At 47.6% G+C, this 68,582-nt stretch overlaps 3 protein-coding genes across 9 annotated transcripts; 2 read left to right on the top strand and 1 right to left on the bottom strand.

The window, feature by feature from the left end:
* Nucleotides 1–10,023: 10,023 nt before the first annotated feature.
* Ube2d4 (ubiquitin conjugating enzyme E2 D4 (putative)) lies at nt 10,024–39,911 on the top strand. 4 transcript variants are annotated; one of them, XM_045136054.1, is made up of 8 exons: nt 10,043–10,115; nt 12,005–12,068; nt 19,289–19,439; nt 25,171–25,202; nt 25,298–25,375; nt 33,910–34,015; nt 37,215–37,387; nt 38,967–39,911. In XM_045136054.1, the coding sequence occupies exons 3-8, from the start codon at nt 19,409–19,411 to the stop codon at nt 39,081–39,083; spliced, it is 537 nt and encodes a 178-aa protein (XP_044991989.1). In that variant the 5' UTR covers nt 10,043–10,115; nt 12,005–12,068; nt 19,289–19,408; the 3' UTR covers nt 39,084–39,911. The 4 variants fall into 4 exon arrangements, with proteins under 4 accessions (XP_004652955.2, XP_044991988.1, XP_044991991.1 ...); XM_004652898.2 differs by lacking the exon at nt 19,289–19,439 and having other exon boundaries at nt 10,024–10,115; nt 37,215–37,308; XM_045136053.1 differs by lacking the exon at nt 19,289–19,439 and having other exon boundaries at nt 10,024–10,115.
* A 7,089-nt stretch (nt 39,912–47,000) lies between these two features.
* On the top strand, nt 47,001–59,196 carry Dbnl (drebrin like). 4 transcript variants are annotated; one of them, XM_045135636.1, is made up of 14 exons: nt 47,001–47,133; nt 48,050–48,471; nt 50,396–50,451; nt 52,418–52,530; nt 53,036–53,110; nt 54,112–54,258; nt 55,127–55,204; nt 55,434–55,585; nt 55,737–55,788; nt 56,161–56,254; nt 56,568–56,663; nt 56,762–56,865; nt 57,851–57,956; nt 58,454–59,196. In XM_045135636.1, the coding sequence occupies exons 4-14, from the start codon at nt 52,465–52,467 to the stop codon at nt 58,591–58,593; spliced, it is 1,110 nt and encodes a 369-aa protein (XP_044991571.1). In that variant the 5' UTR covers nt 47,001–47,133; nt 48,050–48,471; nt 50,396–50,451; nt 52,418–52,464; the 3' UTR covers nt 58,594–59,196. The 4 variants fall into 4 exon arrangements, with proteins under 4 accessions (XP_044991571.1, XP_044991569.1, XP_044991568.1 ...); XM_045135634.1 differs by lacking the exon at nt 48,050–48,471 and having other exon boundaries at nt 47,004–47,133; nt 55,740–55,788; XM_045135633.1 differs by lacking the exon at nt 48,050–48,471 and having other exon boundaries at nt 47,004–47,133.
* Nucleotides 59,197–60,062: 866 nt separating this feature from the next.
* Nucleotides 60,063–62,777, bottom strand: Pgam2 (phosphoglycerate mutase 2). Its single transcript, XM_004652899.2, has 3 exons — nt 62,159–62,777; nt 61,875–62,055; nt 60,063–60,265 (listed from the first exon to the last, which is right to left on the bottom strand). The coding sequence occupies exons 1-3, from the start codon at nt 62,570–62,572 to the stop codon at nt 60,099–60,101; spliced, it is 762 nt and encodes a 253-aa protein (XP_004652956.1). The 5' UTR covers nt 62,573–62,777; the 3' UTR covers nt 60,063–60,098.
* Between the last annotated feature and the right edge of the window lie 5,805 nt (nt 62,778–68,582).

Genomic DNA, 68,582 nt, shown 5'->3' with positions numbered 1-68,582 from the left:
TTTTAGAGAACCTTTCCATAGATGGCGGAAAAGACTGTGGAGACCCAAGACTCCTCCTGATGAAGAGATTAAGAGAAAGCCTAGTACTTAGCACTGGATGAGTCATCCCTATTGCACCTGCCAGGGCTCAGGGAGCAATGCAGACAGAGGCAGTCACAAAAAGCCTATGAGAGCCGGGCGTGGAGGCACGTGCCTTTAATCCCAGCACTCGGGAGGCAGAGGTAGGAGGATCACCAAGAGTTCAAGGCCACCCTGACACTACATAGTTAATTCCAGGTCAGCCTGGACCGGAGTGAGACACTACCTTGAAAAACCAAAAAGAAAGTCTATGAGTGCCAGCCAGAAAATTGCATGGTGATAGACATGAAGACCTTTGCTGATCCTTTGCTTTGGCTAGAAGGGCTTTTGTTGCTGGTTTGACTGTTATTTTCCTACTTCCACTGTGTCCCCAAGTTACTGGCTTCTCCAGCACCCAGTCAAGGAAAGTACTCACTGCTAGGTCAATTTGTTTTCAAGGGCTCTTGCCAGCCCACCTACCAGTCCACCTTCTTTTCTACACTGTGGTTTTAAATATTATTTATTTACTTATGCATACATGTGTGGGTGGGTATATATGGCACAGGAGCCAAGGAACACTTGTGAGGTCACAGGACAATTTCAAGGTGTCTGTGCTCCAACTTTGGTTTAGAAAAGATCTCTTATTGCTGCAAATAAACTGTCACAATGAGACAAACTCCAAACTAGCTGGCTGCCAAGCTCTGGATTCTCCTTGTTCCATCTCCTATTATCTCAAGCTCATTGGGACCACAGATGCATGTGCCTCTGTACATCTGGCTCCATGTAGGTGCTCGAGAACTAAGCCATGGCCAGCAGGCTTTGCAAACAAACGCTTTTAACTTCTGGCCATCGCCCTAGCCCCAGATTTTCTGTTTTGATGGAGCCCAATTTATTGATTTTTTTTCCTTTAATAATTGGTGTTTATTATATTGTATTTAAATATCTGTCAAAACCAGGCATGGTGGTATGTGCCATTAATCCCAGCACTTGGGAGGCAGAGGTAGGGGATATCACTGTGAGTTCGAGGCCACCCTGAGAGTACATAGTGAATTCTAGGTCAGCCTGGGCTAGAGTGAGACACTACCTTGAAGAACAAAACAAGACAAAAAAGTAAGTACCTGTCAAACCTAAAATCACTAAGACTTTCTTGTACATATTTTGCAGCACTGGGGAATACAGGAAGAGCTAGAGCATGCTAAAGAAACGCTCTGCCACTGCACTACACTTCCAACTACCTTTTTTTTTTTTTTTTTGAGGTAGGTCTCACTCTGGCCCAGACTGACCTGGAATTCACTATGTAGTCTCAGGGTGGCCTAGAACTCATGGCCATACTCCTACCTCTGCCTCCCAAGTGCGATTAAAGGCGTGCACCACCAAGCCTGGTGAAGTCTCTACCTTGTGTGTATAGACAGGTTGGAGTTCCTGGGAATGGAACTCAGAGTCCCATGCATGCTTTGTAAGCTGAAACCTTGTCTACCACTGAGTTAGATCTAATTGTTACATTTAGTTACTTACCACTAATTGTTACTAGCAGATAGAAATATAAACAAATTATATATTAACCTTGTATCTGTTAACTTTGTTAAAAATGTTATTAGAGCCACCCCAAGACTACATACTGAATTCCAGGTCAGCCTGAGGTAGAGTGAGACCAGCCCAGGTTCAATTTCCCAAACACTGACATAAAGCCAGACAGACATTCAATTGTAGTGGGAAGAGAACCTGGTGCATACACATCTGGGAGGGAATGTGGTGGCTTGAATCAGATGTTCCCCCATAAACTCATGTGTTCTGAATGCTTTGTCCCCAGTTAGTGGCAGTTTGAGAGGTGGATCCTTGCTGGTGAAAGCATGTTTCTGGGGGCAGACTGACCTCTTGAGACTGTAAACCAAAATAAAACCTTTCCTGCCATCAGCTGCTTTTGGTAGGGTACCTTATCCCAGCAACAAGAAGGTTAACTACAACAATAAGAAAATATGTAAAAGAAGGGCTGGAGAGATGCTTAGTGGTAAAGGCGTTTGCCTCTGAAGCCAAAGGACCCAGGTTCAATTCCCCAGGACCCACATAAACCAGATACACAGGGGGCCAATGAGTCTGGAGTTCATTTGCAATGTCTGGAGGACCTGGCATGCCCATTCTCTCTCTTCTCTCTATCTCTGTCTGCTTGCAAATAAATAAATAAAATAATATGAATATTTAAAAAAGGAAAATATGTACAAGAAGAAATATGTGTCCAAGCTGGTGGCACACACCTTTAATTACAGAACTCTGGAGGCAGAGGTGGGAGGATCGCTGTGAGTTCAAGGGCCACCCTGAAGCTATGTAGTGAATTTTAGGTCAGCCTGAGCTAGAGTGAGACCCTACCTCGATAAACAAGAACAAAAAAACAAAACAACAACAACAACAACAAAAAAAAACAGAAGAATGTTAAAAGTGAAAGGAAGGGTAGGACTGCATCCAATACAATGTTTCCGACACAAATTGGACTCAATATTCATGACCTCACAGTGCATAGCACTACCTTCACAGACCCTGATAATAGGAGGAAAAGATGATGACATCAAAATAAAAAGAGACTAATGGAAAGAGGAAGGAAATATGATGGAGAGTGGATTTGTGAAGTGTAAAGTAAGGAAGGGGAAGGATTTATCATGGTTTATTGCCTATAATTATGGAAGTTGTCAATACGATAAAGTTAAAAAAATAAAATAGGGCTGGAGAGACGGTTTAGCGGTTAAGGCACCTGCTTGCAAAGCCTAAGGACCCATGCCCAACTCTCCAGATCCCATATAAGCCAGATGCACAAGGTGACTCATGTGCACAAGGTCACATATGTGCACAAGATGGCAAATGTGTCTGCACTTCAATTTCACTGGCTATATATAAAGAAAATGTGCAACAGGGCTGGGCAGATGGCTCAGTGGTTAAAGGCACTTGTTTACAGAGCCTGATAGCCCAGGTTCAATTCCCCAGGACCCACAAAAAGCCTAATGAACAAAGTGGTGCATGCATTTGGTGTTTATTTGCAGTGACTAGAAGACCTCGTGTCCACCCTCTTTCCTTGCAAAAAAAAAAAAAAAAAAATACTTTTTGAGGGCTGGAGCAATGGCTTAGTAGTTAAGGAGCATGCCTGCGAAGCCTAAGGACCCCAGTTTGATTCTCCATGTCCTGCACATGGTGGCACATGTGTCTGGAGTTCATTTGCAGTGGCTAGAGGCCCTGGTGCACCCATTCTCATTTCTTCCCCCCATCTCTAATCAATAAATAAAATCTTAAAAAATATTTTTTGAGGGGCTGGAGAGATGGCTTAGTGGTTAAGGCACTTACCTGGAAAGCCAAAGGACCCAGGTTTGGTTCCCCAGGACCCACATAAGCCAGATGTACAAAGTGGCACATGTGTCTGGAGGTCATTTGCAGTGGCTAGAGGTCCTGGTACGCCCATTCTCTATCTGCCTCCTTCTCTCTCTACTGAAAATTAAAAATATTTTTTGAGCTGGCTGTAGTGGTGCACACCTTTAATCTCAACATTTGGGAGGCAAAGGTAGGAAGATTGCTACCAACCTGTCAGCCTGGGCTAGAGTCGCTACCTCAAAAACAAACAAAGCAAACAAACAAAAAACGGACTGTGGGAGAGATGTCTAAATGAACTTGCTCATTAGCCTGTTTGGCCTAAATTCAATTCCCTGGCACCCACATAAATTTGGATGCAAAGGGGTACAAATGTCTATAATCCCAATTACCTACAGCAGTCGTAGGCAAAGCCAGGAGAATAGAGAAGCTCATGAACCAGTTAGATGTTACACATGCAGCAGCAAATTGGGGAGATCCTGTCTTGAGCAAGATGGAAGGAGAAAACAGGCACCCTGAAGCTGTCCTCAGACCCTCCACACATGCCCTGTGGCATGTGCACATGCATTATACATATCACACACATACAAGTCAATAAAGCAAACAAAATACGCCAGCCAGACGAACAGGTGTTAACTGGAGACTGGTGACTGGCACTGGCCAGGGCAGTCTTGTGGGACTCAGTCTTTTAGCTTGTGGAGTCGTCTACACTAACTTGCCGTGGGTTAGTTCCAGAATGGGACAGCCACTACCCTGAACTGTTATACTGCCAGTTTGAGTCTGGAGCGTTCAAGAATCAGTTTTGTGGGGAGAGGGGAAAACTGATTGTTATTGAAACACTTTAAGGGTGGCAGGACCCCCAAAAGTACAAGCGAGGAATGTCCTTCAGCCATGGAAAAGGCATCTGGTTCTTCATCTCTTTTTCCCCAAAGGAGTCTTTGTAGCCTCCACCATGCTAGAGGCCAGGTAACTAAGGTTTTCTGGACCTTTAAAAAAATACTTATTTGAGAAAGAGAGAGTAAGAGGCAGAGAGGGAGACAATGGGTGTGCCAGGGCCTCCAGCTACTACAAGCAAACTCCAGATGCATGTGCCACCTTGTGGCTTACATGGGTCCTGGGGAACTGAACCAAGGCCCTTTGACTTTGGAGGCAAATGCCTTAACCACTAAGCCATCTCTCCAGCCCTTTTTCAGTTTTTTTGTGGAAGGGTTTCACTGTAGCCCAAGCTGACCTGGAATTCACTATGCCGTCTAAGAGTGACCTTGAACTGTGGCAATCCTCCTACCTCTGCCTCCCCAGTGCTGGGATTAAAGGCGTGTGCCAACATGCCTGGCAGAATATGGTTTGTCCTCTTTTTTTTTTTTTTTTTTTTTACTTGTTTTAACTAATGGCTATGATAGTAGGTATCAAGTGATATCTTTTTTTCTCAATTTTTATTAACATCTTCCATGATTGTAAAAAGTATCCCATGGTAATACCCTCCTTCCCCCCACTTTTCTCTTTGAAATTCCATTCTCCATCATATCCCCTCCCCATCTCAATTGGTCTCTCTTTTATTTTGATGTCATGATCTTTTCCTCCTCTTATGATGGTCTTGTGTAGGTAATGTCAGGCACTGTGAGGTCATGGATATGCAGACCGTTTTGTATCTGGAGGAGCACGTTGTAAGGAGTCCTACCCTTCCTTTGGCTCTTATATTCCTTCCACCACCACTTCTGCAATGAACCCTGAGCCTTGGAAGGTGTGATCAAGATATTTCAGTGCTGAGCACTCCTCTGTCATATCTTCCCAGCACCATGATGCCTTCTGAGTCATCCCAAGGTCACTGTCACCTGAAAAGAGAAGGTTCTCTACAAAAAGTGGGAGTAGCATTAATAGAAGGGTATGAATATTTCAGCTGCAATTGAGAGATTACAACGTTTGAGATTGGGTCAGCTGACCTGCATTGGGGCAACAGGAAGAATGCAGACTCTTTTGAAGGGGCCTGAATGCTCAAGGAATGTCCTATTCTTCAACGTCTGCTTTATTCCCCTCTGGATTAACAAACTGGCACCTACCTGGTATTGTGGAGTATAAGAAATGCTGGCAAGTTGGTGAAGGAGCACACCTGTGCGCACAGCACCTCGGGCTGAAGAGACCCCCTCCTCTGCAAAACCCAGGGAAAAGTGGGGAGGACCTTGGGCTTGGCCTCAGTTTCTGGGGCTGCCCTGACTCTGCACATGTGATCCTCTAATGTCAGCCTGTCCCCTACCTGCCCCTGGCTGACACAGAGCCCTGGGCATGGAAGGGAATGTGTGCTCAGAATGCACAGGGCTCACTCAAAAGGGAAAACAAAGTATGTGAAAAGCTATGGGTGTGGACATGCTTGAGGTACAAGGTCACTGAGAAGTCAAGCTGGAGCTGAGCAGTAAACCTCCTCCCTGTAGACCAGCTGATGGAAGGCGGAAAAAAGCTGCACTGCATGCAGCCCTATGGGGGACAGAAGTCATCAGTGGTGAAAACAGTGAACCCTGCAAGCCTCAAGTTTGGCCAGACAGGCCAAGTGACTGAACAGGCGCAACAGTGGCATGTCTGTTATGGGGAAAACCAACTGCTCTCTGGACTGGAGGCTCACTCTATGGGAAGGAATACATGCCTGGTACTGAATACAGCAACAACCCCACTCCTCTGGCAACAATTTTTTTAGGGTAATATTTTTTTATTGACAACTTCCAGTTATAGGTAATCATCCATGGTAATTACCTGCCCCCTCCTTTCCCCATTCACAACTTCACGTTAGATCATCTCCTCTCCTCTCAATCAGTCTTTTATGATGGTCTTGTGTAGGTAGTGTCAGGCACTGCAAGGTCATAGATATCCAGGCCATTCTGTCTGGAAAAGCACATCATAGGGAATCCTACCCTTCCTTTGGCTCTTACATTCTTTCTGTCACCTCTTCTGCAATGAGCCTTGAGTCTTGGAAGGTGTGATAGAGATGTTTCAGTGTTGAGCACTCCCAGCCCAGAAGAATTATTTTATTTTTTTATAATTAACAACTTCCATGATTATAAACAATATCCCAGAGCCAGGTGTGGTGGTACATGCCTTTAATCCCAGCACTTGGGAGGCAGAGGTAGAAGGATCCCTGGGAGTTCAAGGCCAGCCTGAGACTACAGAGTGAATTCCAGGTCAGCCTGAGCTAGAGTGGGATCCTACCTCAAAAAAACAAGCAAAAATATATATCCTGTTAATTCCCTCTCCCCCCCAACTTTCCCCTTTGAAACTCCACTCTCCCCTCTTCCTCGCAATCATTCTCTCTATTTTGATGTCATGATCTTTTCCAGCTCTTATGATGGTCTTCTATAGGTAGTGTCAGGCATTGTGAGGTCATGGATATCCAGGCCATTTTGTGTCTGCAGGGAGCACGTTGTAGGAGTCCTACCCTTCCTTTGGCTCTTACATTCTTTCTGCCACCTCTTCCACAATGGACCCTGAGCCTTGGAAGGTGTGATAGATATGCACTCCCCAGAGGAATTCTTTTTTTATTTTATTTTTATTTTTATTTATTTATCTGACAGTGACAGACGAGAGAAAGAGGCAGAGAGTGAGAGAGAGACAGAGAATGGGCATGGCAGGGCTTCCAGCCACTGCAAACGAACTCCAGACACGTGCACCCCCTTGTGTATCTGGCTAATGTGGGTCCTGGGGAACTGAGCCTTGAACCCGGGTCCTTAGGCTTCACAGGCAAGCACTTAACTGCTAAGCCATCTCTCCAGCCCCCCAAGAGGAATTCTTGATAGATGAACTGGCAGCAAGAGAGGATGTAATGCTTGAGAATACCAGATTTTATTTTATTTTATTTTATTTTTTCTGTTTTTCAAGGTAGGGTCTCACTCTAGCCCAGGCTGACCTAGAATTCACTATGGAATCTCAGGGTGACCTTGAACTCACGGTGATCCTCCTACCTCTGCCTCCCAAGTGCTGGGATTAAAGGTGTGTGCCACCATGCCCAGCTTTACTTTTTAAAAAAAATATTTTAATTTTAATTTATTTGAGAGAAATAGGCAGACAGAGGAAGAGAATGAGTGTGTCAGGGTCTCTAGCCACTGCTAATGAACTCCAGATGCATGTGCCCCTTGTGCATCTGGTTTATGTGGGTACTGGGGAGTTGAACCTGGGTCCTTTGGCTTTGTATGCAAGCGCCTTAACCACAGAGCCATTTCTCCAGCATCCCCCCCCTTTTTTTTTTTACTTTTCATTTTTCATTTGTTTGAAAGAGGGAAAGGCAGATAAAGAGAGAGAGAGAGAGACTGGGTGCACCAGAGCTTTCAGCTACTACAAAAGAACTCTAGACACATGGGCCACCTGGTACATCTGGCTTACGTGGGTCCTGGAGAATTAAACCTGGTTCCTTTGGCTTTGCAGGCAAATGCCTTAACTGCTAAGCCATCTCTCCAGCCCAACACTAGATTCTTAAAAAACCTGGATGGGCTGGGCATGGTGACACACACCTTTAATCCAAGCACTCAGGAGGCAGAGGTAGGATTACCATGAGTTTGAGGCCACCCTGAGACTACATAGTGAATTCCAGGTCAGCCTGGGCTAGAGTGAGACCCTACCTCGAGAAAAAGAAAAAAAAAAAAACCTGAATGGCCCTGAAGCCCTAAATATACTCCTAGAAGCCATGGAGTTCCTTTTTAGTTGTTGTTGCTGATTTTTTTCTTTTTGTTATTTTGAGATAGGGTCTCATTCTAGCTCAGGCTGACATTCACTATGTAGGGTCAAGGGGGCCTCTAACTCACAGTGATCCTCCTACCTTTGTTTCCCAAGAGTGCTGGGATTAAAGCTGTGTGCCACCACGCCCACCTTAGAATGTAGTTTGTTAAGATTCACATTTTACTTTTTTTTCATTGGTTTTTCAAGGTAAGGTCGGGCTCAAATACAGGCTGACTTGGAATTTACTATGTAGTCTCAGGTTGGCCGATCTCTGGCTCTGCACTGCTAAGTAATGGGATTAAAGGCATGAGACACCACACTGGGATCAATACCCTTTTGTTGTTTTGTTTCCTTTGAGAAAGGTTCTCAGTCTGAAGTCTAAGCTGGCCTTGAACTTCTGAACTTGCCTTAGCCTCCTCAACTCCGGGATTCCAGGAGTGAGCCACCATGTCTGGCATCATTTTAAATCCTGATTCACACATATGACTGACCTTATGTCCTGGCTAGCCAGACAACTGTCCTAGAGCAATTGTATTAGCATCCTCTATGAGGTTCCTGAATTCCCCACACAGCGCTCTGGTGCACCAGCACAGAGAACAGTCTCCAGCACAGTGCTGTGACCAAGGCCACAGCAGCTAGCTTCAGGCAGCCCATTCATGCTGCCCAGACCCTAGCAGCAGGGAGGCTGGCATGGAAGTGGATCTGTCTAGAGAAAAAAAAATCCTATCATCTATGCATGGTAACAGATTCTTACCCTGACAATATGAGTTGTAGGAGACTGAAATTTATTCTATTGTGCTCCATGGTGTGAAGGTTGGCTGCAATCTGATAAAACTGATTTTGGGGCTGAGAAAATGGCTTAGCGGTTAAGGCATCTGCCTGCAAAGCCTAAGAATCCAGGTTTGATTGCCCAGGACCCACATATGCCAGATGCACAATGGGGTGCATGGGTCTGGAGTTTGTTTGCAGTGGTTGGAGGCCCTGGCACGCCCATTCTCTCTTTCTCTGTCTCTTCCTCTCTCTCAAATAAATAAAATAAACTGATTTCATAACACAGCAATTAGTTCATAATCTTTTAGTCCTAGACATCCAGATCTTGGAAAAATTTAGTCTGAGATAATCAGTTTTGGTCTGTGAGTCTCAACTTTGGTGGCATATCAAAACCACTTTAAGTACTGCTAGAAAATGCAGTTCTTATCTGGCAGTAGTGGCTCACGCCTTTAAGCCCAGTATTCTAGAGGCAGAAGTAGGAGGATCACCAAGAGTTAGAGGCCACCCTGAGGCAACATACTGAATTCCAGGTCAGACTGGGCTAGAGTGAGACCCTACCTCAATTTAAAAAAAAAGAAGAAAATGCAAGTCTCACTGGGCGTGGTAGCATATAACTTTAATGCCAGTACTCAGGAGGCAGAAGTAGTATGATCGCCGTGAGTTCGAGGCCACCTTAAGACTACACAGTGAATTCCAGGTCAGCCTGGGCTAGAGCGAGACCCTACCTTGAAAAGCCAAATTATAAATACACAGTTCTCCAGACTCCTGCATGTATATGTGTGTGTATCTAGCACAGGCATGTCTATGTATTGGGAAGGAGCTATAGCATTCCTGACCATAATGTATAAAACCGTATACTTACAGCGTTGACAACCACTACCCTCAGGAAATAAGTGACAGGCGGGGAGGGGCCCGGGTGGAGACAGGGCGCAAGGCACGTGGCACCTCGCGCAGTCATGTACGTGCGTCACGGCACTCAGGCCCTTGCTGACCAGCGGCCAGCGCCACCCGGAAAGGCACGGGTGGCCCGAGGAACGGACCGAGCGAGGATCCCGTTCTCAAGACGGCGCGTGGACGCGCCGCGCACAGCAACGGCCCCACAGTGCTCCGCGGCGCGCACGCGCAGAGGGCGGCTCCCGGCGTGCAGCGCTGCGGCCGAGCCTGCCGCGGGCCGCCTCCGGCAGCCCGGCCTAGGCTCCGGGCCCCACGCCGCGGGGAGGATGGCTCTGAAGCGGATCCAGAAGGTGAGGGTAGACGGACGCGAGGGGTCTCCCACTCTACCGCTCGCTGGCCGTTCGGAGGGTAGTGGCGTGGTTCCAGCGCCGCGGCCACCGGGGCCGAGAAGCGGCGGAGCGCGGACGCCTGACGCACTGCGCGGCGGAACCGCCGCCAGCTCAGCCTTGAGGAGGGTCGGCGCGTGCGCGGGGCGGGGCGGGGCGGCTCACGTGGCGAGTCACGCGGCTGGTCACGTGTGCTCTCGGAGCGCGAGATTCCAAAGGAAAGGAGGCTGAACTTGGAGGGGTGCCGGTGGGTCCTCAGGATGCGTAGGAGCTCCGCAGGGGGAGGAAGGGTGACAAAGACCCCAAGACTCAGGGCACTGGAATTGGTTTCAGTCCTGTTAGAAAAGAAAAATTCAGTTCTGTCCTCTTTACCATTTGTTAACATGCTAGTGTTTCTACTTCTCTCTTTGTTGTCATTTTTGTTTTTCGAGGTAGGATCACCGCTCTAATCCAGGCTGACCTGGAACTCACTCTGTAGTCTCAGGCTGGCCTCGAATTTAGCGAGATCCTCCTGCGCCGCCACGCCCGGCTTTACTTCTTATTTTTAGCTTAGCGTTAAATATAAGTTATGTTTTGTGTCCCGCGTTTTCACATAGCATTAACACAGGATTTTGAATTCTTAGATGAAATCTCCAACCTAAGTCCTTATCCAACAAAGAGTATAGGTAAGAGAAGAAAAAGCTCTCACCCTGAATAGCAAGGAAGGTCCCGAGCTGGTGGTCAGGAGACAGCCTGATTTGGGTTTCTTTGTAACTTTGGAAGTTTAATTAAGAGGCATTTAGTTGAGGGCTGGAGAGATGGTTTAGTCGTTAAGAGGCTTGTTTGCAAAGCCAACAGACCCAGGTTTCATCCCCCAGTAAAGCCACATGCACAAGGTGGGGGAAGTGTGTAGATTTAGTTTGTTTCTGGCAAAATAGTTAACTTAAAAAGAATATTATAAAGCCGGGCGTGGTGGCGGATGCCTTTAATCCCAGCACTCCAGAGGCAGAGGTAGGAGGATCGTCATGAGTTCAAGTCCTCCCTGAGACTACATAGTGAATTCCAGGTCAGCCTGGACTACAGCGAGACCCTCTCACGAAAAACAAACAAAAAAGAATATCATAATTGTTATCCAGGCAGTTGAAAATGAGTTTGTCTGTTGGAATGAGGCAGAACACTAGATGAAAGCTTAGTATTAAATATAGACAAGAGAAGGCAAGTGTGGTGATACAAACCTTTAATCCCAGCACTTGAGAGGCTGAGGAAAGAGGATCAGAGTTTGAAACCAACATGAGACTACATAGTGAATTCCCTGTTAGCCTAGGATAGAGTGAGACCTTGCATTAAAAAAAAGGGTGGTGGTGGTGGAGAAATGGCTTGGTGCTTAAGCGCTTGCCTGTGAAGCCTAAGGACCCCGGTTCAGGGTGGATTCCCTAGGACCCATGTTAGCCAGATGCACAAGGGGGTGCACGCATCTGGAGTTCCTTCGCAGTGGCTGGAGGCCCTGGTGTGCCCATTCTCTCTCTCTGTAGCTGCCTTTTTCTTTCTCTCTCTGTCGCTCTCAAATAAATAAATAAAAACAAAAAAGAATTTTTTAAAAAGCCGGGCATAGTGGCTCACGTCTTTTAATTCCAACACTTGGGAGGCAGAGGTAGGAGGATCACTATGAGTTCAAGGCCACCCTGAGACTACTAAGTGAATTCCAGGTCAGCCTGAGCTAGAGTGAGACCCTACCTCGAAAAACAAACAAAAACAACAGGGCTTAGAGAATTTTATAATTATAATTTTATAATTGGGCTGGAGAGATGGTTTACCAGTGTATAGAGGCAGCTCCCCATGCATACATAAGCCTAACCTACTGTCTTCTGTTCTAGGAATTGAGTGACTTGCAGAGGGATCCTCCTGCCCAGTGTTCAGCAGGACCTGTGGGTGATGACTGTAAGTATTTTTCCAAGCTTCAGGAACTTTGAACTGAAGCCTCCAAATTTATCAGGGTGTGATCATCCTAGTACCCTCACTTGGAGCAAAAATCTAATATGTTGTTTCCCTTTCATGTGCTTATAAATTTCATTTTATCTGATTTTGCTTTGTTTTATTTAGGAGCAGTGTTTCACAAAGTAGCTGAAAATGGCCTGGAACACATCAGGTAGCCCAGACTGGCCTTAAACTTGTGATCCTTCTGCCTCTGCCTCCAGAGAGCTAGGATTATAGGGGTGTGTCACTTTAAAAAAAATATTTTAATTAACTAATTTATTTCACAGAGAGCGAGAATGGTCACGCCAGGGCCTCCAGCCACTGCAAAGGAATTCCAGATGTATATGCACCCTTGTGATTCTGGCTAACATGGGTCTTGGGGAATTGAACCTGGGTCCTTTGGCTTTGCAGGCAAAGGCATTAACCGCTAAGCCATCCCTCCAGCACTGGGGGGTGTGCCTCTTTCATGGAAATGTGGAGTGTCTTTGAGTGTGATGCAGTCTTTATTGGGTCTCGGTTGGTCGTAACTCAGGAGTTACACTACTGGACATTCATGGTCACATGAAACTACTGACTCAGTAGCCTTAGGTCCTTGTCTTAATGAATTCATTGAATGAAATAAATCCACAGACTAGAAAGGTGAAGTTTAGAAAGATTTAAATAGAACTTAAGAAAGGGAAAGATGATAGAACTAAAGCAGAGATCCCAGAAGTGAGAAACCCTACCTGTGTCTTTGACTGGGATCTTTTTTTTTAATTAATTTTTTATTAAAAACTTCCATGATTGTAAACAATATCTCATGGTAATGCCCTCCCCCCCAACTTTCCCCTTTGAAACTACACTGTCCATCATATCCCCTCCCCTTCTCAATCAGTCTCTATTTTATTTTGATGTCATGACCTTTTCCTCCTCTTATGATGGTCTTGTGTAGGTAGTGTCAGGCACTATGAGGTCATGGGTATGCAGACCATTTTGTGTCTGGAGGAACACGTTGTAAGGAGTCCTACCCTTCCTTTGGCTCTTATATTCCTTCTGCCACCTCTTCTGCAATGAACCCTGAGCCTTGGAAGGTGTGATAGAGATATTTCAGTGCTGAGCACTCCTCTGTCACTTCTTTCCAGCACCATGATGCCTTCTGAGTCATCCCAAGGTCACTACCATCTGAAAAGAGAAGGTTCTCTACCAAAAGTGAGAGTAACATTAATTTATGGGTATGTACATTAAGAGAAGTGCTTACTGGGTAGTTTGATAAGCATAATATATACATTTAGCCAGACAGCAGCAGATGTTATACCCCTAGGGCTCATGACTACCCCTGTTGTAGGTTTTCAGTATCAAGGATGTATTCCCTTCCATGGAGCAGGCCTCCAGTCCAATTAGAGGGCAGTTGGTTTACACCATAACAGACATGCCACTATTGTACCCATTGGTTCATTTGACCTGGCTGACCAAATATAAGGCTTGCAGTGTCCACTGTTGAGTATCTTTGCTGGTGATTTCTCTCTCTCCCATTAAGCTGCATGCAGAATAGCTTCTTCCAGCTTTCTGTCAGCTGGTCTACGTGGAGGAGGTTATCAGCTTAGTTCCAGCAGGATTTCTCAGTGGCCTTGCAGCCCAAGTATGTGGAGTCTTCAGCAATAGTGTTTTACCATCTATTCCTGGTTAGAAACCAGGACCCTTGGCAATGGCCCATAATGTTTTGGGGACGTCGGGGACCTCCCTGGCCAACAACTCACTGGAAGGTATTCCATCCCTGGCACTGAAAGTTTTCTAGTAACAATCTACTGCTCCTGAGTGTTCCATTGTCCAAAAAAGTAGGTTTCCATATGATTTATTTATATCCTCTTAGATTTTAATTAGCCCTCCCTCCACCTTTCCTTTACTCAATCTCTTCCCCTGACCTCACTTGGGCCTTTTCACCCTCATTATTCTATTCTTCTGATCACATAATACCATCTATTATTTAAGAGAGGCAGATAGAGAGAGAATAAACACGCAAGGGTCTCTAGCCACTGCAAATGAAGTCCAGACGCATGAGCCACCTTGTGCATCTGGCTTATGTGGGTCCTGGGGAATTGAATCTAGGTCCTTTGGCTTTGCAGACAAGTGCCTTAACCACTAAGCCATTTCTCCAGCCCTGGAATCTTTTCTTAATAAGAGTCATCAGGCTTTGCAAGCAAGCACCCTTCACTAGCAAGCTATCTCTATAGCCTTTTTTTTGTTTGTTTGTTTTTTGAGGCAGGGTCTCACTCTAGCCCAGGCTGACCTGGAATTCTCTCTCTTTTTTTGGGGGGGGGGGTTATCGAGGTAGGGTCTCACTCTAGCTCAGGCTGACCTGGAATTCACTACGTAGTCTCAGGGTGGCCTCAAACTCACGGCAATCCTTCTACCTCTGCCTCCCGAGTGCTAGGATCAAAGGTGTGCACCACCACGCCCGGCTTGAACTGGAATTCTCTATGTAGTCTCAGGGTAGCCTTGAAGTCACAAGGATCCTCCTACCTCTGCCTCCCAAATGCTGGGATTAAAGGCATGTGCCACTACGCCTGGCTTCTCTAGCCATTTTTTTAAAAATAATTTTACTTTTTTTTTTTTGGTTTTCCTAGGTAGGGTCTCACTCTAGCCCAGGCTAACCTGGAATTCACTATGGAGTCTCAGGGTGCCCTCGAACTCATGGCAGTCCTCCTACCTCTGCCTCCTGAGTGCTGGGATTAGAGGCATGTACCACTACGCCCGGCAATTTTACTTATTTATGAGAGAGGGAGAGAGAGAAAAAAAGGGTCATTCCAGGGCCTCAAGCCACTGTAACTGAACTCCAGATGCATGATCCTTAGGCTTTGTAGGCAAGCTCCTTAAATGCTGAGCCACCTCTTCAGCCTGCCCCACGCCTTTTTAACTTTATTATTTATTTATTTGAGAGAGAGAGAAAGAGGCAGAGAGTGGGAGAGAGAATGGGCTTGCCAGAGCCTCCAGCCCCTGCAAATGAACTCCAGACACATGTGTCCCCTGTGCATCTTTTGGTCCTGGGGAATCGAGCTGAGGTCCTTTGGCTTTGCTGGTAAAGGTCTTAACTGGTAAGCCATCTCTCCAGCCTCCCCTCTCCCCCCTTTTTTAAAAGTAGAATATCTTATGGAAATTTACTGGATGGGGACTGTGCTGGTTGGTCTAATCTTCATGCCAGCTGTCCAGACACTCCTCCAGGCTTCTAAGGGAGAGAGTACTCCCTTTAGGGAAGAAGAGATAAGGAGAGACTAGACCCTTCTAACATTTTTGGCCTTCAGCCAGGTCTGGACTTTGAGTCCTTCTTTAGAGAAAAGAAATAGGGAAGGATCTGATTCTCTCTTACAGACCCAAGGACATTTTCTCCTTACAAGCACTTTTTTTTTTAGTTTTTTGAGATAGAGTCTCCCTCTAGCCCAGGCTGACCTGGAATTCATTCTGTAGTCTCCGGGTGGCCTTGAACTCATGTAGTCCTCCTACCTCTGCCTCCCCAATGCTGGGGTTAAAGGCATGCACCACCATGCCCAACAACAAGCACTTTCAGTTTACTTTAGAGGTCCTTGTAAGCCTTAAACTACCTCACCCCCACGCCTGCTATGAATTGCTTTTTCAATTCAGGTCCTAGGTTCACCTTAGTGTGGCTGGTCAGGTTATATTCAGAATGGAATCTACATAGCCAGAAGTCACTCTTTGCTCTAGTGAGTCATGAGAAAGACAGCTTTTCCCAAGACATGTTGACATCTGACTAAGTCAGGCTTAGGGCACTGGTATAAGTGTTACACAGCTATTCTAAGAGGACTGTATCTGGAAGTCAAGCCAGAAAGAAGGCTGGTGAGTGGGATGTCTGACCAGGTATCCAAGTGATGAGTACATGTCTCTGCACAGGGAGAGGGTAGTGCCTAGTAAATATCCTGCTTCTGCAGTTCACTGTGGGAAAACTAGAAAAGCAGCTGTGGCCAGCCCTCTGTCACCTCACTGCTGGCTAGCTGAAGCTGAGCTGCCCAGCACTAGCATCACCTCCACTCATGGGCTACTTGGCTCTGGGATGGCCCTCTTTTCTGTGCATTGTAGCTGTAGGAAAAACATGTTAAGGGTTTTATAATCTACATACCAAAGAATTGAAAGCATCCAAACGATGGGAATAACCCAAGTGCGTATCAACAGATGAGTGGCCAAATACAACTTAGTCCTGACACAGTACAGGATGGATGAATCTTGACAGCTGGTAAGTGAAACAAACAAGAATGAAATTGACAAGTATTAGGACTAGGGAGTTAGCTTAGTGGGTAAGAGCACTTGCTACACAAACATGAGTGTTTTGAGTTTGATCCCCAGGACCTACTTAAAAAGTTGGGTATGGGCTGGAGAGATGGCTTAGTGGTTAAGCGCTTGCCTGTGAAGCTTAAGGACCCCGGTTCGAGGCTCGATTCCCCAGGACCCACGTTAGCCAGATGCACAAGAGGGCGCACGCGTCTGGAGTTCATTTGCAGTGGCTGGAAGCCCTGGCGCGCCCATTCCCTCTCTATCTGTGTCTCTTTCTCTCCCTCTCTCTCTGTCACTCTCAAATAAAGAAATAAAACTGACAAAAAAATATTAAAAAAAAAAAAGTTGGGTATGATTACACATGCTTGTAATCATAGGACTCAAAAGGACAGAGACAGGAAGATCACTGGAGCTCACTGCTCAGCCAATCTAGCTGAAGAAAAAAAAAAAAGAGAAGCTCCAACTTGAGTGAGAGACCCTCTCTCTGGAAGATGGAGGAGTCTTAGGGGATACTTGACCACCTGGTCTGGCCTCCATGCTCATGTATCATCTGTACATATACATGTGCACACCACATACAATGCTATACACACTAAAAAAGAAAATATTTCTACTCACACACATATTTAATGCCAGGCGTGGTGGCACATGCCCTTAATCCCAGCACTTGGGAGGCAGAGGTAGGAGGATCGCCGAGGCCACCCTGAGACTACATAGTGAATTCCAGGTCAGTCTGGGCTAGAGTAAGACCCTACCTCAAAAACAAAACAACAACAACAAGAAAAAAACCACAGAGAGGGGGAACAGAGAAATATACCCTTCATATTTAGAAGTATAAAACAGTAAATGCATATAATGCCAATAAATTATATGCTTAAAAGTTGTGTAACTGGCCAGGTGTCAGAGGTATATACCTGTATTCTGCACTTAAGGGAAGATTACGACAGGGGGATTACAAGTTTAAGGTCAGGCTGGGTTATGTGGTGAGCCCTCAGTTCTCTCTCTGTCTCTCTCTCAAATAATAAACTTGAACATTTTTTCTTTATTTTTCTTTTATTTGATTTTCGAGGTAGGGTCTCACTATAGCCCAGGCTGACCTGGAATTCACTCTGTTCACGGTGGCCTTAAACTCATGGCGATCCTCCTACCTCTGCCTCCCGAGTGCTAGGATTAAAGATTTGTGTCACCACACCTGGCTTTTTTCTTTATTTTTAAAAAAATATTTTTATTATTTGCAAGCAGAGAGAGATAGAAGAGAGACAGACAGAGAGAATGGGTATGCCAGGGCCTCTAGTTGCTGCAAACAAACTCTAGATGCATGCGCTACTTTGTGCATCTGGCTTTACATGGATACTGGGGAATCAAACTTGGATTGTCAGGCTTTGCAGGCAAGTACCTTAACCTAACTTACTCCTTGTGGGCAGTTATTTTGTAATACTTCATCAAAAAAAATGTTTAATAGACTTATTTTATATATATATATTATATGCATACACACACACACACACACACACACACACACACATATGGGTCCTGGGAAATAGAACCTGGGTCCTTAAGCTTTGCAGACAAGTACCTTAACCACTAAGCCATCTCACCAGCCCCACTCTGCATTTTAAAAATATTTTTAATTTTATTTATTTATTTGAGAGAGAAAGAGACAGAATGGGCGCTCAGGGCCTCCAGCCACTACAAATGAGCTCCAGATGCATGTGCCCCCTTGTGCATCTGGCTTATATGGGTCCTGGGGAGTTGAACCTGGGTCCTTTGGCTTTGCAGGCAAAAGCCTTAACAGCTAAGCCATCTCTCCAGCCCCCACTCTGTATTTTTTTAAACAAGAAGATAATTTTATTTTGTTGTCCATTTATTTTCTTTAAAAAATTAATGCTTGACAATATAAATTTTTAGTACCATAGAAACCTGACATGTGTAATGACTTCTTGTTAATATGTACAACTTCAAAAACAAATGTTTTCAGCTCCAAGTAAAGTCATGTTGAACATCCCAACCACAGTCAATGTATAGGAAATCTCCTGGGTGGCCAATGTTTTCCTTGGCTTGAAAAAAAATTACACAGTTAAAAAAAATAAGCCAGCCGTGGTGTTACACACCTTTAATCCCAGCACTTGGAGGCAGAGGTAGGAGGATTACATGAGTTCAAGGCTACCCTGAGACTATATAGTAAATTCCAGGTCAGCCTGGGCTAAAGTGAGTCCCTACCTAGGAAAAAAAAAAAAAAAAAAAAGAAATCCTGTGAATGTCTTCCAGGAGAGGTCCTGTCAGTTCACAGTTGATCTACCAAAAATAAAAGCTATGCACTGGGCATGGTGGCACACGCCTTTCATCGCAGCACTTGGGAGGCAGAGGTGGGAGGATCGCTGTGAGTTCAAGGCCACCCAGAGACTACACAGTGAATTCCATATCAGCCTGGGCTAGAGTGAGATCCTACTTCAAAAAACCAAAAATAAATAAATAAAAGCTTTTTATTTTTTTGGTTTTTCGAAGTAGGGTCTCACTCTAGCCCAGGCTGACCTGGAAAAAAGCTTTTTTCTATTGTGGAAGAATGTATGTGGTCTATGGTTCATAGGCCATTTTTAAAATATTTTATTTGCTCATTTTTATTTATTTGAGAGCAACAGACAGAGAGAGAAAGGCGGGGGCGGGGGGGGAGAATGGGTGTACCAGGGCCTCCAGCAAACGAACTCCAGACATGTCTGCCACCTTGTGCACCTGGCTAACGTGGGTCCTGGGGAATCAAGCCTCGAACTGGGGTCCTTAGACTCCACAGGCAAGCGCTTAACTGCTAAGCCAACTCTCCAGCCCTCATAGGCCATTTTTGACCAGCTCATGGACTCCATTCTCATCAATGATTAAAGGTACATGGGATTCTTTACTGGCCACGTAACTTTCTGTTCCTTCTCCAGCATAAGAGATAAGGGGAGAGATTTCACACTGGATTGGTACATCCTTCAAGCAGGGAATTGCTGGGAGGCGAGAGCCGGTTTCATCTATGAAGTAGTCCCTGCATTGAGGACCCAGCAGTGATGAAGAGACAGCAGAGCATGCCTGGCAGTGGTAGGGCTGTCCTTCCTGTTCTGACTGCATTCTTTTTTTTTTTTTTTTTTTTTATTGAAAGGGAATTTATTAGATTAGTTTACGACAGTCCAACAATAGCAGATTACAGGCCTGAGAGTCAGTCCACCAGGCTGTATGCCTCAGCAGTCCCAATCTGGCACTGAAGGCCTAGAGGCAACATGGAGAGCCCCTGCTCTTCAGTCCACACTGCTCTTCCTAACTGCATTCTTGAGCAGGCAGAACTCCTCTTCCCATAACACTTCATCCACCACAAACTGGGAGATGCCAAAGACAATTTTTTCTATCTTTATTCCATTTAGTTTATCTGGTTTAATTAACTGCCCCGCAAATCCACATAAGGCAGCTTCTTTTACGCTACATAGTGTTGCAACAAACATGACAGTGTCTCTCAGAAGTGGTGCAGTGAAGAAATGACTAACAGTGTTTCCAGCATTGAACAGCAGTCGTCCGTCTGAGCTTCATTTTTGAGCCATTGCCAAAGAGATCTCACTATATTCTACCACTTGGTATACTCCTTCCACTCAGCAAACCACTCCAACTGGTTCTGTGGGTTCGTTTTCTCTACCACCTTTGCTCCACAGTCTTCTATTTTCTTAATGCAAAGATCCAATGAACCGCGGATCTGCCATTTTCACCAGAATGTTGTCCACACAGTAGACATGAATGCTCCAGATTCTTCTTTGCTCCATGTCTTCCACAATGTTCTGGGCTGCAAGAGCCCAGTAGAGGCCACCATTGCCATCTGGAGCCATTGAGATTTTGTTTTTCTCTTCCAAAATAATTTTCCCATCCCCATGAGCTTGAGGCCACCCTGAGACTACATAGTAAATTCCAGGTCAGCCCGAGCTAGAGTGAGACCCTACCTAAAAAAAAAAAAAAAAAAAAAAAAAAAAAAAAAGGCAGCCTTGAATTTGATCCCCAGTACTACAAACAACTAAACCCTAAATAATTAGCATGAGATGGAATAAAAACAATCAGAAGCGAAAGGAGTGTTACTTTTCATCAGCTCCAGGCATCAGTGTTACAAGTGAGCATTTTATTGAAAATTTGAGAAACATTTGTGGGCTGCTTGGCTGCCTTTGGGCTTCCTTAGTATGTTAGGAAACTTCTCTCTCTCTTTAATTTTCCAAGGTAAGGTCTCACTCTAGCCCAGGTGACCTGGAAGTCACTTTGTAGGCTCAGGCTGGCCTAGAACTCACAGCGATCCTCCTACCTCTGCCTCCCTGTGCTGGGATTAAAGGTGTGCACCACCACGCTGGGCAGAAAACTTTTCTTCAGTCCTTGTGCACATATGCTGATGCTTTTCCCTGTCCAACTGATGTGTGGTAAGCCTATGGAGTATTTGAACAGGTGATAGGAAACCCAGGACAGAAGCAGGCCTGATACCTTGGGCTAATTCAGCACCTATCACAAAGCCATATAGACAAATCTTCTTAAGAATAAAAACCCTAGGGCTGGAGAGATGGCTTAGTGGTTAAGCGCTTGCCTGTGAAGCCTAAGGACCCTGGTTCGAGGCTCGGTTCCCCAGGTCCCACGTTAGCCAGATGCACAAGGGGGCGCACGCGTCTGGAGTTCGTTTGCAGAGGCTGGAAGCCCTGGCACGCCCATTCTCTCTCTCTCCCTCTATCTGTCTTTCTCTCTGTGTCTGTCGCTCTCAAATAAATAAATAAATAAAATAAAATATAAAATAAAGTTTTTTAAAACAAAACAAAAAAATAGAATAAAAACCCTAATGAAGATGTGGCACATGTATACAATGGAGTTCTACTCAGCAGTAAAGAAAAATGAAGTTATGAAATTTGCAGGAAAATGAATGGATCTGGAAAGGATTATACTAAGTAAGGTAACCCAGGCCCAGAAAACCAAACATCACATGCTCTCTCTCATATGTGCATCCTAGCTACAAATGACTGGACTTCTGTGTGAGTAGGAAGAAAACTCAGTAGCATAGGCCAGTGTGGTAGTTTGATTCAGGTGTCCCCCATAAACTTCGATGTTCTGAATGCTAGATTCCCAGCTGATGGAGATTTGGGACTTAATGCCTCCTGGAGGGAGTGTATTGTTGGGGCTGGGCATATGGGTCTTATAGCCAGTTTCCCATGCTAGTGTTTGGCACACTCTCCTGTTGCTATGGTCCACAAGATGCTCTTGGTTGGTTGATTTCTACCAGCAATGCGAACCTGACTGCAACAGTAAAGTGGTACCAAGGAGTGAGATTGCTGCTAGATACCTGACTGTGTGACTTGGGCCTTTTGGAGCTGATTTTCAAGAGGAATGTAGAAGGATTTGAAACCTTGGCCTAAGAGATGTTTTGCAGTGCTGTAAGTCCAGCTTAATTGACTATTCTGGTCAGAGCTACAAAACCTGAATGCAGTAAGAACTATGGTTTGGCTTATGAGGGTGAGGAAGACCTTTGCTTGGACTGGGCTAGCAGTTTGTATGCGAAGCTTGCTGTTATGCCTGCTTAAGAAGTTGTGCAGGATTGCTTTGCATAGAAATAAACTGGTATGAGCTGAGGGATATGGCACAGAAAGAAAATCTATGGGTGAACTGCTGCCCATTCATCTGCAATTGAGAGATTACAACCTTTGAGATTGGGCCAGCTGACCTTCATCAGGGCAAAAGGAAGAATTTAAGCCGGGCGTGGTGGCACACGCCTTTAATCCCAGCACTCGGGAGGCAGAGGTAGGAGGATCACCGAGAGTTCAAGGCCATCCTGAGACTACATAGTGAATTCCAGGTCAGCCTGAGCCAGAGTGAGACCCTACCTCGAAAAACCAAAAAAAAAAAAACAAAAACAAAAAGAATTTAGACTCTCTTGAAGGGGCCTGAGTGCTCAATGAGTCTCCTGTTCTTCAAAGTCTGCTTTATTCCCCCCTGGATTAACAGATTGGCACCCTACCTGGTATTGTGGAGTATGAGAAATGCAGGAAAGAGAGGATCATTGAGTTTGCAACACGGTCTTGTGTTTTGGAAATGGCCATGGGCAGTGTGAAACAGGTTTGCTGGTTGCCTGTATGGAGACCCCATGGGGCTATGAGGATGAACCGTGGATTGTAGTGGAGACCCACTGGAGATGCTGGGACCACGAGATGGCTGCTAAGGAAAGCTGCTGGCCCCAATGAAGTTTTCCAGGACTGTGAGTACCCTATCTGGAGGGGCTGAATTGGAGCTCCAGAGACTTATTGCTGGTTAGAATTATTAGACTTGGAGAATTGTCCTGGCTAGAGTTGTTGGACTTGGAGCTACACAGTTTGGGGTTTGCCCTGTTTAAATCATGTATTGCTTGAGTATTTCTTTGCTATGCCATCTTTTGCGGTGTGAATGTTTATTTTGTGCCGTTATGGTTTTTTTGAGGTTATTTTTTGGTATTATAACTCAATTAAAAGATCTTGGAATATAGGGATGTATGAACATCATTGGAATTGATAAAAACTATGGGGATATTGAAAGTTGGACTGAATGCATTACATTTTACATCATGGATGGTTAATAGTTCATGGGGGCCAGGGACAGAATGTGGTAGTTTGATTCAGGTGTCCCCATAAACTTAGGTGTTCTGAATGCTAGATCCCCAGCTGATAGAGATTTAGGAATTAATGCCTCGTGGAGGGAGTGTATTGTTGGAGCCAGGCATATGGGTATTATAGCCAGTTTCCCCATGCCAATGTTTGGCACACTCTCCTGTTACTATGGTCCACCTCATGTTGGCCAGGGAATGATGTCCACCCTATGCACATAGCATTGTTTTCACTGCCATCATGGAGCTTACCTATCAAGCCTGTAAGCCAAAATAAACCTCTTTTTTTCCCACAAGCTGCTTTTGGTTGGGTGATTCCTACCAGCATTGTGAACCTGACTGCAACAGCCAGTAAGCTAGGAATAAGATATAAAGGGAATATAAAGGGATGCACAAGGGGCGCATGCGTCTGGAGTTCGTTTGCAGAGGCTGGAAGCCCTGGCGTGCCCATTCTCTCTCTCTCCCTCTACCTGTCTTTCTCTCTGTGTCTGTCGCTCTCAAATAAATAAATAAAAAATTTAAAAAAAAAAAGAAAAAAGAATAAAAAACCCAGGGACTGGAGGGATTGTTTAGTGGTTAAGGTGTTTGCTTTCAAAACCAAAGTACCCAGGTTTGATTCCCCAGGACCCATGTTAACCAGATGCACAAGGTGGCACATGCATTTGGTGTTCGTTTGCAGTGGCTAGAGGCCCTGGTGCGCCTATTCTCCCTCTCTGTTAAATAAATAAATAAGAATTAAAACTCCTGGCCTGGTGTGGTGTGACACGCCTTTGATCCTAGCACGCGGGAGGCAGAGGTAGGAGCATTGCTGTGAGTTTAAGGCCACCCTGAGACCGCATAGTGAATTCCAGGTCAGCCTGGGCTATAGTGAGACCCTACTTTGGGGGTGGGGAGGATAAAAAATCCTAGGTGGTCTTATAGGTGAAAAGACATTTTCCACAAAGGCTTTGGAGTCCATTTTCCTGGAGCACTACTATGACTTGGGAGCCTTGAAAATGAGATTTACTCCACTCAGGGCTGCCTTGCTGACCACACAGCTTTGCTCTGAGCTTGAGCAGAGCAGTAAAAGTAACCCAAGACCCTGGAGAGACTATGAAATGCAATGTGAACCTGTAGGAGAAGAAAAGGAGTTCCTCGTCTTGCTTTGTCTAAGTTCCCAGAGCACAGAATACTGCTTGATGGCATGAGTGAGAGGACATTGCTGGCAGTGGCACCAAGGAATCCCCACAATCTGAGAGATCTATGAAGACAGCTTCTAAAACAGTCAAGGGAAGAACGAAGGAGGTGCAACCATCAGGAGCAATAGCACAAGTGGCCAAAGTCGGCTGAGGCACACTTCTCTACAAGCAGAGCACTGAGACCTCTGTAGCTAAAATTAGTCATGTTGAAAAAAGATCTGGCCTTCATCACAATTTCAGAGGTATTCTCCAACATAACTAATCTGGTAGAAATGTCTTGGTTTTGATCCACACCAAATGTGATTTGGAATGAGGACTGGCCATGCTAAATAGGCCTACGATGTGGCTTAGCACATCAATTATGTGTTCATGGTGATTTCTGTTAATAACTCTGAGCACGGAGGCAGATGAATATCGTAAATTGGCAGTCTTACGTATTGATACCGGAAAGTACCACATCCTGGCCTCATGAGGAGAGAATAATGGAAGTTCTGCATTTGATGTTCACCTCTGCTGTTTAACTAGTTAATAGACTATAACCCTGGGTAAATAGCTCTGGGATTTGTAGATTCTTGCACTTTTTTTTTTTTTTTTTTTTTTTTTTTGAGGTAGGGTCTTACTCTAGCCCAAGCTGACGTGGAATCCACTATGTAGGGCTGGAGAGATGCCCTAGCAATTAAAATGCTTGCCTGCAAAGCCAAAGGTTTTAGGTTTAATTCCCCAGGACCCATGTAAGCCAGATGCACAAGGTGGAATTAATTCACTATGTAGTCTCAGGGTGGCCTTGAACTCATGGCATTTCTCCTATGACTGCCTTATCAGTACTGGGATTAAAGGCGTACACTTCCATGCCTGGCTGAGAGTGGTTTTGAAAGCCCCAGACTTGCATTGATAATCACAAGTGAGGCAGTCTTGTATGAAATTGTGCTCTCAAGTTAGCAGCACGCTTTCAGTAGAGCAGATGTATTTGTTGAGAGGTCGCTCACATGTTTGTCTCTCTTTTGTCTTGTAGTGTTCCACTGGCAGGCCACCATCATGGGCCCGGTAAGTAGTGCTTCTGTGCACACAGCTCTAAGCTTGCTTCTTGTAATTTCTGCCAACCACAGGCATTGATCTCCTCCTCTGTCTTGTCCTTCCAGAGTGACAGTCCATACCAAGGAGGTGTTTTTTTCCTGACCATCCACTTTCCTACAGATTATCCTTTCAAACCCCCAAAGGTGAGGCTGCCCTCAACTGCCCTGATATTTGGACAAAGGACAGATTGTGATGAAGGGGCCTTTTCAGGTCACAGGTAAAGAGAGCTGTATGTGTTTGCCTTTTCCCAAGGCCTGTCATTCCAACTCCATGGTTACAGCCTGTTAGAACGTTAAACCTTGAGCTGGGCATGGTGGTGCATGCCTTTAATCCCAGCACTTGGGAGGCAGAGGTAGGAGGATCGCCTGTGAGCTTGAGGCCACCCTGAGACTCCATAGTGAATTCCAGGTCAGCCTGGGCTAGAGTGAGACCCTACCTCGAAAAACCAAGAAAAAAAAAAGAACTTTAAACCCTGGCTTTTTTATTTTTTATTTTTTTTAGAACTTTAAACCCTGGATTTTTTAGAATTAATCCCTAATATGAGCAAGGACCAGTATGGTAAATGAGTTCCTTACTGAAGTCACTTTTTAAAAAAATTCTCAGGGAGTGAGAGTGGGGGGGGGGAAGGAGGGAGGGAGGGAGGGGAACAAAATGGGTATGCTAGGGCCTCTTTTTTAAATATATATATATATTTAATTTATTTGTCTGAGAGAGAGAGAGAGGGAGCGAGCAAGAGAATGGGCATACCAGGGCTTCCAGCCACTGCAGACGAACTCCAGACGTATGCACTACCTTGTGCATCTGGCTTATGTGGGTCCTAGGGAATCAAAACTAGGTCCTTTGGCTTTGCAGGCAAGAGCCTTAACCACTAAGCCATCTCCATAGCCCCCCTTTCTTTTTTTGTTTTGAGACAGGTTTCATTTTATAGTCCAGGCTGGCCTGGAACTCACTATATAGCCCAGGATAGCCTTGAACTCGTGGCCGTCGTCCTGCCTCAGTGGTAGGACCTCTTAACATTGCAAATGACTCCAGATGCATGCACTTGTGTATCTGGCTTTATGTGGGTATTGGGGGATCAAATCCGGGCTGTCAGGCTTTATGAGAAAGCACTTTTTTAAATAGTAAGCCATCTCCCCAGCCCTGAAGTCACTTTTTGTTTGCTTGTTTTTTGTTTTTCGAGGTGGGGTCTCTCTGTAGCCCAAGCTGACTTGGAAATATGTAGTCTCAGGGTGGCCTTGAACTCATAGTGATTTTCCTAGCTCTGCCTCCTAAGTGCTGGGATTAAAGGCATGTGCCATGACATCTGGCATTGAAGTCACTTTTTTTTTTTTTTAATTTATTTGAGAGAGAAGGAGAAAGAGGCAGACAGAAAGAGAAACCATGGTCACTCCAGAACCTCTAGCCACTGCAGGTGAACTCCAGACACATGTGCCACCTTGTACTTCTGGTGTTAAATGGGTAATGGGAAATCATTGGGTCCTTAGGCTTTGCAGGCAAGCACTTTAGCTGCTGAGCCATCTCTCTAGCTTGTGGAGTCACAGTTTTGTTTTGTTTTTTGATTTTTTTTCAAGGTTGGGTCTCACGCTAGCCCACACTTACCTGGAATTCACTATTTGATCTCAGGGTGGCCCTGAACTCATGGCAATCCACCTACCTTTGCCTCTTGAGTGCTGAGATTAAAGGCATGAGCCACCACACCTGGCTCTAGTTTCCTTTCTTTTTTTTTTTTTTTTTAATTATTTTTATTTATTTGAGAGCAACAGAGAAAGAGGGAAAAAGAGAGAGAATGGGCGCACCAGGGCTTCCAGCCACTGCAAACGAACTCCAAATGTGTGCGCCCCCTTGTGCATCTGGCTAACGTGGGTCCTGGAGAATTGAACCGGGGTCCTTAGGCTTCAAAGGCAAGGGCTGAACCGCTACGCCATCTCCTAGTTTCCTTTTTTATATTCCCCTACTTAAGGTCTATGACAGAGGTCGTAGCTGAGGTGATTTTGTTTCTGCCCCGGGGATGGGGGTAATACTCTGGGTATCAAGTGAAGGTTAAGCACCCTACAATGCCCAAGACTGCTCCCCCACATGATGGAGAATGCCAAGGTTAGCCACCTGGTATAGACTCCTAAAAAGTAACTTTATTTTAGGCTGAGAGATGGCTTAGCAGTTAAGGAACTTGCTGGTAAAGCCAAAGGACCCAGTTCTATTCCCCAGTGCCCACATAAAGCTAAAGCCAGATGCACAAGGTGCTGCATGCATCTGGAGTTCATTTTCAGTGGCTAGAGGCCTTGGCATGCCCATATTCTCTCTACTTCTCTCTCTTTAAAATAAATATTTTTTTTTTAAAAAAGGGAAAGTTTATTTTACTAAGTTAAAAGGATATCAGGCATTTGTTTGCCTCTCACATGCACATCGGTCAGTGGAGCCTCAAGCAGTGCACTGGCAGGAGAGGTGTGGGCCGCTGCTTTCTGTGTCAGGTGCGCTGCTGGGATGGCTTGTCTGACGCTTGTCTTGCCCCAGCGTGGGACGGCTCCCACCAGCCTGCACATACTCATTTGTGGGCATAGCTTGTCTCTGTGAGTCTCACAGTCCCATTAAGGATGCATGAGCTAGTTGGTGCTGAGGGGAAACATGAGCAGTGGCTGGCAGCAAGAGCCAGCTGGCCAGGGAGATTGCTCTAGTGAAGGGAAACTGCATAGCTTCAAACAGGGAGGTGCCTACAGAGCCCACCCCGAGAGAGCAAGCCATTTTCTTCAGTGCAGCGGGGTCTACGTGGGCATTGTTTGGGCATGAACCAACGGGCTGGCATGAGCAACTTGCAAAGACCTAAATGCTGTCAGGATCATGCTGTCATTGTGTGCAGAAGTTAGGCAAGGACCCTAGCACAGGCCTGGCATGAGACAGGAAAAAGAGGAAGACTCGGAAGTATTGAGATGGAACCAACAGGACATACTCCCTGTCACCCGTGCTGACATGCAAATGCTAATCTTGAACTCAGAGAGCCTCCTACCTCTGCTTCCTGAGTGCTGGGGTTAAAGATGTATGTTATCATGCCCAGCCCTTTCTTTCTTTTTGACAGGGTCTCATGTAGCTCCAGCTTACCTCAAACTCACTGTGTATGACCTTGAACTTCTGATCCACCTGAGTGCTAGGAATATAGGTGTGTGACACCATACCTGGTTTTATGCAATGCTAGGAATTAACCCAGACGTTCATGCATGTTAACCAAGAACTCTGCCAATTGAGCTACACAGTGTGTGTATGTGTATGCATGTATGCTTGCTCCTGTATGTGTGGGTGTGTGTGCACATGTGCACACATACATGTGGGGTGGGGGCCAGAGGACAACCTCAGGTGCTGTTCCTTAGGAATGTCACTATTTTATTTTATTTATTTATTTATTTTTTTGAGGAAGATTCTCACTGGAGCCCAGGCTGACCTGGAATTCATTATGAAGACTCAAGGTGGCCTTGAACTCTCAGCGATCCTCCTACCTGTGCCTCCCCAGTGCTGGGATTAAAAGTGTTCACCACTGTGCCCAATTTCACCCACCTTTTTTTGAGACAGGATCTCTCATTGGCCTAGAGCTTGCTGATTAGGCTAGACTAGCTAGCCAGTGATCTTTCTGTCTCTGCCTCCCCAGCACTGTAATTACAAGCACACACTGCTGTACTTTACAAAAATTTGGGGGATTTAACTTAGGTCCTCATGCTTGTGAGACAAGCACTTTACCAAATGAACTCTCTCTCTAGCTCCTTGCTTTTTTTTTTCTTTAAGTTTGTGTGTGCTTCAGCCAGGTGTGGTGACACACGCTTTTAATCCCAGCACTCGTGAGGCAGAGACAGGAGGATCGCCATGAATTCAAGGCCACCCTGAGAATACATAGTGAATTCCAGGTCAGCCTGTGCTAGAGCAAAACCCTACCTTGAAGAACCAAAAAAAAGGGGGGGGGGAGTTTGTGTATGATCCATCTTTTATGTTGAAAGAACAGATTTTGTTGTATAACTGTGTATTTCATAGTGCTCATTGTGGGCCTAGATGGTAAGAGGCAAGAAGCTGGCATGGTGGGATACACCTGTAATTCCAGCATTTGCTGAAGGATCAGAAGTTAAGGACAGTCCAGGTTAATGTCCATGGCTTGGTTCAGATCAGACCTTCAGCCATTGTTGTTAGCACTGTGCTTGCTTGTGCCAGTGTGCAAAGATCCATTTTGAGTTAACTTGTTACAACAGAGGCAACAAGTGCCTAGGTGTTTAAAATCAAAGTTATTAATCCCAGCACTCGGGAGGCAGAGGTAGGAGGATCGCCGTGAGTTCAAGGCCACCCTGAGACTACAGAGTTAATTCCAGGTCAGCCTGGACCAGAGTGAGACCCTACCTCGAAAAACAAAACAACAACAACAAAAAATCAAAGTTAAACATGGTAAGTGTCCTGGAAACCTTTCCAGCTTTTAGCAAGGGTGGAGAATCGCTCTGTTGCTCTGCAGTGCAACTGCTGTTTGCGAGTACTTCCTTGAAACAGCATTCGACGCCTCATAGTTTTTTGGTAACCCCCCCCCCCCCCCATTGCCCTTTCTCTGTGGAGAAACTGCATGGTCTCTCTTGGCCTATAACCCCTTGCTTAGCATGTGAGCAGATAAGAACCTTCCCTAAAATAAAGATGCACAGGAATCTCAAGATAGTCCTGTAAATCTGTTGGACATTTTTATTTATTTGTTCATTCTTTCTCAAGCAGAGACAGAATGGGCATGCCAGGGCCTCTAGCCACTGCAAATGATCTCCAGATGCATGCGTCAGTTTGTGCATCTAGCTTTATATGGATACTGGGGAATCGAGCCCTGGTTGTTAGGCTTTGCAGACAAGCACCTTAACCACTGAGTTATCTCTCCAGCCCTTGTTGAACATTTTCTGTTTGTTTTATGGAGTCAGGGTCTCATTCTGTAGCTCCAGGCTGACCATGATCTCATAGTAATCTTCCTACCTCAGCCTCCCAAGTGCTGGGATTAAAGGTATGTGCCACCACACCCCACTTGTTGCAGTTTTAAGATCCCTAATTGTCCCAAAGCAAAAACAAAATGATAACTATTATTATTATTATTTTTTTTTTTTTTGGTTCTTCAAGGTAGGGTCTCACTCTAGCCCAGGCTGACCTGAAATTCACTATGTATTCTCAGGGTGGCCTTGAACTTAACAGCGATCCTCCTACCTCTGCCTCCTGAGTGCTAGGATTAAAGGCATGTGCCACCACGCCTGGCGATGACTATTGTTTTTAAAATCTTTTTATTTATTTGTGAGCAGAGAGAGAGAGAGAGTGAGTATGGGAGCACCAGAGCCTCTTGCCACTGCAAGCCCCAGATGCATACATCATTCTGTGCGCCTTGGTTTATGTGAGTACTGGGGAATTGAACCTAGGCTGGTAGACTTTGCAAGTAAATGCCTTTATTCATGAGCCATCTCCCTAGCTCAACTATTCTTGTTGTAATTATTATTATTAAAGTTTTTTTTGGCTTTTCAAAGTAGAGTCTTGCTATAGCCAATGCTGACCTGGAATTCACCGTGCAGTCTCAGGGTGCCTTTGAACTCTTGACCATCCTCCTGCCTCTGCCTCCCTAATGCTAGGATTAAACGTGTGCCACACCTGGCCCAAATATTATTATTATTATTATTATTTTAAATTATTTATTTATTTGAAAGATAGGAGGAGAAAGAGAGGAAGAGGCAGATAGAGAGAATGGGTGCACCAAGGCCTCTAGCCACTGCAAACGAAGTCCAGACGCATGCACCACCTTGTGCATCCATCTTATGTAGGTGGTACATGCATCTGGAGTTCATTTGCAGTGGCTAGAGGCCCTGGCACGCCCATTCTGCGGCCGCCCTCTCTGCCAGGCATGGGTGGCATATGCCTTTAATCCCAGCAGCACTTGGAAAGCCTCGGTAGGAGGATTGCTATGAATTCAAGGCCACTCTTAGGCTACATGGTGAATTTCAGATCAGCCTGGCTAGAGTGAGACCCTACTTCAAAAGAAAACATTGTTCTACCCAGCTTTAGCTTGATGAATAAATGAGTTTCACTGGGGTTATTTACAGGAGCATAGATAAGGGGAAAGCTGCAGGATCATGGGCAACTCGTGACTGTGCCACCAATCTCCCTTCAATCATTAACCAACGTGCATGTCCTTGAGACAGAGCAGAGAGGCCCCCTAAGCAGGCTCTTGCCACACCCACAAAAGAAATAACTTGAAAGCTCAAAGTGTGCCTTGTGAGTCCTCCTTCCCTTCCATGTGGGACTGTTGGGGGTCTACTACTGTGAAGACCATGTGAGTAAGCACAACTGTTCTGATTGCACGTTGGCAGCAGCCATGCCGCACCTCCAAGGACAGGATTCCACAGTATCAAGGAGTAGCATCATGTCTCTGCCTAGAGGAATGTGGGCTCCAAGGAGGTCATTGTAATACATGGTTTGTGAGCCAGATGTAACTCCAAAATCAGGAGTTGAAGCAGATTAGAAAGTTTAAGGTCAACCTGTGCCATAAATGAGACCCTGTCTAAACATGAAAAAAAAAAAATCTAGTTACAGTTCAGTAGCAAAACACAAAAAGCACTTGGGGAGGAGAGGCTGGAGAAATGGCTAAGCAGTTAAGGCACTTGCCTGCAAAGTCTAATGGGTTCAGTTTCTCAGTCTCCAGATGCACAAAGTGGCACATGCATCTGGAGTTGACTGCAGGAGCGGCCAGAGACCCTGGTGGACCCATTTGTATTCTCTTTTTCCCTCCTTCCCTCCCTCCCTCCAAATAAATGAATAACAAGGACTAGGTCTAAACCCAAGTACTAGAAGAAAAGGGGAGAAATGAGCCAGGCATGGTGGCACACACCTTTAATCTCAGCACTCTGTCAGAGGTAGGAGGATCACTGTGAGTTCAAGGCTATCCTAAGACTACATAGTGAATTTCAGGTCAGCCTGGGCTAGAGTAAGACCTTACCTCAAAGAAAGAAAGAGAAAGAGGAAGGGAAGGAAAAAGAAAGGAAGGAAAGAAAGAAGAGGGTTGGAGAGATGGCTTAGTGGCTAAGACATTTGCTTGTGAAGCCAAAGGACTCAGGTTTGATTCCCTAGGACCCACATAAGCCAGATGCACAAGGAGGTGCATCCATCTGGAGTTCGTCTGCAGTGGCTGGAGGCCCTGGTACACTCATTCTGTCTCTCTCTCTCTCCCCTGCTTTCTCTTTCTCATGTAAATAAATACATAAATAAAAAGAAAGGAGGTGAGTTTGGTAAGGGGATTACATGAGTTTAAGGCCACCCTGAGGCTACGGAGTGAATTCCAGGTCAGCTGTGAGCTAGAGCAAGACCTTACCTCCAAAAAAAAAAAAAATAAATAAAGGATGAGGAGTGAACTTTATGTTTCTTGTGGGAACTCTGCTTCCTCACTGTTTCCATAATTAATCATATTTAAAAATTTGGGGCTGGAGAGATGGCTTAGCGGGTAAGCGCTTGCCTGTAAGCCTAAGGACCCGGTTCAAGGCTTGATTCCCCAGGACCCATGTAAGCCAGATGCACAAGGTGGCACATGCATCTGGAGTTCATTTGCAGGGGTTAGAGGCTCAAGTGTGCCCTTTCTGTCTTTCTCTCTCTCCCTCCCTCTTTCTGTCTGTTCCTCTCAAATAAATAAATAAAAATAAAAACAAAATATTTAAAAAAAATTGTGTGAGTGGGGGTGGGTACGCCAGGGCCTCTTACTGCTGCTCCAGTTGGATGCCCTACTTTTTGCGTCTGCTTTTATGTGGATACTGAGGAATTGAAGCCAGGCCAGTAGGCTTTGCATGCAAGCACCTTTAACCATTGAGCCATACTCCCAGCCAAGTTACTGTTTCTTGCATATCTCTTTGAGCTTTCAAGTTATTTCTTTTAAAAAATTACTTATTTTAAGAGAGAGAGAATAGGTGTGCCAGGGCCTCTAGCCACTGCAAACAAACTCTAGATATATGCACCTCTTGTGCATCTGGCTTATGTGGGTCCTGGGAAGTTGAACCTGGGTTCTTAGGCTTTGCAGGCAAGCACCTTAACTGCTAAGCCATCTCCCCAGCCTTTTTTGTTGCTGCTGTTGTTGTTGTTAAACTTTTATTGAGTTAGCCAAGACAATAAACTTTTTTTTGTTTATTTATTTATTTATTTATTTGAGAGCTACAGAGAGAGAAAGAGGCGGGGGGCGGGGGAGTGGGCGCACTAGGGCCTCCAGCCACTGTAAACGAACTCCAGACTTGTACACCCCCTTGTGCATCTGGCTAACATGGGTCCTGGGGAATCGAGCCTCGAACTTGGGTCCTCAGGCTTCACAGGCAAGCGCTTAACCTCTAAGCCATCTCTCCAGCCCCTTTAAAAAAAAGATTTATTTTAAGAGAGAGAAAGGCTTTAATGTTCTTTTTACCATCGTCTGTGTTACTCCCACATCACTGTGAGAGGGTTAGTATCAATCCTCCTATGTTGAGAATGATAATTCAGCAAGAAAGAAGTCAGTGTACTTATTGCCCCACCTGGGCCCCTTGAAGACTTGGGATGGGTGTTCTATGCGTAGGGTGCCGAAGACTGCAGGGCACATGCTGGTGCCACTCAGCAGTAGCTACTACTTTATTTGGTTTATTCTCTAGATATCCCTGTGCCTTGTCTGATCTGATACCTCTTTTCTCTGCAGGTTGCTTTCACTACCAAAATCTACCATCCCAATATCAACAGCAATGGCAGCATCTGCCTGGACATCCTGCGGTCACAGTGGTCTCCAGCACTGACTGTGTCCAAAGGTAGAGACACTGACACTTGCTCTGCATGCCCTGTCTCTCAGTGTTTACCCCCTTGCTGACTGGTGAGTATGGGCTCAGGCAGAACAGGCAGCTTTCCCCAGGTCTCACAGCCCTGTCCTGTCATGATGCTCCAACGCTGCAAGGAGAATAGCATCAGTGGAGTAAAGCTCCTATGAATACTCTGGTGGTTCTCGGCAGTCAGTTACTGTGTAGTTCTCAAAACTGTTAAGGCTGGGCTTCGTGGCACACACCTTTAATCCCAGCACCTGGGAGGCTGAGGTAGGTGGATCACCATGAGTTCGAGACCAGTCTGTGACTACAGAGTGAACTCTAAGTCACCTTGAGCTAGAGTGAGACCCTACTTCAAAAAATCAGGGCTGGAGAGATGGCTTAACAGTTAGGGCGCTTGCCTGTGAAGCCTAAGGACCCATGTTCGACTTTCCAGATGCCACATCAGCCAGATGCACAAAGGTGAGGCAAGCACAAGGTCACACATGCCTGTCAGGTGGTGCAAGTGTCTGGAATTACGTTGCCGTGGCTGAGTCCCTGGCATGCCAATCCCCCCCCCCCAAATCGCTAATAAAAATATACATGTATTATTGGAGAGAGAGAGAGACTGTGCATGCCAGGGCCTCTTCTCTCTGCAAACAAACTCAGATGCATGTGCCACTTTGTGCATGAGTACTGGGGAATCAAACGTGGACTGGCAGGCTTTGTAAGCAAAAACCATTTTTTTTTCCTGCACCCTGCTTACATTTTTTAATCTAAAAGTCAGAAAGGCAAATATATTAATTTCTCGGTTCCCTCATCCATTCATTCAACAAGGACCAATGCATACTGTGAGTCAACTCTGAACAGAGAAATACAAGGCTGGAACTCAGGGGGTCTTAGTCTTTGGAGAATTCCACTTTTCCTAAAATAAGTAATATTGAGCATATGTCTGTTGGTAAGATCAAAGGATCCACAGTAGTGGTACACACCTGTCATCACAGCACAGGAGGATTGGGAGTTCAAGGCCAGCCTGCACTGTATAGACAGGCCCTGTCAAAAGAAAGGAAGGAAAGAAAGGGAAAGGGAAGGGAAGGGAAGGGAAGAAAGAAGGGGGAGGAAGGAAGGAAGGGACAATCTAAACAAGATTATAGAACTGTAGATATTCTGAACTAAGATGAGCTAATCATGGACTTTGTGAATCCTAAATACAGACAATATAGTGCCATGGATAGGTAGAATGGCAAAAAGTCCGTCCTCCCACCTGAATAAAAGCAGGAAGGAAGTGGAACCTAAGATAATGCAGGTAGCAGAACACGGGGAAGAAGCCACAAAGCACTTGAGGCAGGCCCAGCTGTGGAAGGACTGCAGCATTGGATCTGGCAGCCCCAAAGGGACAGAGCCATCTGTGCTGTGTAGGGTCACAGTAGACTCTGCAGACTGACACATCAAGGAAACATCCTAACATTCTGCCAAGGTAGCTGTTCTCTGATTTGCACCTTGTACATAGCCTTACTTCACTGTCCAGGGTGGGAGAGGGAGGGATAGCCATGAGGGTCAGCCAGCTTCCAGGGTCTACCTGAGACTAAGTCAGAGGGCCCAAGGCTATACATTCTTAGGTGAGAGGCTAGAAAGAAGAGAGGAGTGTTGAAGAGATGGATCAGCGGTTAAAGGCTCTTGGTTGGTGGGTGGGTGGGTGGGTTGGGTGGTTTGTTTTGTTTGTTTCTGGATTTTTGAAGTAGAGTCTTACTCTAGCCCAGGCTGACCTGGAATTCACTATGTAGTTTCAGAGTGGTCCCAAACTCACAACAGTTCTCCTACCTTTGCATCCTGCGTTCTAGGATTAAAGGTGTGTGCCACCATGCCTGGCAAGGCAGTTGTTTACAAAACCTAACAGCTGGATTTGGTTCCCCAGTAGCCATGTAATGCCAGATGCACAAAGTGGCACATGCATGCATCTGGCGTTGTTTGCAGTGGCAAGAAGCCCTGGCACATCCATTTCTCTCTCTCTCTCTCCATGTCTCTCTCTCTCATTGCAAATAAATAAAAATATTTACAAGAAAGAGAGAAAAGTGAAGGAAGGAGGAAGGAAGGGAGCAAGTGAGTGAAAGAAAGAGAACCAGGCATGGTTGTGCACACCTTTAATTCCAGCACTAAGGAGGCCGAGGTAGGGAGATCGCTGTGAATTTGAGGCCAGCCTGAGACTACATAGTGAATTTCAGGTCAGCTTGGGGTAGAGCTAGATCCTACTTTGAAAAAGAGAAAAGAAAGCCAGGTGTGGTGGCTCACCCCTTTCATCCCAGCACTAGGGAGGCAGAGGTAGGAGGATCACTGTGAGTTTGAGGCCACCCTGAGACTACATAGTGAATTATTCCAGGTCAGCCTGAGCCAGAGTGAGACCCTACCTCAAGAAAAAAAAGAGGACAGGAAAGAAGAGGGTTCCTCAAGTGGAAAGGAAGAAAAGGTGTCCTTGAGTGGCGTGGGGAAGGAAGTCTACAGTCCTCCAGTGACAGCCTCTCTGAACATCAGAGGAGTTGGGTATTTTAATTAAAGGTGACCTGCCTTTCTCATCAGTAGCTTTACCTGTGGAAAATTGTGGTCAGTGCTTTGGTGGACTCACTGAAACCCAATCATGATGGGTTTAGGGCAAAGAACAAACAATAGTCCTCACTGTTCTGCGCCTCACCAAGCCCTAGTGACTCCCTTTTGTCCAGGGTTTCTGTGAGCCACGCTATTTGTCCCTGACTCAGGGGAGCACAGGCACAGTAAGGTGCATTGGGCTTCTCAGTCTTGGTTTAGAATCTCATTCTAACCCGAATTTTCTGAATGCCGCCTTTCTTACCAATAAACAATACTCTTAGGATCAGAAACCAGACAAGTATGGTACAGGCACGGACTGGGCCAGGGGAGCCACAATGGTGTCATGAGGCTAAGACCACAGGGGCTTCAGGAGAGTAGGAAAGTAAGGACCAGGACCACACAGGAGGAACGTTTCCTGGAGCAGTGTGTCAGGACTGCGCTGTAAGGTTCATTATGCAAACTCTGGCTAATAGGTTAACAAAGAAAATGTTTTCATGACTTGAACAGAATCATTACATTGGGGCGGTGAGAGAAACAACAGAAAGTTCCAAGTTGAAGAGGTTCAGCGGACCTTCAGGGGTGACCTACAGCCTCATGGCTACAGCTAACTGACCCTTTCTTTTCTTCCCAGTTCTTTTGTCCATCTGCTCTCTGCTGTGTGACCCCAACCCTGATGACCCACTGGTGCCAGAAATAGCTCACACCTACAAGGCTGACAGAGAGAAGTACGCGTCCTCTTTGGGGTGCCTTTGTGCCCAGCTGCCCAGGTTCCCACGGACATCTTCCCGCCCAAGCCCAGCCCATGTATGCAGTGGGTGTGCCCTGGGCTTAGCCTCCTGGCTCTCACTAACATGTCCTCTGACTCTGAGGAGGGAGTGGGGAGAAAAGGACTTCACCCCCTTGGACAGCTCATCAGCTGCCACTGCTGAATCCTAAGACACTGTTGCCAAGTCCTTAGTCCATAGTCAGTGGTTAGCCAACAATGAACTCAAAAGACTATGAGAAGAAAATTCTGGTTTCTTACATAAAATAAGGGATTATCTGCTTGGACATATGCAGAGTGAAGCTGAAACCAGTCAAGGTGGGTAAGCGCTGAGGTTAGTTTACTGCATGAGACCGGCAGTCAGCAGCCTGTGGCTGTTTCACCACAGTCACCCCGCCCCACTGCCAGCTTTGTTTAAGCATTATTTATCAGACCCAGAACTGCAGAACTCCTCACCTTGTGCTGAAACACTGGGGGATCTGGCTGGTGGAGCAAGCACGGACACTAGCATGTGCTGGTCCAGTGTTGATGGACAGTGAGGAGGGGTCATGTGTGGCAGAGCCCAGGCAGCAGGAACAGCAGCCGAGTGGACAGCACAGTGCTGAGCGCAGAGTGTGGTGTTAGGGAGAGCACTGCTGCCTCTTCTAAGGTAAATCATCAGGGCTGGGCATGGTGGCACATGCCCTAATCCCAGCACTCGGGAGGCAGAGAAGATCTCCATGAATTTGAGACCAGCCTGAGACTACATAGCGAATTCCAGGTTCAGCCTGAGCCAGAGTGAGACCCTACCTCGAAAAATAAAAAATAAAAACAATATTAGCTGGGTGTGGTAGCACGTGCCTTTAATCTTAGCACTTGGTAAAGGTATGAGGATTGCTATGAGTTCAAGGCCAGCCTCAGACTACAGAGCGAGTTCCAGGTCATTCTGGGCTAGAGTGAGACCCTACCTTCAAAAACAACAACAACAAAAGCGAATATTGCCAGGGAAGAGATGAGAGTTCAATATGGAATTTGAGGGTAGTCTTGAACTCATGGCTTTCTTCCTACCTCTGCTCCTTGAGTGCCGGGGTAAAAGGCATGCACCACCATGACTGGCCTTCCTAACGTATTTTTCTTAAGACCTTTATAGCTCTCATTTTGCTCATTTAAATTTTCTGGAAGCAGTCAAAATATGTTTCAATTGGTTGGATTTCAAGTTGCATTTATTTGAACATTTATTACAAACTATTTTAGACAGAATAAAACTGAATTTTTCCAGTATTTAACTTCAGATCTCAAATTTATCATCATATGATATAAGATCTCGTAACCATAATGAACACAAATGCACATCCCCATGTAGCCCTCCCTGGGTGCCAGACCTCTTCCATGAGCACTAAACAGTTTTCTAGTCCTTCTCATGACCACATAAGGCAGCTAGTGTTTACAGGAGGCTCAGAAGCAGTAGGTGACATGGATTCGCATACTAGTGTCCAGGTTTTGGAGTGCATGTGGACAGCCTGGAACTGTTCCAAATTGAACCTGGAGTATTTCCTCCCTGTGGTCATGCTCTCTCCTCCGTATTGAAGGCATGTGAGCATGTCAAGTGAGGGCGTTGCTCCCTTTGCTTTTTTCTTCCAGGTACAACAGGCTAGCAAGAGAATGGACGCAGAAATATGCTATGTGAGTGCCTCCAAGATTCCACGGGAGATATTTCCCAAGTGCTCACCAGGCAGAGGTCCTCCTGTGGTGTTCTGAGCTGTTGATTGAGCCTGCAGAGAATCCTCTGTTCTTCACATGCTGTTGGCCACACACTTCCTCTGGTCACAGCCTGTTGGTGCCACTTGGCCATGGTGGCTTTGACAACACCACATCTTTGATGCCAAAACAACAGCCATTGTTACGATCTTCAGCCTTCCTAGTATGCTGGAACTGGTCTGTTTACCCCAGCTCATTGTTAGGATCTTCATCCTTCCTGGTACGCTGGAGCTGGTCTGTCTACCCCAGCTCGCCTGCTTATTTCTGTGGGACCAGGCCCTGCACGTCTTGTTCCCTTGTCCTCAAAGAATGCCACACTCACTGTGGCACCATACAGGGTCCCATCCTGGCCCATTACCATGTGCCCTTTGCCTTTTGAACTCAGTGCCATCTTGGGGGCCCATTGCATAGCAGGCTTGCCTTTTACCCTGTCTGCTACAGAACCATGTCCTAAGGAGTCTTGAGTGCATTCTGGAGGCTTCTGGGAATTGGAACAGTATCACTGGAAAGTGCTTCTGCTGTCTCCTGCCGTCTTCCTCTGCACTGGTAAATGCTGCCTTTTTCTCCTCACACCAAACAGCAGCAAATGGAGAATTTCAGGATATCAAGCATATAGCACCCCATGAGAGATGACTTTTAGAAGCAAGAGCAAATTAAGAAACATGGAGAGACTTGTGTTACGCTTTTCTGTGTGATGAGATTCTCCATCCATATCCCCACTTCTTCCCACAGGGCACCTACGTGAAGTTCAAGTATAAGCCATTCAACAGACTGGAACATAATGGGGGGGTAGATGCCTAAATGTAAATAAAAAGGAAATTACTCATCCTTTTTTAGGTTTTTTAAATTTGTTTGTTTTTGTTTTTGAGGTAGGGTCTAACTCTAGTCCAGGCTGACCTAGAATTCATTGTGTAATCTCAGTGGCCTGGAATTCATGGCGATCCTCTTACCTCTGCCTTAGAGTGCTGGGATTAAAGGTGTGCACCACCATGCCTGGCCTCCGATCATAACATAATAATTGATGTCTATCCACTTTTTTCTTTCAGGCAAAATAGAGGCTCTTTGGAAAAATTTATATTTAAGAGAGAAAGAGGTAGAGAGAGTGTGTGTATGGGCATTCCAGGACCTCCTGTCACTGCATACAAATTCCAAATGCATGCCCCACTTTGTGCATCTAGCTTTACATGGGTACTAGGGAATCAAGACCAACCCATCAGGCTTTACAAGAAGTGCCTTTAATTGCTGAGTCAGCAGCTGTCCAGCGTTTACCCCTCCCACCCAAGAGGCTTTTTAGAGACTTTTTGCCTGTTGAATGCCTGGCTTCCTTACTTGGCTTTCCAATGGACCTCATTTCATGGTTTGGTCTTAGAGCTTTGAGGTTAGATTGTTTAGAAAATTCAAGAAAGGAATTTCATGTCTTTTTTTTGTGACTTTATTTTATTTTAATTTGAAAGAGAAGAGGGCAGAGGGAGAGAAAGAGAGAGAGAATGGGCACGCCAGGGCCTTCAGCCACTGCAAACAAACTCCAGATGTATGTGCCACCTTGTGCATCTTTCATGGGTCCTGGGGAATCAAACTGAGGTCCTTTGTCTTTGCAGGCACACACCTTAACCATTAAGCCATCTCTTCAGCCCTTTTTTTATGAGAGGAATTTGCATGCCAGGGCCTCTAGCCACTGCAGTCAAACTCTAGATGGGTGCACCACCTTGTGCACATGTCACCTTGTGCCTCTGGCTTACATGGGTTCTGGGGGCTTGAACCTGGGTCCTTGGGCTTCACAGGCAAGCACCATAACCGTTAAGCCATCTCTCCAGCCCTCTTTGTTGGTTTGTGTGTGTGTGTGTGTGTGTAAGTAAGAAAGAGGCAGAGAGAGAGGGAGAGAATGGGTGTTCCAGGGCCTCTAGCTGTAGCAAATGAACTCCAGATGCATGCACCACCTTTTGCATCTGGCTTTACGTGCATACTGGGGAATTGAGTGTGGATCCTTTGGCTTTACAAGCAAGTGCCTTAACTGCTAAGCCATCTCTAGCCCTGTGTTGTTTTTTGACAGTTGCTATATAGCCCAGGATGACCTTGCTATCTCAGTACTCCTGGCTCAGCCTCCTGCAATCTGAGGCACAGGAATGTGCTACCACATCTAGTTAGGAAAGCAATGTCTTTTTTTTTTTTTTTTAAACTTTTCGAGGTAGGGTCTCACTCTAGCTCAGGCTGACCTGGAATTTACTATGTGGTCTCAGGGTGGCCTCAAACTCACAGCAATCCTTCTACGAACTCTGTCTCCTGGGTGCTGGGATTAAAGGCGTGCACCATCACACCCAGCTCTTAAGAAATATTTTTATTTATTTATCTGCAAGCAGAGAGAGGAGAGAGACAGAATGTGCATGCCAGGGCGTCCAGCCACTGCAGACTCCTGATACATGCTCCACTTTGTGCATCTGGCTTTACATGAGTACTGGGGAATTGAACCCCAGTCATTATGCTTTGCAGGAAAGTACCTTAACTGCTGAACCATCTCTCCAGTCCTTTGTTTTTTCTCCTTTTTTGCATTCTCAGATCATGCTTTATTAGTAATGTATATATACACAGCCAGGTGCAGAGTTTCCAGATCTCACAACAGTTCCTTTTTCATCAAGAAAAAAATTCCTTCCAAGCTCCCAAAGATACATAGATTAAGAAGCAAGCTGCATTTTGTAGTATTTCCAACATATTCAATGAAAATGAAAGAAATAAAGAAAATAATTGCCAAGTTGTGACTGTTGCAAGGTGCTTTGCCAGCTAGAATACCATTCTGAGATCATCACTTCTTTGTAAAGGACGAGACAGACTGAGCCCGTTCCTCCTACATTGGCCTTACAAAGGTCCCGCATTTAGGATCCTCCTGGGACCAGAATTAATTTTGGGGCCTCATAGTACTTTTCTTTGCTTCCTTTTTAAAATTGTCTCCTTTCTACCCTTTTGATCTTTGTTGAAAGAATAATTTTTTGTGGGGGGGTTGGGAGGAACTTCAAGGTATGGTCTGTTCTAGCCCAGGCTAATCTGGAACTCACTAAAGATTATATTGCCAGTGTACTGCTACATGCCTGTAATTCCAGCACTTAGGAGATGAGACAGGAGTTGTCCTCAGAAACAGTTTAAAGCCAGTCTGGGATATATGAGACTCTTATCTTAAAAGAAGCAGAGGGTGTGGTGATGTTATGACCAGCTGAAATAATACATCTTTTTAAAAAATCATTTATTTGGCAGAGAAAGAGGGAGAGAGAGAGAATGGGCATGCCAGGGCCTCCAGCCACTGCAAATGAACTCCAGATGCCCCCTTGTGCATCTGGCTAATGTGGATTATGGGGAATTGAACCTGGGTCCTTTGGCTTTGCAGGCAAACACCTTAACCACTAAGCCATCCCTCCAGCCCCTGAAAAAATAAATCTTAACTGGAGAGGATGTCTTCACTAAGTTATCCTTCAGCAAGGCTCTTATCACAGGCTCTGTGGAGCAGCGATGCATTCAGCCCAGCATTACAAAGCGTGTTGCAGACAGTAAGTTTTAGCCAGAAGCAAGAAATGGGAAAATCCAGGCACAAGTGGGTATTGGAGCTGTGAGCATGCGTACTCTGCTCTTTATTTTATTTTCATTTTTAATTTTTATTAACATTTTCCATGATTATAAAAAAATATCCCATGGTAATTCCCTTCCTCCCCCTCCCCACTTTCCCCTCGTACTCTGCTCTTTGAAGAATAATAGTTTATGACTCAAAAGAAACATAGATTTTTGGAGCCAAAGTTTCCCAAGCCACTTTCTGCTGGGAAATAATATGGTAGAATAAGGTGGCAAACATCTTTAATCCCAGCACTTAGGAAGCAGAGGTAGGAGGATTGCCAGGAGTTTGAAGCCAGCCTGAGTGAATTCCAGGTCAGCCTGAGCTAGAATGAGACTTTACCTTGGAAAACCAAAAAAAGAAAGATTCTATTATAGAGCTTTAGAGAAGGAAAAGAGGCAGCATTCTTGTATAACAGGAGGGATCCCCAGAAATGGGGTACTGTTAAGCAAGATTTATTATTTATTTATTTAAGATAGGCAGAAAAGGATGCCAGGCGTGGTGGTGCGTGCATTTAATCCCAGCACTTGGGAGGCAGAGGTAGGAGGATTTCGGTGAGTTTGAGGCCATCATGAGTCGACATAATTATAGGTCAGCCTGGGCCAGAGTGACCCTACCTCAAAAAAATCAAAAAAGAAAGACACATAGAGAGAATGGGTGCACCAGGGCCTTCCAGTCACTGCAAATGAACTCCAGACGCATGTGCCATCTTGTGCATCTGGTTTTATGTGGGTACTAGGGAACTGAACCTAGGTCTTTGGCTTTGCTGGCAAGCACTTTAACCACTAAGCCATCTCTTCAGCCCAAGATGTATTTATTTTTTATTGTTTGGCTTTTTTTTTTTCAAGGTAGGGTCTCACTCTAGCCCAGGCTGACCTGGAATTCACTATGGAGTCTCAGGGTGGCCTCAAACTCATAGCGACCCTCCTACCTCTGACTCCAGTGCTAGGATTAAAGGTGTGCACCACCACACCCAGCAGCCCAAGATTTATTTTAGGAAAGGAAGTAAAGCAAAAATCTCCAGAGATGGGAGGGGTCTTTGCAGGATGACTTGGATCTCATTTTTCTTACACCTTGGCTATGTAAATTTGGCATAGAGTTGGGGTTAGCTTTACTGGTTCCGTTTAATTGTATATAGAGAACCTTGATTGTTTTGTTTGGTGAGTCAAGAAGAGCACAGATTCAATGAAGCTTTCCTGGATGAGAGTAGGGGAATAAGTTGGTCAGTTCCCATGCTAGGTATCGTATCTAGTTTCCAGAAAAGGGAATCTCGTTTGGTGGGGGGGAGAGAAAAAAATAAAACTAGACTCTCTTTTAAGGGTTCAAGGACATTTCCCTCTTTTAGCCAAGAAAAATAAAAGCTCACTTTCAGGACCCTGCTACCCTAAACTGCCTAGCCAATTTCTTTTTTTTTTTTTTCGAGGTAGGGTCTCACTCTAGCCCAGGTTGACCTGGAATTCACTCTGTATTCTCAGGGTGGCCTCGAACTCATGGGGTGGTCCTCCTACCTCTGCCTCCCGAGTGCTAGGATTAAAGGCGTGCACCACCACGCCTGGCAATGCCTAGCCAATTTCTATTTCCCATTCAATAATAGAACAGAATATCAACACTGTAGGATTTCCACTGCCCCCTTCCCACAGTTGCTCATGGATGGCCAGATTTCTAACTCTGAAAGAGAGTGAGAGAGAGAAAAAGGCAGGTAGAGAGAATGGATGCACTAGGGCCTTTGGCCACTGCAAGCCAACTCCAGATACATGTACCACCTTGAGCATCTGACTTTACTTGTGTACTGGAGAATTGAACCCAGGTCCTTAGGCTTTACAGGCAAGTACCTTAACCACTGAGCCATCTCTCTAGTTCCCTGGCTTTGACTTTGTCCCTACCACATGGTTATTCTCTGTTGACAGATTTTATTTAAAACAAAATGACTGAAAAATCTGTAAAACTCCCATTAGGCCAGACAGGAGCTTCCTTGATTTTCCTAAAAATATATATATTGAGGAGCTGGAGAGCTGGCTTAGCAATTAAGGCACTTGCCTATGAAGCCTGAGGACCCATGTTCAACTCTCCAGGTTCCACATAAGCCAGATGCACAAGGTGACACAATGAGGCAAGGCCGCACACATGCGCAAAGTAGCACATGCGTCTGTGTTTGATTCCAGTGGCTGGAGGCCCTGGCATGCCAATTTCTCTTTCACTCTCTTGCCTCAAAAAATGTGTGTGTGTGTGTATGTGTGTATGGAGAGAGAGAGACAAGTGTGCTGTCTCATGCTTTTAATTCTAGCCTCCTATGTAGTCTCAGGGTAGCCTCAAACTCATGGCAGTCCTCCTACCTCTGCCTCCTGGGTGCTGGAATTAAAGACATGTGCCACCACGCCCAGCTTCTTTACTCTCTCTTAAAAAGAATCTTTCAGGGCTGGAGAGAAGGTTTATTAGCAGTTAAGGCGTTTGCCTATAAAGCCAAAAGACCCAGGTTTGATTCCCCAGGACCAAACCAGATGCACAAAGAGTGAGTTCCAGGTCAGTCTGGGCTAAAGTCTGCCATAAAAGATTTGAGACAAAAAAAAAGTCTCTATTTGGGCTGGAGAGATGGCTTAGTGGTTAAGGCACTTGGCTGCAAAGCCAAAGGACCTCTGTTCGATTCCTCAGGAACCAGCCAGATGCGCAAGGTGGCAAATGCATCTGGAGTTCATTTGCAGTGGCTGGAGGCCCTGGTGTGCACATTCTCTCTGCTTCTCTCTCTCTCTCTCTCAAGTAAATAAATAAATAAATAAATTTTAAAAGTCTCTGTTCACCTCAGGGTGGGTCTTGAATAAGTCTATTTCCGGAATTTCAGTGGCAAGGGGCCCTGGCACACCCCCCCCCAGCTTGCACATAAATAAATAAATTAAATAAATAAATAAATAACCTAGTGTGGGAGAGATGGCTCAGCAGTTAATTGCAAAGCCTGCTGACTCAGGTTCAATCCGCCAGTGCCCATGTAAGCTAGATGCGAAAGTGGTACATGTGTCTAGTTTGTAGGCATGCTCATTCTCTCTCTGCTTGCACATAATTTTTTTTTTTTTTTTTGAGATAGGGTCTCACTGTAGCCCAGGATGACCTGGAATTCACTCTGTATTCTCAGGGTGGCCTCCAACTCATGGTGATCCTCCTACCTCTACCTCCGGAGTGCTGGGATTAAAGGCAAGTGCCATCATGCCCAGCTTCCTTGCAAATAAATTTTAAAAAATAAATCTATGTCCTTCCAGCAACTTTTGTCTTCCTGGTATTTGTAGAACAGCTGTAGAAACCTTAGATTCGGGTGACAGCCCCTCTTCCTACTCTCCTTTCCACAGAGCTTAAACCTTTCTTGCTTTTCAAACCCTCATCAAGAGCTGATCTACATGACATCAAAATAAAAGAGAGACTGATTAAAGGGGGGGGGGAATATGATGGAGAGTGGAGTTTCAAGGGGGAAAGTGGGGGGAGGGAGGTAATTACCATGGGATATTGTTTACAATTATGAAAGTTGTCAATAATTTTTTTTTTTTAAAGCTGATCTAATTTTAGAACATAAAAACTTCCTCTTCTGCCAGCACAACTACACCTCAGGTTAAGGGTTCTCCCCTGGTTGAGTGAAATGCTGAAAACTGCTTCCAGTCTTCCTGAGAGTCCATGTACCCAAGGCTGGGCACTGCTAGGAAAGGAGGTGGCAGGGAAGGAAGCTGTGAGCTGCCTCGGTTTTAGCCTGCTTCCCTTCCAGATTGTCAGTGCAGCCACATTTGTGCATGTAAGGAACGGGCGCTTCCTGGAAGAGGGCTGATTGAGACAAGCTAGGCCACCTTGGTCCAGGTGGGACAACCAGTTTTGAAGTAGAGGTGACGCACAAGGTAGATCCTCCCATTCTTCATTCCTCCGCTACCACAGCTAAACCTATTGCTGTGTAAGCCCAGGCTAGCCCTGGGCCTCAAGATTCTGCCTCTGCCCTCCAGAGCGCTGGGATTGCAGACGTAGGCAACCATCGCCAGCATCGTCTAGTTCCGATGAGCGTGCACGTTTGGAGACCCACGAATCTAAGTTCTTCCCTACCAAATAAAAGAAAAAAAAAAATGCATTAACCAGGACAAGATTTAGAAAAGGACGTGGGCGGTGCCCCGAGAGCAGAGGCCACGCCCTGGCCGGCTGCGGGGAGGACAGAGGCCGCGCCCCTCCTCCAGGTCCAGCCGCGGCCACCGCGAGCCCGGCTCCGCCCGGGCGCGCCGCCCCCGCCCCGCCCCGCTTCCACTTCCGCTTCCGGACTCCTGGGCGCGGCCTCCCCGCGGCTCGCGGCCAGTCTTCCTGCGGCCGGCGGCTGCGAGCCAGGCTGCTCCGCGTCGCCGCTGCTCCGGGGCGGGCCATGGCGGTGAACCTGAGCCGCAACGGGCCGGCGCTGCAGGAGGCCTACGTGCGGGTGGTCACCGAGAAGTCCCCGACCGACTGGTGGGCAGCGCGGCGGCGGGCCAGGGGCGGGGAGGCCGGGGTGGGGGACACCGTGCATGGCCGCCTGCCACCCACCCACCCCCCGCCTCGGAGGAGCCCGCGAGTGCCCGCGGGCCTGGGCCCTGCCCTCGCTCCCTAGCGTCGGCTCCGCCCGCAGGGCCCCGCAGTGGCACGCTCCGCGCGGCCGTGCGCGCCGGCTCCCCGGGCTTCTTCCCGTTCGGGGGACGTGGGACAAAGAGGTCCTCCGCGGAGTCCCAAGCCCTCGCAGGCAGAGGCCACGTCCAGGGTCCTCCAAACGCTGTGGTCAGGAAAGCTGGAGAAGGGCGTGACAGCGAGCTTGGGGCCCGCCGTGGGTCCCTGTGGACGCGGGTCGCGAGACCACACGCCCGAGTTAGGGAAAGAAGCCCGAGGAACGACGGAACGCTTTCACCGCGCTGTCACTGTCTCATGTTTTTTTTGCTCAAGTTCTTTTTCTTGACCAATTTTTGTTTTGTTATTTTCGAGGTAGAGGGTCTCACGCTAGCCCAGGCCGACCTGGAACTCTTGACCAATTTTTTAAGCACTTTCAGTTCTGGGGAAGACGCTGAGTAGGGTGGGTTAAGGTGGCCAGCCTAGGGCAGCGCAATCGGGATCCTGGAGGTAGAGCCGTGGTGGGACGGGCATTGCTGTGGTCAGCATGAAGGTGTGCCATACTAGGTGCGCCCCTGTGTTGGATTTTCCTTGAAGCCTGAGCAAGGCTTTGCCTCTGTGCCAGTCACAACCCCTGTCTAGCTCTCTTTCCCCTCTGCGTTCCCCGCACCTGCCCTTTCAGGCATTGTTTGCACTGTTTGGGGGGTGGGGAGCTGATGCCCACAGTCTAGCTGGCAGTGCACGTCGCCCATGTTTACAGCCTTTCCTGGATCCTCTTTCTTACCAGACCTGTCTGCTGCCACCCTGCTCTTCCACTGACCTGGCTCATCTACAGAAGTACCTTCTGAGGGTCCAGAGCCCCTCTTTCCTCTCACCGTACCCATTTGCCCATGCCAGTGCCCCTTCACCTACCTCAAGCTGCTGCAGTCCTGCAGGGTGTGCCACTCAAGTTACAAGAGCCTCCACCCTCATTGTCACAGCCATTCTGGGAGGTTACTCAGGATTGTGTGTCAGGTCCCCACTTGTAAGCTGAAAAAAATAACTCAGCCATCTCACTGTCCTGCCCATCACTACAGTGGCTTCCTGTTGCCCTGTGAGTAAAAGCCAGACTCCCGCAGGACCCTCTTCCTCAAACTTGTAAGCTAGTTCCTCATGGGGAACTGATAAGCCCTCCCCACTTGCTTTCTCTGCTTGGAGCACTCTTCCACGGTAGGTGCCCAGCCTTTATGTCTTAAGTTGAACTTCTTAGCTTCCGGGTTGCAGTCACCTTTTCCTCTCCCCCAGTTTCACTTCCTTGAGGTACATATCAGACCCATGCCACATAGCCTTACTTTGTGTGTGTGTGTATTTGAGAGAGAGAATGGGCACATCAGGGCTTCTAGCCCCTGCAAACGAACTCCTGACGCATGCACCACCTTGTGCATCTGGGTACTGGGGAATCAAACCCCCTTAGTCTTTAGGCTTTGCAGACAATTGCCTTAACCGCTAAGCATCTCTCCAGCCCAACTTTGTTTTTTTTTTGTGTTTCTTGGGTCACCTTTATCTCCTCGCTGGAAGGTCTGGTGTAAAGTTGCTGTGTAGTAGGTATGATGGGTGAGCTGAACCATGTAGAAAAAGCAGTAGACGATCAAAAAGAGATGTTCTCTGGTTTGGTAGGTCATAAAGCTTGTAAACAGAGCAGGTGCTGTTATACCAGGCCTGTAGGCCTTGGCCACAGCATCAATTCTCCATCCTGGGTCTGTCTTCAACCCTCTTCCCGCAGAAGTTGACATGATATGTTCTCTTCTGGTTCACATGTCACCCCCTGTGCCTACGTCATTCCCGCACATTAGCTGTGTGTTTTCTAGTGTTTGCTTGCTTGTGCATGTACACGTGTGCATGCATGTGCACATACGCCAGGGTTTCTTCCACTGCACATGAATTCCCACGCAGCTCTACATGGGTGGCTGGGGAAGTAAGTGCTCTTAACCACTGTTGCAGTCCGGTTCGCATTGCTGGTAGAAATCACCCAACCAAGAGCAGCTTCTGGGAAAAAGGTTTATTTTGGCTTACAGGCTTGAGGGGAAGCTCCATGATGGCAGGAGAAAACGATGGCATGAGCAGAGGGTGGACATCACCCCCTGGCCAACATAAGGTAGATAATAGCAACAGGAGAGTGTGGCAAACACTGGCAAGGGGAAACTGGCTATAACACCCGTAAGCCCACCCCCAACAATTCACTGCCTCCAGGAGGCTTTAATTCTCAAATCTCCATCAGCTGGAAACCTAGCGCTTAGAACACCTAAGTTTATGGGGGACACCTCAATCAAACCACCACAACCACTGAGCCATCTTCCCAGCCCTGTCTCTGTGGTTTCTGATGCTGTTAAAGGATACCTTTGCTGGAACAGCCTGAAGCCCAGGAACACCTGCTGTCTTGCTCTCAAGGCTGTTAAAAGTAGGACAGGGAGCCGGGCGTGGTGGCGCCTGCCTTTAATCCCAGCACTCAGGAGGCAGGGATAGGAGGATCACTGTGAGTTCAAGGCCACCCTGAGACTCCATAGTGAATTCCAGGTCAGCCTGGGCCAGAGTAGGACAGGGCTGCCTGGGAGCGCTGGCCTCTTTCTCTTTCCTGCTATTCCTTTAGGTGCTTTGGGTTCAGGAATACATAGGAATCTTTGTCTTTTCAAATTCATATGCTTAACTAGCCAGGTATTTTCCTACGTGAATGTATAGATAACAATATAGATAGAATTCTGTAGCTTGTTTTCCTCTTTTTAAACATATTTTATTTGTTTATTTGTGGGAGAGGCAGATAGAGAGAGAATGGGCGTGCCAAAGCCTCCAGCCACTGCAGATGAACTCCAGAAGCCTGTGCCCCCTTGTGCACCTGGCTAACATGGGTCCTGGGAAATCAAACCTGGGTCTTTAGGCTTTGCAGGCAAGAGCCTTAACCACTAAGTTATCTCTCCGTCCCTTGCTTTCCTCTTAAGTAGATATATGTTCCCCTGATCTCCATGGTTTTGTCCTTCACAGCAAGGCCATGGCTAAGGCCTGTTGAGTGGGTTAGAGCAGGGTGGAGGGAGCCAGCGCCGCTGTGGTAGATGCAGTGACAGCACCCAGAGCCACTGAGCCAGCTTGTGTTTTGTTTCAGGGCTCTCTTTACCTATGAAGGCAACAGCAATGATATCCGTGTGGCTGGCACAGGGGGTAAGTGTGACCCCAAACAAATGGGCTCTTAGCACCAGAAGAAGAGGGTGAGATACACGAAGAGAGAGCGTATGACTCTTCTTAGTCCATCGTAATAAAAGGAGGGGGACTCAGACACACAGGCATTCCTGCATATGGCTCAGCCATGCAGACCCCCCCACACACACACACATACACACTACCTGTTAGCACCATTCAGTATCAGAGGCCGGAGCTGTGTCAATCCCCTGGTCATCATGGCCCTCACTCACCACTTCTGGAAAGCCCTGGGGTTTACATATTGATGAGTAAAAGCATTCCTCCTCAGCTAGGCTGAGGACTTGGACAGATGAAGGAGAAGCCATTCACCCTCGCCAGCCCGTGGGCAGCCTGTGTCCACAGCACTGTGGCTGGAGGATTTCATTCTCTGAACTGGTGGAGGTGGGGAAGGCCTACAGTGCCCTCCTCTCCCTTTGTTCTGCCCTAGTCGTGGGTAGCTACATGCAGGGGTCTTACCCTCACTGTGGAGAGGTGGTCTGGAGAGTTTGATGGGTGGGTGATGGGTCAGTGTACGAAGGACCTGGGCACCATGGGGAGAGGAAGACATGTCGGCTGAGCGAGAGGTGATGATAGACCTCTCTGCTAACCCCCTGGCCCTTCCTCTTGTCCCAAGGCCACTACCACTGTCCTCTGGTGCTTGTCCAGCTACCCCTGACTCCCAGACCTAAGCAGACTTAGCTGCATTGTTCAGTGGGTGCCTGGAACCTTCTCTCTGCCTAGACAAAGGAGTGTGTGATTTTAGTTACTGTTGTTGATAGAAAGGCCCTTCCCCTCCATGATCTATTCTTGCTGATGCATCCTCTTTCTAGAACTACCAACTGGTCATCTCCTGTGATGTGGTAGGTGCCAGGGAGTTGCACATACGCTCAGTTGGAGCTTCCTATCACTGTCCCTAATTTCACAGCACAGGATGCTGCCGTGCATATAGCTTGCAGACTGACCTGGGTCATGTGGAGCTGTGTGACTATAAACTGCCTGATTCTGCTCCTCCACCTTACGATGTAGGAAATTTGGAGGTTGAGGCACAGTGTCTGGGAGGATGGTTTGGCCAGCACAGCCTGACCTCCATATGAGATTCTGGAAGCTGAACTAATCGTTTTGCTGTGGAATGTTTTGAAGGGCTTGGCTCCCTCGATTGTCTCGGGGTCTGAGCAAGCACGTAGGTTCTGAAAGGAAACGCAGCAGCCCCGGCGTCCCAGCCTTTCCTGGGGGTAGTCATCATCACTAGTGTTATTATCAATATTATCAATATTATGTGGTGCTAGAGATTGAACCCAGAGCCTTTGGATGCTAGGAAAGCTACATTCTCATGATCAGGAATTTAACTTTCTTTTTTTTGTTGTTCATTATTTATTTATTTATTTGAGAGAGAGAGAGAGAGAAAGAATGGTTGTACCAGGGCTTCCAGCCACTGCAAACGAACTACAGATGTGTGCGCCCCCTTGTGCATCTGGCTAACGTGGGCCCTGGGGAATTCAGCCTCGAACCCGGGTCCTTGGCTTTACAGGCAGGTACTTAACTGCTAAGCCATCTCTCCAGCCCAGGAATTTAACTTTCTTAAGTTTTTTTTTAAAAAATATTTTATTTTTTTATTTACTTGAGTGAGACAGAGGCAGATAGAATGGGCACACCAGGGCCTCTAGCCACTGCAAACGAACTCCAGACACATGTGCCACCTCATACATCTGGTTTACATGGGCACTGGGGAGTCAAACTTGGGTCTTTAGGCTTCGCAGGCAAGTGCCTTAACCTCCAAGCCATCTCTCCAGCCCAGGAATTTGATTTCGAATATGGTTCTCAAAATGAGTCTGAGGTAGCTGAGGTGAGAAGCCCTGGTGTAGAGGTGACTTGGGTTCCCTTCATGGTAGACCAGTCACTGGGGTGCATGGGGGCCACGGGCTGCTTCTGAACCTCCCTGTGACCGCAGAGGGTGGCCTGGAGGAACTGGTGGAGGAGCTCAACAGCGGGAAGGTGATGTATGCATTCTGCAGAGTGAAGGACCCCAACTCTGGCCTGCCTAAGTTTGTCCTCATCAACTGGGTATGTGGACTCATCTTGTTTAGTGTGGCTGGGGAGAGTCTTCCTTTCTGCTCTCATTTGACTGCACAGCTCAGTGGGTCAACAGATCAGCTACAAGCTGAGCAGAAGAGGCAACTAATTCATTGCGGTCCAAAAAGTCATTGGCTTCACTATACAGAATTGGCCCTCCAAGCTGAGAATGATCCTGCAGAATGGGATAGAAACCATCAGAAATGAAATTCCTGTCCCATCCTGATTGTTCTTGCAGCAGAGGGCTGAGATAGTGCTCCAGCCCCCCAACAGGGATGGGGTGCCGGTAGTGCTGCTTTCCTGCCCGGAGACCACCCCTGAGCCCCTTAGGAGATGTGTAACTCCCTTGGGAGAATGGCTTGTACTTTGCCTGAGACAGAGGAGGGTGGGGGCTGTCTTGGGGAGACAAGGGAAGCTGGTGGGTTCCTGGGAACTTGCGGGCCGGGAGATGGCGCAGGAGGAGGTCCTGGTCACTGTGTATGTGCTCGTGTTGCAGACAGGTGAGGGAGTAAATGATGTCCGGAAGGGAGCCTGCGCCAACCACGTCAGCACCATGGCCAACTTCCTGAAGGTGAGAGCTGAGTGTAAGGGCCTTGTAAGATCAAACCCCTAAATTCCTTGATGCAAGTGAACTGGAACAGGCCCTCGAGACAGGCGCATATGCAGCTTTGACTAATGCTGTGTCTGGCCATCAAGGTATGGCCAGAGTCACCTGTGACTGGCCTAGTAAACTGATCCAGTGGGCAGGGCTAAGCCCTGGGTTCTGCTTTGTTTATGATCCTCAAAACAGCTTAACAGCATTGTCAGGACCTGAAGGTAGAAACAAATTGCATATGCTCACTGCTCCAACATGTGTCCCTTTGATGCATTCCTTTCCAGTCCATTTCTGCAAATTTTTATGTCACTTGTTCTACAATTGCACCATTTAGAATTTTCAAAGACATTTGTACCAAAAGTAATTTATAGTTCAGTCAGGTGACTTTTTGCATTTCCTTGGCTGCATACTGGCAAGATGACTTCAGACTCCCAGTTCTCCCAGTGTCTTCAGATATGCCTGTTTTTTGTGTAGTAGTTGAAAGAGACGCTTTCAAGCTTGTTTTTTGTTTGTTTGTTTGAATTTTGTTGCTGGGATGAGCCCAGGCTTTCTGCGCACCGTGCATACGGCCTGCTGCCGAGTCGCACCCTCCGTGAGGCTCCCAGGCAGGCTGGGCCACAGTCGGAACGGATGGGTCACAGGTCAGCTACTCAGGAAGAAACTAGTGGCCTTTTTTTTTTTTTTTTTTTGCAGGAAATGTGTTTGTTTCCAGGAGGCCTTTAAGTTAGTCTTCATTAATGAGAAGGAAGGAAAAGCCTTTCATGTGCTTCATGTCTGAGTCTGCTGAGTCACAGCAAGGACTGTACAATTCGGGGAGGGCTGAGCCTAGGTTCCCAGCCGCAAGGCAGAGATACCTTGCATCTCCTAACAGTAGTCCCGTGTGCAGTTGTGGCTTTTGCCATGTTGACATATGGGAGTTTGGCTGACCCTCTCTTAGGCTTACACAGCTCATCTTTTAAGTGCTGTTTCTGCTGCAGGGGGCCCATGTGACTATTAATGCACGGGCTGAAGAGGATGTTGAGCCCGAGTGCATCATGCAAAAGGTTGCCAAAGCTTCTGGAGCCAACTACAGCTTCCACAAGGAGAGTGGCCGCTTCCAGGATGCAGGACCCCAAGCCCCAGTGGTGAGTGCTACCTGTCTATGACCTCATTGCTCCAGGACTGAGGGCAGGGGCCAGGAGTGCAGTTTCCAGGTGGCTAGACCCTTCCTGCCTACCTTCTTGAGATCATACTTCTCAGTCCCGCTGGGCACCAGCCCCAACTGGTTGAGGTGCTCTAGAGGCAACCGTGCATGCTCAACGGTAGAGGCTCTTCAGGAACACGCAGCTGTGAAAGTCTGGCAACCCCCAGGGCTTCAGTGCTGGCACGCTGTGGACAGTCCCTGACCGTCGGCACTGTGGAGGAATTTCAGGTGGCATTAGAGCAGATGCTGAAACCATACAGGCCGGTAGCTCTGGCATCAGGTGTAGTTTAGAGCTGCAAGCCACCTCATCAGACTTGTAGTTGGGATTCAGGGTAACTTCTAGATCCTGCCATATCAGGGACCCATATGAGGAGCAGCCTGGCGGGATACCTGCCTTAGAACTGCCTTGGTCCCCAGGAATACCCCCACCCTTGAGGACCAGATCCCACTGAAGACCCTGCCAGTGTTCCCAGGATCCTTTGCCCCTGCTGGAGCAGTTTCCCTGGACCTCCAGGCTTTCTGTTTTGTAGACAGACTGGCCTTGAACCCAAGATCCTCCTGCCTCAGCCTCCTTAGTGCTGGGATTACAGGTGTAGGCCACAACAGCCATCCCCTGGGCCTCTTTTGGACATCTTGCTGTGTGCTTCTCCTTGAAGGTGGTGGCCAGGCCCACTGTGCCCATCAGGCCTAGTCCTAGTAGCGATCGCCTACACTCTGAAAAGCTTAGAGAATCCTCCACTCTGTTGTGCCTGTGTGCCCGACCTTCCCTACATTGGGCTGGACCTTAGTGTGTGCTCTGTCCCTTGTAGGGTTCTGTGTACCAGAAGACCAATGCCATCTCAGAGATCAAGAGAGTTGGCAAAGATAGTTTCTGGGCCAAAGCTGAGGTGAGTGCAGTAGTGGTGGGAAGGGTACACTGACAGGCATCCTGCTGGGCATTAGTGGGTGTGTTGCCTGCCTATTGGCTAAACCGCAGGCATAAGTGGGTTAAGTTATAGGGCACGCTAGTGATGGACTGTAGTGTCCCTCTTCGACCACACAGCTGTGGGACCCAGTTCTAGGCAGGAGTTGAGGCCAAGGGGCAGCACCAGGCTCAGTGGGTAGCTCCTCCTATAGAAAGAGGAGGAGAACCGGCGGCTGGAGGAGAAGCGACGGGCTGAAGAGGAACAGCGACGACTGGAAGAGGAGCGCCGAGAGCGGGAGCTGCGAGAGGCTGCCCGCCGGGAGCAGCGCTACCAGGAGCAACATGGCAAGGCCGGCCCTCTGAGGTTAGCCCGCCCTGCACTGGGGCGAGTGTTTAACCTGGAGGGTCTCTGCGGATCTCCCTGGGTACTCACCTGCCCTTAGAAGGCAAGAGCTGGGGTACAGCTTGCGGGGATGCTGCCAAACCTCAGCTCTCCCCCACTTTGCCCTTCCCAGCAGTACGTGTGAGCAGCAGCAAGAAGCAGTTTCCAGGCACAGACAGGAATGGGTAGGCCTCACACTTCTACCCTCAAAGGGCCTGGGACTGGGTGACAGGAATGGGTGCGTGTTATGCCTCTACATGCAACGGGCCTGGGAACATGCTGGTTTGGGCCCATTTTACTTTCATGTCCCTGACCACAGATTGAGGGCTCAGCCCAGACTGCTGCAGTGAACCTGAAGTGCATCTGGACATCATGGGAGTGCCAGTAGGGAGGAAAGCCGGGTCAGAAGCTTCTGGCATGGCTCCTGGGAGAGTTCCTGTCATCTCCCCTTCTCCTCTGACAGACAGACAGTTTTGAGGGCCTGTCTTCTGGACTAGGGCCAGTTAGGTGAGAAGCCCTTGGATTCTTGTTGCTGAGGTCAGTATCTGCCTCCCCAGGAGTCTGCTGGTCAACAGGCCATAAACCCACGGGAGATCTTCAAGCAGAAGGAGAGGGCCATGTCCACCACTTCTGTCTCCAGCCCTCAGCCAGGTGGGGCCTTCCTCTGGGTCTGACCATAATGTGGGGGAGGGGGCGCTGAGGGGAAACCTAGGGTCCTGTGCAGAACCCCCAAGGCATATAGTAGAGAGGTGGATAGGGACAAATAAGTAAGGAGGGCAACCTGGGGCCCAGGTGTTCACTTCTGCCCTGGACATGATCAATGACCACGCCTGCCACCACTCCAGCCGCGAGAGGATAGGACCATACTGCCCACTGATTCACCAAAGCACTGGGGTCTTTACCTGTGCTGGCCGGGGGCCTGCTTCAAGCTCATCTCCCAGGTGGTGTTTGTTGGGGTTTGCAGGCAAGCTGAGGAACCCCCTCCTGCAGGAGCAGCCCGCCCAACAAGAGACGTCGTTTGACAGAGGGCCAACCCCCACCATCTCAAAGCCCGGGGAAGGCAAGGCCTTTGGCCCCATGAGACCCTGGAGGGGTGAAGGTATAGAAGAGGGTGTTGTGGGAAGGAGAGAGTCGTGACGTGCTTGTTCTCTGGCGCAGGTGTCTGTGAGGAGCCAGTGCTCAGCACGCCAACACGGGCAGAAGAAGAAGCCACCTATGAAGTGCCCCCAGAGCAGGAGAACTTCTATGAGGAGCCCCCACTGGTGGGTTCCTGGCAGCGGGGTGGGGCATAAAGGAGCCATAGGTCTGAAATTTTTTTGTTTTGTGTTTCAAGGTAGGGTTTCATTGTGGCCCAGGCTGACCTGGAGTTCACTATGTAGTCTCAGGGTGACTTCAAACTCATGGCGATCCTCCTACCTCCACCTCCCAAGTGCCGGGATTAATGGCGTGCACCACCACGCCCGGCCAGGTTTGAACTTTTTTTTTTTTTCAATTACTTTATTTATTTGAGAGAGTGAGAGATGTCATGTCAGGTCATCCAGCCACTGCAAACAAACTCCAGATGCATTTGCCACCTTGTGTATCTGGCTTACGTGAGTCCTGAGGAATTGAACATTGAACCTGGGTCCTTAGACTTCGCAGGCAAGCACCTTAACCACTAAACCATCCCTCTCCAGCCTGAGGTTTGAAGTTTTTGTGGCACACTACAAGGGTTTCTTGTTTTATTTTATTTCATTATTTATTTATTTTTATTGTTCATTTTGAAACACTCTTACTATATATAGCTCAGGCTGGCCTCAAACTAGAGATCCTCCTTACTCAGCCTCCTCCTGAGTGCTGGGATTATGACATGTAACACAATGCCCAGACTAGGGTTTTCTTGATTGACTAGTTTTGCAGTGGGGGAGATAGACTTCAAGACTGTGAGCCATGCTAGGCAGGCAGGCCCTCCACCACTACGTGTGCCTTGTTTGCCTAAGTGTGTGGCCCAGTGCCCCTGTGCAGTTGAGACTGGGTGAGGAATTGTCTTGCATTCCACGACTGAGGGATTTGTGTGCTGCCATTTTGGCTTCTGTGTTTTGAGCTGAAAGCTATGCCACAGATGTGTCAGGCAGCAGTAGTCCCTAGCGCCCAAGAGTTTAAACCTTAGGTGTGCTGTGGCCCCTTACCCCTCCCGGATGCTTGCTTGACCTGAATTTTGGAAGGGGGCGGAGTCTGGGGTAATGTCATCTCTCTCACTTCTGACAGGTGCAGCAACAAGGTGGTGGCTCTGAACACATTGACCACTACATGCAGGGCCAGGGGCTTAGTGGGCAAGGACTGTGTGCCCGGGCCTTGTACGATTACCAAGCAGGTAAGTCCTGCAGCCAGTTCATCTGCCACACATCCTGAGCTTAGAGGACAAGAATGTTTGTTTGAGTCTTGTTGGGATTAGTCCCAGGGGTGGGAGGTGTCTGGAAGAGATGAAAGTGGATGGAACCCCCTTTGGAGCTTCTATTTCGGACTGCCTGTGCTCCCTACATGCTTCAGCTAGCTTTCACCATTCACTGTTAGGAATTCTAGAACCCATCCTTGTATTTCCTATAGGTTTGACTAGGTAAACAAGGCATGGATACTGGGGGAGGCGAGGCCTTAGGGAAAGGACTGAGGCATTTTACCCAGTTTTCCAGGAGTGCTTTGTAGGAAAGCGTGCTCTAGAAAGTGGTCTTGCAGTCACAATCACTCTTTCAGGCTGGATGGTAGTGCAGGAAGTGGGTTCTGACCTCTAGAGTAAGGGGGACCAGGCTCCCAAGGGGAGGAAAAGGGCTGGGCACAGCCCTCATGCAGCTCCTTGGCTTGCCTTCCTTGCAGCTGATGACACAGAGATCTCCTTTGATCCTGAGAACCTCATCACTGGCATCGAGGTGATTGATGAAGGCTGGTGGCGTGGCTACGGGCCTGATGGCCACTTTGGCATGTTCCCTGCCAACTACGTGGAGCTTATAGAGTGAGGCGAGGGCCTGTCTTCTCCCCACCCAGAAGCAGTTTCCTTATTACTGGAAGAGGAGGCCCAAAAGTTAATATTTGGGACCCCATTAGGACAAGGTCTCATGGCTCCCTCTGGCTTGGGTGGCTCCACCTCACCCCAGATGCAGCAATAACCCAGTGACCCCTAAAATGCTTCCTGAAGCTTCTAGGCCCCCCACCAGCCTGCCTCTTGACTTCAGTGGGATTTTGAGCCAGCTTCACCTGTGGCCAACCCTGGATGACCTCTGCCCAAGGACAGTGGCCACCAGTAAGCTGGGAGGCTCTGAGCAGGGACACCTGGAGGCCGCCTTCTGCATTTGCCTTTTTTCCCTCTCTCTGGCTTCTGAGGTGTGGTGGCTGCAGGTGTTTAGATTGGCCCTTGGGAATCATGAACTTGAAGAATTTCTTTTCGCAGAGACCAAAGTCAGAGTAGACAGTGACAGTTTTGACAACAGGGACTAGAGGCTTTGCTGCCTCATCTGTTTCTCTCCCCCTGTGTCTGTGCTATGGAAAGAAGGGGTGGGATGACCAGACTCCTGTCTCTGGATATGTGAAAAGTCAAAGACACCATGTGTCCTTCGTGTTGATCGCTTCATGTCTCCTGGCCCCAGTGTCTGTCTCCTCACTGATTTTTAGATTCAGAAAAAGGAACACATTTTCTGTCCCAGCCCATCTGCATTTAAGATACAAATCTTAAGATTTCACAGTGGGACCCATTGCTCTCAACTGTCCCACTTAGGGCCTGAATGCTTCCACGAGGATGAACCCCCCAGAGGGATCTGCCTCTGTTTGTCCCTGGAGTGTGAATATGCACATGCATGCTCAGATCTCCGCGCCTGACTGCCCACCTCCAAAACGTGTAAACAGCGGGTGTGACTGAGGCTGGAGCCTTCCTCAGTTTCTGTTCTAGTCCAGCACTTGTGTGCAGAGAGATGGCTAGCATCAGCTGGGTGTGGGCATCTGAGGAGTCCTTGGAAGTGCCAGAGAGACAGGCTTAACTCCCAGTCTTGGCGAGCTGGTGCTACACGAGGAAGTCACTGGCCCCAGGCAGTTAGCAAGCCCAGCCCTTCCCATATGTTGCCTGGCCCTTAGGCTTGTCTCTGCGAAGAGGTGGGCCTCAGCATACTACCCGAGTCCATAAGGATAGCTGAAAACCATCTCTAAAGAAAGCTGGTCAGGAAACATACCCCGACTGTGGCCTCATGTCCCACTTCTTAGGGGGACTGGCTAGGTCACGTGGGCTCTTCTCCCTAAGTCTCCAGGATTGCCATAGGGGCTTGCTGACACTATAGAGGGTTGGCTGGTAGCTGGGAATGGGTACCAGGCTTCTGCCTTTGGTGATGTGGGTTTGGGGAATAGCTGTAATCGTAGATTTGGGGGTCCCCATACCAACATGGAGAGCTGGGCAGGCTGTGTGGCCTTCGCATGTGTGGCCATGCTGAAGTTGGCATAGTGCAGAGAGAGGTGCCTTTATTGCCCATGCCCACCCTCACTTTGCCTTGCCCTGGGCAGCCACAGCTTCCATAGCTTTGCGCACGGTCTCCTCGTCTCCCAGAAATCTCATAGGCTTGGTAGGCTTCAGGGCATTGTCCAGCTCATACACGATGGGGATTCCTGTGGGCAGGTTCAGCTCCATGATGGCCTGGTCTGTCATCCCTAGACCAGAAAAACAGCATCCTTAGCCCTTTCCCATACAGTGGTCAACTTTTGGGGGGCCACAGAAGTGAGGCACTGCAAGTTAATCCATCTCTAGAGCAAGGCCACAGAGACAGACCAGTGGCAAGATAAGAACACTCCTCCTCAGTGAATAGCTGAGACTTGGGGTGTCATTCTTATTCTCAGCCCAACATGAACTTGCCAGGCTAAGGTTCAGGGTTAGGAAGAATGCCATTTAGTGTTTGGAGGTGCTGAATTCTGAGCAGGCGAAGAGTGGAAACCTGACCCTGCCTGCTCCTGCAGCCCTGCCTGGAATAGCAGCTCAACCTTTGGTGTTCCTGCCACCCCACCCCCACATGCAAGAGGACTTGAGAATGTTCCCCAGGCCTGCAAGGCCTAGTGTGCCCCTCTTCCGAGCTGCTAGGAGACAGGCAGTGCTGTAAGAAGTCCATGAAGGAGAGTGGAGGTGTTGTCCACATGCTACGATGATGTGCCTTTAGCTGGATATAGGAGGTACCCTCCACTCCCTGCCTAGGATCTCAGTAGGCTTGAAGGTCATCCAGAAGCTAATTACACACCAAATATCAAAAACACTGGAGACCACAATTGGTGGCCTCCCCACATTCAGGTGGCCACCAAGGCCCCTCCTTTGCCAGCCCTTGCTCTTTAGTGGGACTCCCACTACAAGCCTAGGATCTTAAAAAAAAAATTGATGTATGCCTACTATTTATTTCCAGGCAGAGAGAAAAAGAGAGAATGGGTGTGCCAGGGCATCTAGCCACTGCAAATGAACTCCAGATGCATGTTCCACTTTGCATCTGGCTACATGCGGGTACTAGGCAATTGCAAACGCCTTAACCGCTGAGCCATCCTTCCAGGACACACACACACACACACACACACACACACACACACACACTCTCTCTCTCTCTCTCTCTCTCTCTCTCTCTCTCTCTCTCCATATCTCCTTATTTATTTGAAAGAGAGTACATCAGAGCCTCCTGGCACCACAAACTGCAGGTGCCACATGGGCAGACGCCTGCTCCAGCTGAGTCCTGTTGTGCCTTAGGCAGGCAGGGGATGGGCACACACCTGACCTGAGGCAGTATTTCCATGTTTGAGGCCAGCCAGGGTACATAGGGAGCCTGGCTAAAGAAAACCCTGCAGGCAGAGTCAGAGGGAGGAGCTCCAGCTCCTCAGCAGCAGTGGTTTGCCCCAAAGTCCTGCAGCATGTCAGGATTCGGAGTTAAGTGTGCCAAGTTCTAGCCCTTCTCTGTCTTGGTTGAGTGCCTGTGGTCAAGATTCAACCTACCTTAGATCTGTTCCTGATGGTGGTCCCGCTAAACCCACAATCTCCCATAGTGGTCTTGTGCATACCCAGAAATGAAATGGAACAAAAGGCACAAGATTTTAGAAACGGTCTTGCCAGGTGCGCACAGTTTTAATGCCAGCTCTTGGGAGGCTGAGAAAAGAGGATCCCAATGAGGTCCAGGCCAGCTGGGCTAGAGACTCTACCTCAAGGGACCAGAAAGTGTTTGTCAGCTCTCCAGCTCGCGTTTGAAACCCTCACAGGCTCTGGCCTTGCACCTACCCTGAAGACGGCCCTTACCTTCCAAGTGTTTGACAATGCCCCGCAGGCTGTTCCCGTGAGCTGCAATGAGCACTCGCTTGCCAGCTTTGATCTGGGGGGCGATCTCCTCGTTCCAGAAGGGCAAGGCCCTGGCGATGGTGTCCTTGAGGCTCTCGCAGGTGGGCAGCTCCCCGGGCTTCAGGCCTGCATACCTCCGGTCCTGAGGACCCAAGCACGGAGACACCGCTGTTCCTTCCCTGCGTAGCGCCCCCCCCCCAGGCTTCGGGTCCCCCCGCCTCCCAGGAGCGGTCCCAGTGGCCCACCTTGCTGATGGAAGTGTGGTAGGGGTGCTTCTCGTCCATGGGAGGTGGCGGGGTGTCGAAGGAACGCCTCCAGATCTTCACCTGCTCTTCGCCGTGCTTGGCTGCCGTCTCGGCCTTGTTGAGGCCCGTGAGGCCCCCGTAGTGCCTCTCATTGAGGCGCCAGGTGCGCACCACGGGCAGCCACATTTGGTCCGTGCCTTCCAGGATGGCCCAAAGGGTGCGGATGGCCCGCTTCAGCACTGACGTGTAGCAGATGTCGAACTCCATCTTGGCATCTTTGACGGCAACGGCCCCCCGCTTGGCCTCCTCCGCCCCCTTCTCGCTCAGCTCCGCATCAAACCAGCCGCAGAAACGATTCTCTTGGTTCCATGTGCTCTCTCCGTGGCGAACCATTACGAGGCGGTGGGTGGCCATGGTGGAAGGGGACACGGGGACCAGAGGGGGACAGGTATCTTCCTATCCTTTGCAACTTTATAACAGTCTTCCCAGCCCCCACCCTAGTCAACGGCCAATCAGCATTCCAGGGGGGGCGGGCCGAAGAAGGAGGCTAATCGCGGGAGTGGGAATGCCGGCCAAGAAGCTGCACTTAAAAATAGCCCCCCACAACCATCCGTCATGACTGGACTCAAATGTCATGCTCATAAGCAGCTGCCACCCAGGGCCAGGGTGGGTGGAGCTCCAGACTGAAGGGCAGAAGTCAGGCCTGGGGGAGGGGACAGGGCTGGCAGCTCTAAGGCCAGAGAAAGATACCTCTGCGGTTAGTGCCCAGCATATTCCCATACGCTCTTTCTGGTCACTCACCCCTCCTTTGAGATAGGGTCTCTCTGTGTGACCCTGGCGGGCCTTTTACTGACAATCTTCCTGCCTGCTGGGATTACAGGCATGTGCCACCACACCTGGTCTTCATGTCACCCTTTTTATTTTTTCAAGGTAGGCTCTCACTCTAGCCGAGGCCGACCTGGAGCTCACTCTATATAGTCCCTGGGTGGCCTTGAGCTCACAGTGATCCTCCTACCTCTGCCTCCCAGGTGCTGGGGTTAAAGGTTATGTGGGACCTGGAGAGTGAGACCTGGGTCCTTAGACTTCACAGGCAAGCACCTTAATCGCTAAACCATCTCTCCAGCCCTCAAGTCACTTTTTAAAAAAAATCTTTATTTCTTAGAGAGAATGGGTGCTTCAGGGCCGTTAGCCATTGCAAACGAACTCCAGATGCAAGTGCCACCTTGTGCATCTGGCTTACATGGGATCTGGAGAATCAAACCTGGGTCCTTAGGCTTGCAGGCAAGTGCCTTAACCTCTAAGCCATCTCTCCAGCCTGCAAGTCACTCTTAATAGAATGAGGCAAGACTCTCTCAAGGAGGAATCTAGTGTCAAGGGATGCCGAGAAGTATCTACATTAAGGTATATATGTAAATGTGCATTGTCGGCGCTGCGGGTCAGCTGCACTGCCTGTTGTGTGTTTATATGCCTGTCTCTTGCATGCAAGAACCTGACTGGCAGCCAGACTCTGAGGGTTCCTTGATAGAGGAAAGGTCACTGTGGCAGAGCCAGGGAAGAGCGCAGGGCCGTGGCTTTGGGGAGAAAGGTCTGGCCTGGTAAGTGACAGAACCAGGCAGCAGCATGGGCTGGGAACATCAGGCAAGATTGACTTTTTATTTGGAGGTAGGGTCTCACTCTAGTCCAGGCTGACCTGGAATTCACTATGTAGTCTCAGGCACAGAGAGTGAGAGAGAACGGGTGCACTAGGGCCATCTCTCCAGACCTTTATTTAAATTTTTTAATATTTATTTGTAAGCAGAGAAGGGAGACAGAGAATGGATGTACCAGAGCCTTCAGCCGCTGCAAAGGAACTCCAGATGCATGTGCCAGTTTGTGCATCTGGTTTTCCATGGGTACTGGGGAATTTAACCTGGGATGACTCAGAGGCATCATAGTGCTGGGAAAAAGTAACAGGAGTGCTCAGTACTACAATATCTCTATCATCCCAAGGCCTCCAGCCATAGCAGACGAACTCCTGATGCATGCACCACCTTGTGCATCTGGCTTACATGGGTCATGGGGAATTGAACCGAGGTCCTTTGGCTTTGCAGGCAAATGCCTTAACCACTAAGCCATCTCTCCAGCCCTTTATTTAAAATTTTTAATATTTATTTGTAAGCAAAAAGGGAGACAGAGAGAATGGGTGTACCAGAGCCTTCAGCCGCTTCAAAGGAACTCCAGATGCATGCGCCAATTTGTGCATCTGGTATTACACGGGTACTGGGGAATTTAACCTGGGTTGTTAGGCTTTGTAGGCAAGCGCCTTAATTGCTGAGCCATCTCTCCAGCTCAAGGTTCTGCCTTTCTTTTCTGGTTCTCTCACTGAGGCTGTCTTTATCTGAGTGTTCACCCAAGCCAGGCTACCCCCTGGCCCAGTTGAAATGGCCTTGGAAAAGAAAATGGAATTCATATCACTGATGAGCCCTCACCTTCTAAGGATAGAACTGGGTATTGATTATAGGGGTGTGAGTACCAACCTTATCGGGGCACCCAGAGAGAAGCTGAGCCACAATTGAGGAACATGGAATCCAAAGTTTCTATATTTGAACTTGAAGGACATAGCCCTATTCTCATCCTGCCAGGCCTTTGATAAGAGTAGGTGGAAAGGCCCACCCTTTCAAACCACATTCAAAGTCCCTGCACCCCAAGGCTGGCCTAAGAACCCTAACAGCACAGTTGTTAGAACTGCTGGCTAGAGACTGGCAGGTGGAACCCATCTCTGCTAGCAGCACTGGATACAAGTCTTGCTGCTTCATATCTCTCTTGACCCAAGCTGTGTCCACTTTTTGTCCCTTGACTAGTGAATCAAGGCTTCACTGTGGCAGGGGCCCAGCAGGGCAGGATGATACCAAGGCTAGACAGGAGTATTGGGGAAAACACCAAGTGTTAGGGAGATGTTAGTTTCTTGTTGCTGTGACCAAATATCTGACCAGAAGGAAGAAAGGATTTATTTTGGCTTACAGCTCATCATGGTAGAAAAGGCATGGTGGCAAAAGCATGTATCAGGGTTGGTCACGTTGTGTCCCAGTCAAGAAGCAGAAAGCGGTGAATGCTTGTGCTTTGCTAGCATCCTCATTTCTATTCAGTCTAGAACCCCCAGCCCATAGAATTGTGCCACCCAGTTACAATGGGTCATCACAGCTCATTTCACCTAATCTAGAAAATCCCTCATATGCCCAGAGATTTGTTTCTATGGTGTGATAGTTTGATTCAGGTGTTCCCCATAAACTTAGGTGTTCTGAATGCTAGGTTCACAGCTGGTGGAGATTTGGGAATTAATGCCTCCTGGAGGAAGTGTATTATTGAGGGTGGGCTTATGGGTGTTATAGCCAGTTTCCCCATCCCACTGTTTGGCACACTCTTCTGTTGCTATGGTCCACCTGATGTTAGCCAGGGGGTGATGACCACCCTCTGCTCATGCCATCATGGAGCTTCCCCTCGAACCTGTAAGCAAAGATAAACCTCTTTTTTCCACAAGCTGCTCTTGGTCGGGTGATTTCTACCAGCAATGTGAACCTGACTGCAACATATGGTGATACTAAATCCTGTCCAAATTGACAACCAGAGATTGACCATCGTAGAAGAGGAACAGCCACTTTGGAGGCTGCACAAGGTATCTGCCTGAGGTATCTGAGTGGGAATCGTGGAACACAAAGGACTCAGCTGTGTCTCAAGGGGGAGGCACGTCAGGCTGGGACGTCAGGAAAAACCAAAAGCCTCAGGGCAGCACATACAGGTGGCGAATCCAAGAGGGACACACAGCAGAGGACATTCATTGTGTGTCTCCACCCAGTGGAAATAACTAGAGAATTTGTAGCACAGTAATGTTTTAAGTCACATTTGGATTGAAGTCAGAATAGGGGCCAAATGTGCTGAAAGTGCTTGTCCAGGAATGGAGGAGCTGTCAGACTGGGGAACCACTGTCTTTACTGTGACCAAGTACGGGTATTGGGAAGACAGAGGAGCCCCAAAATAAGAGCCTCTAATTGAGCCTCTTTATTTTTTTTAAACTTTATTTATTTGCTAGCAGAGAAAGAGATTGACAAAACAGAGAATGGGTGCGCCAGGGCCTCCAGGCACTGCAAACGAACTCCAGATACATGTGGCCCCTTGTGCATCTGGCTTACATGGGTACTGGAAAATCGAATGTGGGTCCTTTGGCTTCCCAGGCAAGCACCTTAACTGCTAAGCCATCTCTCCAGCCTGAGCCTAACTCTTCTTTAATCTGTCCAACAAATGCCTGGTGTTCAGGTGTGGAAGGTACAGTAGTGGTACCACAGCAGAAGTAAGCAAGGGGGCTGGAAAACTTGGGGGAGAGGGTGACTGATCACAACCATCAACCCCGGATAGACTCAGGGATGGCTTCTCAGGTCATTATGAGAAGTAGGGCCAGGCAAACAAGAAGAGTTCTTCTATTGCCTTGCCTGGACGTGAAGATAGCCTGAAACTTGGCCATATACCCATCAAGGGCAGAATGAAAACTGTCTAGGAAGCAAGAAACGAAGGCCCTGCAGGCCAGAGCTCAGGGACGTTCTGTTTCCTCTCCTGGAGGTGGCCGTTGTGGCGCAATGAGGACAGGATTTGCCCAAGCGCACAGGGCAACTCTGTGCTGCATGCTCTGCCCCCACACAGGGCCCCACGTGCAGTGAAGGAAGGCTGCCACAGGCTGGCAAGTAGAAATTTCTCAGCTGCACTCTTTTCCAAACTATTGGCAAGTTTTACTATCTTTGTCATTACTATTCTGCCATTAAGCTCATCCAGTGGATTAAAAAAAAAATTATTTCAGTGAGAGAGCAGAGAGAAAATGGGCATGTCAGGGCCTCTAGCCACTGAAAATAAACTTCAGATGCATGTACCACCTTGTATATCTGGCTTTATGTGGGTACTGGGCAACTGAGCCTGGGTCCTTAAGTTTTGCATGCACGTGCCTTAATTGCTGAGCCATCTCTCCAACCCTGGTTATTGTAATTTTTTTTGGTTTGTTTTGTGTTAGGACCTTGCTGTAGCCCAGGGTGACCTGGAAATCACTGTGTAGACACAGGCTGGCCTCGAACTCAGAACATTCCTCCTACTCAGGCTCTTCGGTGTTGAGATTAAAGTCGTGCACCCCCACACCTAGCCTGGTTATGGTATTTAAAAATATATTTTCAGTGTTGTTTTTATTTTTTTCAGAGAAGCAGAGAAAGAGAATGGGTACACCAGGGCCTTTAGCCACTGCAAATGAACTTCAGACACATGTGCCACCTTGTGCATCTGGCTTATGTGGGTCCTGGAGAATTGAACCTGGGTCCTCTGACTTTGCAGGCAAGCACCTTAACCGCTAAGCCATCTCTCCAGTCAAGTTATTGTATTTTTAGAAGTTATTGTATTTTTAAGTTCAAAAATCTTGTCCTCTTTTACATCTTATTTCTTACTTGATAATTTTTATTTTCCTATTCATTCCAAGAATGTCTATCAATGCTTTTTGAAGACTGGCTTAAAGTAGATCTGGTTTGGATCTACTTTTACTTTTTCCTTTTTGTTTTTCGAGGTAACTGTTACACCCATCAAGAAAAAGTCTTGGGCTGCAGAGATGACTTAGCACTTAAGGCACTTGCCTGCAAAACCTAAGGGCCTAGGTTTAACTCCCCAGAACCCACATAAGTCAGATACACAAGGCGGTGCATGCATCTGGTGTTTGTTTGCACAGCCTAGAGGCTCTGGTGTGCCCATTCTCTCTCTTTTCCTCTCTAATAAATAAATAATTGTTGTGCAAAAACAAAATATTTTAAAGAAAGACTATTTTTTAATATGTTTTTAAATTTTTTTTATTTGAGAGAGAAAGAGGCAGAGAGTGAGAGAATGGGCGTGCCAGGGCTTCCAGCCACTACAAACAAACTCCAGACGCGTGCGCCCCCTTGTGCATCTGGCTAACGTGGGTCGTGGGGAATCGAGCCTCGAACTGGGGTCCTTAGGCTTCACAGGCAAGCGCTTAACCACTAAGCCATCTCTCCAGCCCAAGAATATTTTTTATTCTTTAACAAAAAACACATGATGATCTTAATATATGCAAAAAGTACATTTTATAAAATCCAACATGCTTCAAAACCTGGAATACAAGGGAGCACTAGCCTGCACTGGTACTGGACGTGGTAGAGGAAGGCTGCAACAGGCTAGGAAGTAAAGGTCCTGTTTCTTTTCTAAAATTGTGTTTAACATCTTTGCCATTTCCACTTTTTTGTTGTTGTTTTGTTTTTGTTTTTTGAGGTAGGGTCTCATGCTAGCCCAGACTGACCTGGAATTCACTGAGTAGTCTCAGGATGGCCTCGACCTTATGGCGATCCTCCTACCTCTGCCTCCCAAGTGCTAGGATTAAAGGCGTGCACCACCACGCCCAGCACCAAAA

The sequence above is a fragment of the Jaculus jaculus genome, chromosome 16, assembly GCF_020740685.1.
Source record: "Jaculus jaculus isolate mJacJac1 chromosome 16, mJacJac1.mat.Y.cur, whole genome shotgun sequence".
NCBI lineage: Eukaryota > Metazoa > Chordata > Mammalia > Rodentia > Dipodidae > Jaculus > Jaculus jaculus.
Note: the sequence above shows the minus strand (reverse complement) of the source record. Positions and strands in the feature narration are given on the sequence as shown.

What these genes read in the sequence shown, in the direction of transcription:
- Ube2d4 (XM_045136053.1), top strand. Translation starts at nt 10,092, where the DNA reads ATGGCTCTGAAGCGGATCCAGAAG. An exon ending in CTCTGAAGCGGATCCAGAAG is followed by an intron (nt 10,116 to 12,004) that starts GTGAGGGTAGAC and finishes CTTCTGTTCTAG; the next exon opens with GAATTGAGTGACTTGCAGAG. An exon ending in ATCCTTTCAAACCCCCAAAG is followed by an intron (nt 25,376 to 33,909) that starts GTGAGGCTGCCC and finishes TTTTCTCTGCAG; the next exon opens with GTTGCTTTCACTACCAAAAT.
- Dbnl (XM_045135633.1), top strand. Translation starts at nt 47,051, where the DNA reads ATGGCGGTGAACCTGAGCCGCAACGGGCCGGCGCTGCAGGAGGCCTAC. An exon ending in GAGAAGTCCCCGACCGACTG is followed by an intron (nt 47,134 to 50,395) that starts GTGGGCAGCGCG and finishes GTTTTGTTTCAG; the next exon opens with GGCTCTCTTTACCTATGAAG. An exon ending in AGTTTGTCCTCATCAACTGG is followed by an intron (nt 52,531 to 53,035) that starts GTATGTGGACTC and finishes CTCGTGTTGCAG; the next exon opens with ACAGGTGAGGGAGTAAATGA.
- Pgam2 (XM_004652899.2), bottom strand. Translation starts at nt 62,572, where the DNA reads ATGGCCACCCACCGCCTCGTAATGGTTCGCCACGGAGAGAGCACATGG. An exon ending in ACCACACTTCCATCAGCAAG is followed by an intron (nt 62,056 to 62,158) that starts GTGGGCCACTGG and finishes TTGGGTCCTCAG; the next exon opens with GACCGGAGGTATGCAGGCCT. An exon ending in CATTGTCAAACACTTGGAAG is followed by an intron (nt 60,266 to 61,874) that starts GTAAGGGCCGTC and finishes TTTCTGGTCTAG; the next exon opens with GGATGACAGACCAGGCCATC.